This window comes from Nipponia nippon, unplaced genomic scaffold, assembly GCF_047370975.1.
Source record: "Nipponia nippon isolate SJK-2023a ecotype South Korea unplaced genomic scaffold, ASM4737097v1 scaffold_1, whole genome shotgun sequence".
Classification (NCBI taxonomy): domain Eukaryota; kingdom Metazoa; phylum Chordata; class Aves; order Pelecaniformes; family Threskiornithidae; genus Nipponia; species Nipponia nippon.
In genome coordinates this window covers 72,595,165-72,656,112 of record NW_028262290.1, presented here as the reverse complement: position 1 = coordinate 72,656,112, position 60,948 = coordinate 72,595,165, and the positions used below count along the sequence as shown (strand labels likewise).

At 40.9% G+C, this 60,948-nt stretch overlaps 1 protein-coding gene and 1 long non-coding RNA gene across 2 annotated transcripts; one reads left to right on the top strand and one right to left on the bottom strand.

The window, feature by feature from the left end:
* Positions 1–321: 321 nt before the first annotated feature.
* LOC148057422 (uncharacterized) lies at positions 322–20,865 on the bottom strand. The gene is made up of 5 exons (XR_015705229.1): positions 18,711–20,865; positions 16,755–16,805; positions 8,283–8,350; positions 3,491–3,558; positions 322–1,472 (listed from the first exon to the last, which is right to left on the bottom strand). It is a non-coding gene; the product is annotated as an uncharacterized LOC148057422 (long non-coding RNA).
* Positions 20,866–21,007: 142 nt separating this feature from the next.
* On the top strand, positions 21,008–52,608 carry INO80C (INO80 complex subunit C). Its single transcript, XM_087759633.1, has 5 exons — positions 21,008–21,284; positions 42,264–42,374; positions 45,252–45,363; positions 47,083–47,150; positions 51,894–52,608. The coding sequence occupies exons 1-5, from the start codon at positions 21,150–21,152 to the stop codon at positions 52,023–52,025; spliced, it is 558 nt and encodes a 185-aa protein (XP_087615759.1). The 5' UTR covers positions 21,008–21,149; the 3' UTR covers positions 52,026–52,608.
* The last annotated feature ends 8,340 nt before the right edge of the window (positions 52,609–60,948 follow it).

The window sequence follows — 60,948 nt, the reverse complement described above, 5'->3', positions numbered from 1 at the left end:
TGCCAGGCCTAGGGCAGATGAGGAACTGAAGTTCAGGCTGCCTGCAAGGTAAACAGAGGCAGCCAGGGCCAGATCCCACAGACGGGATACGCGCAACCGTCGTTCACGTCAGCAGCGTGGCTTCGCGTTGTGAGGACAGCGGCCAGGAGCAGCCTTGGCAAAGAATCCTCACAGGATCAGGATTAAAGCGTTCCCTAGCTGCGGCAGGTCGCTGTGTCAGGGTTTGGCAGTTTGCTGCCTTGGAATCTGAAGCAGCGTCCCATTTGAACCGAACGCAAACAAGCAGTACCTTAACAGAGGTCATTTTGCACGCATTCAGTGTTTAAATGGTGTTTTTAAAAGAAAACCGTAGAAATAAAAAGTATATTTACATGCCAGACACAATCCGCTTTGTAAAAAGAAAGAAACATGCAAATATTGTCTTCACGTCAACTTTGGGGAAGTGTTTTTCCCACCAGACCTAATTGCCAATGAAGAAATTGGCATTTATTGTTGAGGTGGTTACAAAGGGCATCATAAACTAACTTTATTATAGCAAACGCTGAACTGTATTTGCATTATTTCCATCACATTTTCTTTGTTTTACAAACTGTCTGCAATAGCTGTTCTTGGAAGGTCTCCAACAAAGCATTCTCTTTGGGGCTACTAACTGCAAATAAGATTAAAGCTTAATATGTCTGGTAATCAGTTTTCTTTTAAAGAGTGCAATTTGATTTCTTATGGTCAGCTGGGATCCCACATATCCTCATCTCTTCTGTTTTTCAACTTGCTGCTCTCAATAACCCAAAAAGGCAATTTGCCAACAGATGTCCTTTCACCACTTTTCCTGAATTAGAGTGTCATCTGAGAGGTAGTCATGCACAGCTTCTACTCCAGAATCCAAGACTTCTGTCTATTAAATTCAACTTCTTTTTTTTTTTTTCCCCTCCAGCCTGGGCAAGAACAAAGCGCTTTATGTCCTCCATTTGTTCCGGTGACATGCAGTGAATAAAGATGGGCAAAGCTCATTTTCTCAAACCGAGCAAAGAGGAGTGGGTAATCTCTGTACTCCTCACCTATACCACTGATTTGCTCCAAGAGAGCTGCAGCTGTACTGGGTCATCTTTTCTTGATAACAGTAAAAATACCCGTTTGGGAAAATGGCAAGTAAGAAAGAGAGAGCACCACGAGAACTTGTCTTTCTGTCATCCCGCCCCCTCCAGCCGATCTGATCTCACCTCGCTTGTCAGGACGGGAGGAGGGAACAGCTGGGATCTGTGCTGGTACCCCAGACGGGCGGGTAGAGCACCTTCTCATCTCCCAGGGCACACGGGTCCCAGCACTCTCCCTTCCCATGGGTGCTCCCTGAGCCCATGACTGCACGGCTCTTGTCCGCTCTGCTCCTTTGCTGGGGAGGCGTAAGAGGGAGAACAGGCCTCCTTCACCCCACTCCTTCCCCTGTATTGGACTGGAACTAGGACACCGTCCTGCATCTGAGGAGAAAGTTAAGGACAGAAAAACAGTGAGACTGGACCAGCAAAACTGGACAGGGTAAGCCTAGCCCTACAGATATCCTGCGAGTTTGATGACCTAATAGTTATTGAATCATTTGGTACCATGTGCAAGCAGAATAGCAGCCACACCGTGCTGCTGCCATCTACGCTGCATATTGTACAACACAAGGCTCAGGAGTTGCAGCAGACCGAGAATCACTACGGAAGGTATTCAGTAAAAGAGAACGCTATTGGCAACACTTGCACTTTCTTTTTTTCCTAAATAATAATATTCCTTAGATCCATCTTGACTGATAATGTAACTTTTCCTATTGGGGCTACTGGACCAAACCACCAGAGGCCAACATTTTCAAAGTGTTAGTTCCTCATCAGGAGCTACTTTCTTAAATCCCAGTCCTTAATTTTTACTTCTGTAACTCTCTTATTGAAAACAAGCTTTAGGACAACATCAAAGCATATTGGTATATTCGTCAGTTTGGTTGTCAGAGGTCCAAGATGATTTAAACCAAGTTTGCCAAAGAAGGAGGTTGCTTCTAGATATAAACATTTCAAAGAATGTAAACACCAGTTTTCAAAATGTTGTTAAAAGGTTTTGGCAGGTATGAAAGTGCTTCCATTTCCATCTACATTAAACCTGGAGCATATTCATCATTCTTACATAGCCTGTTGTTATTCCATATGTCATCATTTGTTTTGATACTTATTTCTAAGTTCTGTCACAGGAAAAAAGAAGAGCACTGTGTTTCTAGGATATTTCTGGCACAGCAACGACATGTTTCAATATATTACAAAACATTTGATCCAGCAAGAATATCCACAACTACAAAATGTGGATATTTAAACCACAAAAGAGAAGTAACTATTACACTTCATTCAAACATACATGTGACCGAAAGGACTGAGGATTTATCACAAACAGCTCTAGCCTTTAGAAAGTGAAAATGACTGGTCCTATTCTGGAAGAAATATGAATGAGCTTTCTCTCAAGAAAAATAGAAGCAGCCTGAGGGCAACATAAAGGTATAGTAAACCTGTAAAAGATGAAGTTTCTATTTTATTTTTACCAGAGTAGCTTTATGTTATGGATAAACAAAGACAAGATATAATTTTATGTAGCCATTTGAAAGTTCATAAGCCTGGTTAAAGCAACTTTTTTCAAGCAGCCTTAAAAACAACAGTAAAACTAGCAACTAATATGTTTGCCTGATATACTGTCACGTCTACAAGATAGTAAGGCCTGTCTAACACCATTCGTTCTCCCTGCAGATGGGATCCCAGTGTTCCTATTTCAGCAGGATGTTTTTGTCACTGACTTAAAAACAATAAGTGATTAAAGTGAGAGCAGATACTAAATGTTTTCACATAAAAGCCCGTGACAGATTTCTCACCCAAATGCTTCCATCTATCCTTCACTATTTACCATCGCTGTTAACACAGTGGGTCAGCAATATAATTTTTTGCCAAATGTGAAACAAGGCAATTTTGTAGGGGATGCCAGAGGCCACTTGGAAACCAATTGCTTGAAGGAGGAGGTACTTTCTGAAAAGGGACTGTAAAAGCGGCACCAGAGGGCTTCAACTTTGTACCTCGATGGCTTCTTCAATAAATAGGCTCTGTTTATCATATACAGAAGACCAAAGGAGAGGAAGCGGGCTTCCCAGACAGGTCTGCAAAACAAAGGTACCGTTTGCTCCACACATCATAGATTAACCACAATAAAAAGGCTGAATTCATCAGTGTAGAGATACGCTGCATCATTAAATTACGCCTTCAGTGACAACTGAATAGTCCATTTGCCTTCAGCAGGTTTCTAGTGGAGGCAGTGATTGGAACTTAATAAACAGTTGTGTTAGAAAAGCACTATTTGTTACATATATGGCTTGTGAAGCACAAGCAGCAGCAGAATGCAGGAACATTTTCTTTTTAGTTACAAGCATCAGAAAAAATTACTGGCAGGTAAAGGAAGTGGATTGATGTGATAAAAATACACTACTTACCACTCACTTTTCAAGTAGGACAAACCCTTAATAAGTATTTGGTAGGTTTTCCCATTAGTCTGGTGTTCCTACCAGAAAAAGTAAAGTGTGCATTAATTAGCATTCCCACGTGTTATTTCCAGCCAAAGGACTCCACCCATAACCTAGATTCCAGTTTTATTGCCCAATTAAGGTTTTAAAATGGTCAACACCCACTGCAATTCAATTATTTAATTACATTTACCATTTACCTAAATGACACTGCAAATGAGCCATGCCTGCAGGAGTGGATGGCTTGGGTCAGACCAAAGGTCTGTCTAGCTTCAAATCCTCTCTCTGGCATCCCCCCAAAGTGGGTACCCAGGAAATGATTACAAGAGCCACTACAAACACGTGGTGGCACCTCCTCAGCTTCCAGCTGAAATTGAGTTTATATTCTCTTTTCAATACAAAGGTGATTAGCAGTTCACTTTTTCTCTATAACCTGCAGAGGTCTGCAGAGGCAATAATCCTGTAGATCACCCTCAGCTAGGTCTCCACTTAAGTGTGTGTTTAATTGGAATGTACTGGCAATACTTGATTGCTGCAGGTGAGCTTTGTGGACACATGGGCTGCTGGCAAAAGCAAAAGGCAAGTATCACCTCTATGTCTTAATTCAGTTTCTCCCTTGTGATCTGGCCCCGACCATAGGAATTCATACACTTTCCCTAGGGTTTTGATTTCTGGAACCAGTGGATGACAGGTGTGTAGGGTCAAATAATTTATCCAAAGCAGAAAGAGGCTTTTCTGTAAAACCAAGGAATAATCTGTCACTCAGACTTCTTTGTTAACAATTTTCAAGTATTACGAAATTGTCTAACATTCTTACAGCTCTGTTCTTATTCTTAAATCCTTCTACCCCACAATCTCGAAGTATATGCAAGTATAAAATATTTTATGCAGGATACATTTGAGTAATAAGGGCATTCTAACAATTTTTCTTCTGTCTTGCTGTGTAGCAATGATCTTAGATATTAGTACATTCACTGCCTTCCTTCCAGGGATGCACTGATTTTAGACAAGGTGGATAAAAATCACTCCATCTGGAACTGTTGTAATGCTTACTGCCTGATTCCTAAATCCTGCACCGGAACTGAGTACACCGTGGCTGAGCATGAGCCCAGCATAGAGAGATTAGAGAAAAAAAATCCAGCACCCCAAGGTAGTACTTGGCAGCTGCTGTTTCAGCCCTAGAGCTACAGCAGCTGCCACAGCCAAAACAGCACTGCTTGGAATGGACAAAATAAAGATGATCTGCCTGAAATGTTGATCTACTTCTCCTACCCACCTTGTGGCTTGCCTGCATTTTTTAACTCTTCCTTTACACGGTGCAAACAGTTCTACCTGGAGAGTAATCTCGTGGATCCGGGAAAAAGACTTTTCATCCCTATTACACGATACAGCCACAGAAACCTCCCCTGCCTTTCCCCCAGACCCACCCCAATATTATGCTGTTAAATTAAAAATAAGCCACATTATTATTTTTTTTAATATGTTCAGAAATCCTAGCAGAGGCGGATAGTACAGATAGATTATTTCATCACATGTAACAAGCAAAGAGACTGTGCAAGCAATGAGCTATACACTTAGCAGGAGATGACAAAAAGATAGAACATATAGTCTAGAACCAGCACAGCAGCATTAAAGTAAATTCATGTATTTAATTTTGTATGAATCTATTTTCATACCTTTCTATTCCTCCAGTCTTTTCTAAAAAAAGGTTTAACTCTCCAGAGTGCCATTTCTGAGATGGCTTCCCATAATGCAAAGGGGAAAAGCCTACGAGATTTCCAGTGTAAGCAGCAGATGTGTGTGAGCAGAGAGCTCAGTAAGTAGGTATTTCCAGAGAGCTTAGATAAAGTGCTTAATACAATGCCCAAATACCACAAGTCCCAGTGGGATCTTGAAGCCTGCTATGGAAAAGAGACGATGGAAGAAAGTCAAAGACAGGGCAGGAATGTCATGTTTCCGTTTCGAACCGCTCCAAAGTCCGACAACCTCTGTGTGAACCCATCAGTCTGATGAAGGCAACAGCAAGACGCAGCGGGTGGCAGTGGGCACGGAAGGCGATAGAGTACCTTCTTGGGGTGATAAACTGCATTCCAGTTGCCCTGTACTAATTCTGGGGCGTTTCCACAGTGTCTTGGCTAATCACTTCCATCGGAGTCAAGAGTAAGCACAACATCATCATTTCCAAAATACTGTTTCACAGTTGCACTTTTGCATCTAAACAAAGTGTTGCTCTTTGTCTAATGATCTGAACATACACAACATCTGAGTATTATTAAATATTGGGAACACTGGCACTTCAGTTAGCGCAAGTCTTAGGTAAGTAAACACGTACATCCACCACACTTTTCACCTGAGGTTCTCACAGCTTTTGCTGACGCCAACTGTCTCAGTCCCATTCATGTTAGACAAATGGCTACACTTACGCCAAGGCCAGAAGACACCACACCAAACCCTAACTAAACTTCACATGACCCTGTAATGCAAGTACGGTTAAACCCTGCTTTTGCGGAGACAAACTGGGGCCTTGCCTGAGGTTGCAAAGCAAGTCACTGACATAGTGCCAAGAAGATTCAAGGTCTTACCTCCCCTCCCATTCATGTGCTTCATTATTAAAACATGCTTCTATTCTGTTAGATGCATCTTGCTTTTCACGACAGTATATCACTGTTTAGCAGAGTTTTAACAGTAAAACTTGCTTTATGATTTGAAATATCCTTCTTTGGATAAAGAGAAGGGTTTGGAGAAAGAGAAGAGTGATTTATTCGAAGATACACTCCTGCCTTGCAAAGCAAGTGTTAAATCTCTCTAGCTGAAAGACTATTTATGGTCTGCATAATTATTCTTTCAGTCTATGACATCATCCTTAGCACATGCATAGCCCAGAACACAGTAAATTATTCTCCCTGAAAATTCCTTTCATTACTCTCAGATTGTTAACCATCACCTAGTGGCAAATTGCTAACTGATGTCTGTTGCCTGCAATTGATTTGCATGCTTATTTCTTTTGTTACACACTGGGGTCTCTAACCTTTTCTGTCTACAATAGAACCAAAGATGTAAATATTTTAGGATGCAGGGAATAAATTATGCTAGCTTATTTGCTTTTTTCTAAACCTGTATTTATTTACTTTTTAAAAACAGCTTTTTGTATTGCAAACAATACTCATTCATTCAGTTACACATCCTCTGGTATTACCTCAGCTGTAAAATACAATTTTCTACCCAAGCCTTTGATGTGGGACTTCAGCCTTGCGTGCAGCCAACTTGGGCCCATAGCCACACTCTCTGACTTTGCAAAGGAGTGACCTTTTGAAGTTAACGCCGTTTTACTCATTCAGTATCACTACTCCAACTAGTTGAACAGTATCAGTATGATCTGAGGCCTCTGAAAGCAAAAAGTTTAATCAGAGCCCCTCATTCAGTCTTTGGGAGTATTCTTCAGAAAGACAATGCAGGCTTAAAATTGATTTCTTGCAGGACCTCTGAGTGGCTGCTGTAAAGAATAAGGAGACGGCACTGATACGAGTCCCATGAGGAGAATTACTTTAACCTGAAGAATACTGGAATTCCCAAAAGCTGAACGGTGATGAAAGCAATTACCTGAAAACATAGGCAATGTTTTGATGTTTTTGCTGTTGCCTTTTCGTCCTCGCTTTTGGAATTGTTTTTCTCTTGGTTCCAGCAGTAATGCCAGCATCTGCAGTTTGCTGCTGTCTACTCCGTTAAGCAAGTGGGAAGCATTACACTTTTGTTATGGTGGATCAGGCCCTTAATCTGAACAGTGCTGTCTGCAATGAATCAAATAACCTCCAGGGCATTTCTCTTTTATATGGCATAGTTATTTACTTCCATATAAATCATGGTTTTTAGGCATGAAGTGCTGCACTTCTTCTCACACTCAAAGAGTGGTGAACCTCCTGGTCACATATTCAGAGGAGGAAATGCCTCCCTTTCTAAATTTCTTCTAGCTATGCTGTCAATCGACTATAGTTTATATTTCTATTAAATAGGCAGATTTTCCTTCCCTCATGTGTCCAATGTAATTTTTTGTTTGGGCTCTCATAGTTGCTCACCTTGCTACCTCCCGAACTACAGGTCCTGATGTTCTGAGTGGAGCCTTTATTAGGACTGTTGTTCTAGAGGCACTTCCCTGGAAACGTGATTGAATTTTTAGATGAATACAGATACAGAGGTGAAGAAAGGAAATGTACAAAACTGATTATTTTTCTATTTGAAAACTAGTTTTCCTGCTGTTCTAGACAGATGGAGAGGAAAAAGATGGTACTTAATGAGGTGGGACATATTGTACTTCTTGACAGCACTGCTGAGCCGGAATACCATTTTTTAACATGAAAACCAACGCAGTAGATAATGCGCCTTTCAAACACAGCTTTAAAGTGAAAACCAATACACGAATCAACTCATCTCACCTAATTTTCTATAGCAATAATAGTCTAGTTTGGTTTTATTGCCCACATATATATTTATTACTGCTCCCTCTTCCTTCCATTTCTTACTTCTCTCTTTTTTTCTCAGAAGAGAAAATAAACAGATGCGAGCAGAGTAACCCTCAAGATAAAAATACCTAAAAGACCATGCACAATTTCCCATGAATTCTTTCAAAGCATGCTGCTAAAGGAATATGGTCATGCACTGTAAGCCTCATACTGAGCTCTGGTCAGTGTGGGACATTGTTTAACACCACCAGAATATAAATGCTGTTCTAACTAAATCAAAAAGCTTACAAAGTTTATAAACTTACAAAGTTTAGAAATTCTCTGCTGGCAAGGTTGAATTGTCCTCTCCTCTAAAACTCAAGATTGAAACCATCTGGGAAGAAAGAAAAAAAAATGATGTGTCAGTTATCTAAAATGAGCTTGTGCTTTACATATAGCTTATTAATAAATATATAGTCAGACCACATCAATTCTGCTGAGCAAATCCAGCCTGCAGGAAGCTTATTTTAGGCATGTGATCTGGGAAGCACGCAGAAGAGAAGGCTCATCCAGAGCTGGTGCAGTCAGCTGGAAGAATGCTGTCGACTGGAAAGGATTTCAGAGGACCCCGATGGGTAACAGTCAGATACCTTTGGCTTTCAGCATTGGAGCTAACAAAACCTGTTGCTTTCTATACTTACTCCGAGCTACATAGAAGCCAGAGTTACCTTGACTATCAGTGTTCATCAGCAGGTCAAAGTGTTTAATATCCCAGGTCTACAATCCTTCCCCTCTCAAAAATCCCAATGGCTGTAAGACTCTCTTCCCAATTAAGGCCGAATCAGCAGCACTCAAAAATGTAACTTTTGAAATTTCACAAAGCCAACTCGGATTCTTCAAATGTAATTTTGGAATAATTCTAATTTAATTGTTGTCTTTTGCCTCCGAGTTTTTGTGCCTATGTGTTTGAATTAGCATTTTCAAGCCAAAACCTGAAAGCCTTTTGCTCTAAGTAACAGTAGATGTTAAATGTAAAAGCTAATGGAGATTGTGCTTACCACTGAATAAGGCACAAAGGAAAATAAGAGCCCCAAAGAATTTACCATCTAAGGGCTCATTAAATTCAGTGGGACTACTTCCAAGATTAAATGAACACTTCTAGGCTAACTATTTGTGAGATCAGTTTCATTTTGCAGACGTAAGATACAAAATTGTCCCTTGAGACTGGGAGAATAATTCTGCATAACAGGAGGCATGTACTCACTCTTACTATACTCAATAGCAAAACTTTAATGATAGTAGGAGAGCCCTCTGGAGTGCTTTTTACATCCACTCGCTCACACACACACTTCTATGTATGTATACAAAAGGTTTATCTTTAAATATATATATTTGTGTGTGTGTACGTGTCTGCGTGTGACTTCCAGTTACATAAATACGTACTAAAATCTGTCTATATTCATATATATTAAATCCAATCTATCACTGCTGTATAGCATATGTTGTAATATGAGAATACGTAAGCTAACAAAGCGAGGGGGCAGTTAGAAGACTTAGAAGACTGTCTTTCATACAGGTTGCAACTTCATTGTCATAAGACATTAGAGGTCCCAATTCCAATTTTAGAGTCACATAATCTACTTGAGTATACAAAGTAACTCCTCTTTCAGGAGGAACTCTAGCTCTTGCTATGGTCAATGGAGAGTTTTCCTCTGCTTCCAAGAGGAATCAGCCCAGGCCTTGCTTCATCCAAGCAGAAATCATTCAGACAAGACTATAGCGTCCCTGCTGATGCAGCAGTTGGGTCTTGCAGTTACATATTTTAAAGCGCTGGATAATTCATAATCACCAATAAAGGGGAAAAAAAACCAAAACCCACACCCAACCAAACCTATTTCTTGTATAGATTGTTTCAGCTGCAGCAAAATTCCCTCTTTCCAACCTATGGTACAATTTTAAACAATCAGTTAGAGCCTTATAAAAGTGGACATTGATCACTGCTTCAGGATTAGGTGGGTTAACATTCTGGCAAGATGTAAGGAATTAAACCTAAAAATTACAAGGGATTATGATCTGCAGGAAAACCCCTATATCTCACCGTTCAAGCTTGTTTCTGGTATTAATATTGAGCTCCTACCAGGTTTGTTTTAACACTAAATTGAGATTTATGCAAACATTCCCAAAATAGGATGAACTTATTATATCTTTTTAAGTAGGAGACTGAAAACTGCCTACATGCCTACAAAATCATCATTGCTCCATCAGTTGAAATTACATCCCATACTGCTCTCATTTAATCAAAAGCCAATCTTCTGAAGTTATTAAAAAGAACTGGCTTTTTGATATTAGCTAATACCAACATTAAAAAAAACAAACAAAAATTAATAGCTCATGCAAAAATTAAGGCAAGTGTGAAAAGGAAAAAAATATTTTAATATAATTGGAGTAGACTACAAGAAATAAAAAGAAAATATTGGCAATTTTCAACAAGCATTGGCAGAGCACACATTAAGAAAATCATTTAAGATTTCATCATGGTAAAAGTAAGAAGGCATCAATATTTTAGATTTTGTAACATCTGTTTACAGTCAAGATTTTTTTTGAAGTACTATAAATTAGCAATTGTTTATCTACAGTAATGGACTCAATTACTGCTTCCCCAGATTATGCAATGAGCATATTCAGTAACTGAGATAATTAAGCAATAAACATATACTTTGAGCTACAAGCAAAGCCTTGCCAGCATTAATTCTGCCAAATCAGAAGACATGCACACATTGCAGTGTCATTTCTTTGCACTTCATTTTTCAGTACTTTGTCCTTCACTGTTCACTTCTGTAATGCTAATGTACTATTGCTTTGAAAATAATTAAAATTATGGTCTGACCACATGCAGTTTGAAGAAATAGGTTCATAACCTTCAACACTACACAAACACATACATGCCAGACAACAAGGTTATGCAGCATTAGATAAACCACTGCATGCAGACTTACACACATTATAAATGTCAATACGCTGGTCAAAATTTTGAAAGACATATTTTGATTGCACAGAGATGCGTACACTACAGGCTTACATTACAGGTATTTAATCTTTTTTAAAAGTCTCCCTCAAAATCTCAGTTTAAAGTCCATCGTTTGTCCCCAGCCTTTAAATTTGTTAGGAAGAGTCTTAATTTCCATTAGTTTTCATGCTTTTTTTGTGGGCCCAACACTTAAGTTGCTGACGGTTGCCTCTGAAGGCCTAAACCTCCTTAACTTTACTGAAGTCCACGGGAGAACAAAAATGCTTCACACCATCAAACTTGCATTATCTAACATCTCTTAGAACTCGCTAATTGGGAGAGACAGAATGTCACTGCAGATTAACGCACCTTCTTTCACTTTGAGCACCTGAGTTGAATTTAATCTGCACAAAAGTGACTAAAAATCAATCTAATCTGACAGTGGTGAAATTATTAGGTGTAATTATATGCATTCTCAGATCCTTAGCTGGAGAAGACAGATTCCTTGGAACCTTTCAGGAGAGGAATTTAAATTATATTTGTAGGGCTTTTTAAAATCAAAATCTTGCAAAAAACATTTGCTTTCAATCATAAAAGATGAAAGGTAATAAAGACAGTATCTTCTGTTCATATCAGCCCTCAATATTTGCTACAGGAAACAACACACCCCCATGCCAGAAGTGTGTTGGAGGAAGGAAGGAATTGGGGGAAGGGAAAAACCTTGAAAAGTACTCAGATGCACCATTTTTAATTACACAAAAATGTGCATTACATTTTTAATGATGGGCTCCTCTCCATTAAAGGAGCAGGGATTGCATCTTGCTCATACAATGAAGTAGTTAGCAAAATTCCTCATTCGCAAAGGGCTGTATATATCCACCAAATGCAGGCGAGTAAACTCAGCCCTTTTGCCAAACTCAGAGCAAAGGACATGACCAGGGGAGCATAACCCTGACTTGAAGCTACCTTTTCTTTTTCCTTTCACTCAAGTTTGCTGAGCCATGTTCAACTACAAATTAGGAAATAAAAGGGACACTACAACAGGCTGACACACTTACTTTTTGTCCATAATCTCAGCAATAATATAACACTAAACAGTGCTGAAAAAGACTCTAGTTCATTTAAATACTAATCATGCCTACTGAAAAGCTTCAAATGCATTCGCAAATCTTTTCACTGTGTAACATGACATCCTCAACAGCACACTGTTAATGTTCTTCATCAAAATCTTTCTTCAAGCAGTAAAATGCATCCATCTATAATTCCAGTAGTCCAAAAATGAAGATACAGATGATGAAATCATTGTATTCTGAGCATTAAAAAGCACAGCAAGTCTATGTGTCAGAACTAGGAACATAATCCTGTGATTAAACTAACAAATTTGTATTTGGTGAAAAGAATAGTTTCTCGTGTAAAAGAGAATCACATTGCTTGCTACTACTGTCATATTTTTATGCCCATAAGCACATGGACAGTGGAAATCCAGTTGATACAATCTATCTGGATTTCCAGAAGGCTTAAGGAACCTAAGTAAGCACCTACCAAAAAATAATGAAGGTTCTTGCACAGATAGAGAGCTCATCAAAAAATAGGATATAATTGCCTAAAAGAGTTAGGGAAGTAAATAGTCCTCACAGAGATCTGTCCTGGGTCTTGTGCTGCTCATTGTATTTACAAGCAAGCTAGAAAAGGGGTGTAGCAGGGTGACAAAAGTTGCTGATGCTACTTCATTATTTAGGGTATTGAAGGTAGGGGCTCATAATGAAGAACTACATTCAGATCTTATGTGACTTAGTAATTAGGCAATAAACCAGCACAGTCAATTCAATATAGATAAACATAAAAAGATACACAGGAGAATAAAGCTGTCCAAATTTCAAATAGACAATGAGTCGACCAGTATTACTGAGGAAGAGAGACCTTGAGGTCATGACAGACAGATTATGGAAATATAAGCTTAGGGCTCAACAGCAGTCAAAAAAAAAAAAAAAAGAAAATTATTGGAAAAGGAATTGAGACTAGAACAGAGAACATCTCTTTGCAACCTATGGAGTGCCTGCAGCTTAAATACTGTGTACAGTTTGTTCCCTCCATCTCAAGGAATATACCGTAGAGCTGGAAATGTTCCAAACAGAGCAACAAGGACAATCCAAGCATTATCTTCCCTGTAAGAAATAGCTAAGGAAGCTAGAACTCTTGAGTCTAGGAACAGAAATGTTTATGACTGAATAAGGTAAAGGTCTATAAAGTCTTTAGTGGCAATGGGTCTTCAACGTCTCTCCAAAAACGAGAGCCAAAAAGCACCAAATGAAGATAGAAGGGGGTCAGGTTCAAAACCAAGAGAAAGAGGTGGGTCTTCACACAGATGTTTCAGCTGCAGGAACTTCTGGTTGCGGGATGCCGTGAACACCAACAGCTCAGACTTGTTCAAGGGGCACCGGACAAATTCATCGAACTGGAATCTACCGAGAGCTACTAAATACACAGAAACTATCTACAGAACAAGTATCGTCCTGTGGAGTTGCCCTCTTCGTACAGTCTTCCCCACACACCTGCTTTCAGCTCCCACTGAGGATGGTGTACTGGGTTAAACAGTCTGACCCCGTACGGCCAGGCTCACATCCTCACTTCTCTGTGTGAAAGCACATGCCTTTTACGAGTAACGATGGAACTGACAGAATCATAGAAAACAGAACTGGAAAAATTCTCGAGAGGTCATCTAATCTACTCTCCTGTCTCTTGGTAGAATCAGTTGTGCGTGATCTTTTGTGGCAGATGTCTAACCTGTTTCTCAAAGCCTTCAAAAGCAAGCTATTCTAGTGCGAAGCTGGCCTTCTCTGAAAAAAGCTCTTTGCAATATAACCTGAATCTTCCTTGCTGCAAAGTTAATCCCTTTATTTCTTCATTGTTACAGACAGGGAGAGAGATTGTCCCTCCCCCCTTGCAATGGCCTTTTATATCCTTGGACTCACCTACCAAAACCTAGAAAGAAAACCCAAGCCCTCTCAAATGGCAGTCAACTAATCATTGACAGAAAAAAAAACCCACAACAAACACCAACACCGCCCCCCCCCCCCCAAATTCCTCTGCATATTACCCACTGAGTGCATCACAGAAAGTAACAAAACAGATTCTTCTAGTAAGGTTATTACTAGCCTAAAAAAAACCCCCGTGTGGAGTACGGCGAGTGTATAAAGAATGGCCTATGCTGCTCAGTAAATTGAGTTAATCTACAATGGGCATGGAGAACAGATCACTCCGTCCTTTTCTTCAGAAATCTCCTCCAGCCCCCTTCTCTTCCTTATGCCACACAGATAATCCAAATTCTCCATCACTCTTCACAGATCACGCTTCCTAGACCTCAGAGCATCCTCTTATTTTCTTCAAGAAATATAGGAAAGATTTGCAGAGTCCAGAAGTGTAATGCCCAAAGCTAGACACTGCATTCAAATTGAGCCTAACCAAAGCTTTGACGAACGACAGGATTACAGCAGGTGCCTTGCAGCCTTCCTGCTCGTGTGACGTTCATGTTTCACGGCACTGCAATACCGCTGATTCATATGGTACTCATAATTCACCCGGGCTCTGCCATGCCTTCAACTGCAACTGTTATCCACTCATTTTTATCCCAACCCATGATTTACGTTGTTCCAATAATTTTCATTTTTTTCTGTCTTGTAGAACACTTTTTTTTTTTTTTTTTTTCCCCCAAAAAGGGATGATCTTTGGGGGAATTTCACAAAAATTACACTTGCACTAAGCAGTATCAGTCTGCTTCTCTTGGTCACCTCACATGGTCCCTATAGATTTCCCAGGGTCAACTGACCAGACTCTTGAAGATCACTGGCTGTAAAAATAAAGCATGAATTAGCGCTTGTCTGTGCTGACTTATTTGTATTTAAAAAACCCAACCCTCTTCTCTAAATTCTGATTCTATCCTCCAACTACAGTGTCCTCGTGGCTTGGTATCACCTGCAAATTTAGTTAGGGTTTTCTTTTTTGTCTCTCCTATCATGTGGTTTGCACAGTGGCAACTCAGCAGAGACTCTCACAAACCTTGGGTGCAGTCTGACTAGTTCCGCACCCACCCGAGTGGTTTATCTAGCACCTGAATTCCTAGTTTGCATTTGGGGAGGGAAAAAAAAAAAAGTGAGACTGACAAATAACCACCAAAGTCAAGATGTTATCAAGCAGATGTCACATATTGGTTGCACTTTGCATCTTCATCTTTTTTTTTTTTTATGGAGAAAAGAATAGTGAGCAAAGTGGGTAACATTCACAGATGGCCCACTAACACTTAGAGGTACTGCTGGAGATATTAACTTACTCAAATTTATATCCTAATTGCAATAAAAATACCACAGCCTTAATCTACAAGCAAATGCAAAATTACTATAGAACTAAAAGTGCTATAGCACTGGAAGACTTGCCCTAACAAGTAGAGATGCATGAGCTAATTCCTGTGAGCAATTTATTCAGTGACTTCAACCCCTCTTCTGTTAATGAATTCAATGGAACATTTTTATTTCTGTGAATTTATTCTTTATTTAGAATTATTAATAAATTAACTATGTGACCATGCTCAGTCTCCAGATTGCTCCCAAACTATTTGCCATCCCACCAAGATCTTGTTCATAAATCAGATTACTTACTCAGCTAATCCACATTTTTTCAGTCTACAAACCTACAGTGTTTTCAAGGTGGTTACTGCATTAAAGATTATGCAAATGAGTATAATGACATTTTTATCTTTCTCAGCTGAGCATTTCAGAAATCAAGAACTTGTTCACATGAATAACTGCAGAAAACACTCATCAGAATCTGAATGCAAACTAAATAGGGAAATTCTTAACCCATTTTCACTTTCAAAAAGATAAGATTAAATCTAATGTGATAAATTAATTCATAAATCTTTTGAGACAGTGGGTAAATATGTTAAACATTGTATAATAAATAATTATCCAGGATATACAGAATACAGGGTTCCATTAACTACACAATGGCAAGTTTCTTCCTTTCAAAGTGTACGCAAACAGAATAATCAAAGTCTAATACTACACGTCATAATTTTTTTCCAGTGTAGAACTCTATTTTACCATAGTGAAGTCTGTATTTAACATAACCTTTTGGGTTAGATTTCTCTTGCATACACAGTATTTTGATTAAACTTGCCAGATACAGCATGCATATAATTTTTGGTCAGAAGTCCACACTTCAGGTAACAACACTGATAAATGGCAAGTGTGCTGCCAACACAACTTTACTGAGTTAGCAGTAAAAAATTCAAATAAAGTACAACGAAAATGCAAACAGAACAGCACTTTGACTCTCCTCTTACTGCTCATTTCTGATGTGTCAAATTCATCACATTTTAAAATAAACTTCGAGATGGAAAGGCTACTAGGAAAATGGCACAAAAGGCACTTCTAAAGACCCTGCTTCTCTTTTTGTGTTACGAAGAATATAGAAATGGCTTCTTCCAAACTTCAAAACAGTACGATTGCATTGAAAGTTAGATATTTGATGTGTGCAGTAAAAAGGCCTTTAATATTACAAAAGTAGTCTCCTTAATCCAAAGTTCAAATACCTATTTTAAAGGCATTCAGCATTATATTTAAACAAAGCTAGTGCAGTGCCTGCAGCTGCAAATTGCAGGGAACAAATGCAAATCACAAGAGTTCACACTGCAGGCTCTGAAAAGTCATCAAAGCCTCCAAGTACTTTTAAAGAATAATGTACAAAATGCCACCAGACCTCACAAGCTACCCTGCAGGAATCCATTGCTTTTTACCTGATAGAGCGGTGAAGCCAAGAACTTCGATCCTTTCTTTTTCCAGAGCCTCTATAAAAATGCAAATGACATCCAGTAAACACATATACAACTCAGGGGGGAAAAAAAAAAAGTTGGGTTTTTTTAATAAATAAAACTTAAGTCTTTTTAAAGAGTTAAAATCTTACAAATTATATCACAAATTGCATCTGTGCAATGCTGCTAAAGATGGATAAATTAACAGAAAAGTTGTCAGATACTGTTGCCAGGAAATTGTAATGGTACAAATTACTATGCAGCCATCACAAGGAGATATTTCTCAACTGCCACAACTTCCCACATTGAGTTCAACCTGCCATCTAGCAAAGTTATCCCTACTTTGTAGATATGAAAACAAATGCAGAAAGTGGTTACGTAAGAATTTTAAAACCTTCGTTTTAATTCCGTATACAGAGGGATCATGTATATTCTCTTGCACCATTTTAGATACCTAACAATCTTATAAACTGCAGTATGGCCAATGAGCGAAGCCACAGACAATTTCATTTTTAACCCGCCCATTCTTCTGATGGCACAGAATTAAGAATAGTAGAAATGTTGGAAGCTAAAGAGCCAGGTGGGATGTAAATTAGGTACTGAGAGAGGTTTAGTTTCAAAGCTTCAAACAGAATAAATTCACAGTTGCGGAGACTGGCCTTTTCCTTTTGATGGAGCAGAAGGGTACCAATGCATTTGGTCTGAAAGCGTCCAAGGCATTTTCGCCCGCACAGCAGTCGGAGGGCGTTGCACCGCAACCAGCTGCTCCACTGGGCCGGTTCACCAGTACCAGTAGGAAGGGAGCTGGCACAACTCTCTACTCGCTAGGAAGCCGCTCCTGGGGCCGGGGCAGGGAGCAGCTCTGACAAAGCGTATGGTGCCCCAACTGCTTCTGCCTATGGAGCTTCTCCATCTGCTGTCCCTGCACCTCCAGATACACGTTACTGACGTTCATAATAGTAGGCCATCCTCCTCCAGTTCAGGTCGGTCCTTGCTGTCCCGGCACCTGATGTCACGCCTCGCAGCCCACCGCAGAGCCACCTGCACGGCAGAGCCCTCCCAGGACCCCCACAGCTCACAGGCGCAGCCTGCACAGGGGCAGAACGTGGCTGCCGGGGGCCCTGCTCTCTCTACTCTGCTTTATCCTAACTCATGCTAAAGATCCTTCTGCTAATTTTCCAAACATTTTCTTCTCTCATCACTTTCTTCCTCGACTAAGAAAAAAAAAAAATTATCCTAATCATGAGGCACCCACCACCCTTCATACGCCTCGACAGCTTCACACTGAAGTAATCCTCTCTGCATGATGAAAAAACTATTGTTAGTGGCCAATTTTCATCCAGTTAAAGGGTGAACAAAAACCCCAAACAACAAAACCAAGACCCCACCTCACAAACCTCGGACAGAGGCCTGATCTGCTTCCCTATTTCAGGAGACTCCTGCATTTTTCCTCATGTATTATCAAGAAAAGTACAAGGAGCCTTTCCAGTTCACTAAGACTATTACTAACGGGCAGGTGGGTGACTGCTCCCATCAAAGAGCATGCAGTGTTATTGCTGAGCTGTATTTAATTTTCTTATTAGCGAGGCAGCATGTAAAAAATAGACCTTGCAGTACTAGCAAGGGAAACGGTGTTCACCTCAAGCAAGGTTCAAAACGAACAGCAGGAAGAGCCACGTCACACTAAGCCAGACTAGCAACTGCAATTTGCACTTGTTCAGGCGAGCCCTCGTCCGCATGACAAAGAAACTGCTCATTTAAGTGTGTAACAGGAACCTAGCAAGATACATATTACACTTACTCACCAGAACACCACCTGTCAATTTTCAGCAGGGCTGGGTGTGGACAGCCACGCAAGGAGTGGGGAGAAGGCAGCCTTGCAACTCCACAGCCCTTCCCAGATCCCTAATTCTATTACTCATCCCCTGCAGACATACTCACCGTTTACATTGCCATTATTGCTATTTTCCAATGAGTTGTAGGCCTTCTGGGATTGTAAAGCGTTTGGTACTGTGTAAAATTGCATTGTACTTAATATTGCTGCAATACACATGGGCCTTGTGATTTTGTTTTTAGTAAACTGATTGATAAAAATGGGTACAGATAAGAAACTGCCTGGCTAAGTGCTATTTAAAAACTTTCACAGCACATTAATTCTCTGCATGATTCACGTGCAACATCTACTCTGCAGAAGCATTAAAGATGCCCCTCTCAGTAAAAACATTCCTATGATAAGGTATGCTTTCTTTTTAATTGGGCACGCCTGGGAGCTGAGCACACAGCATGTGCGTGGGAAAGAGATGGGACCCAGCCCTGGGAACGAAAAAAGGCTGACTAAGGCAAGATCGACGCTTTGAGCACACAGCAAAGCAGATCTGGCTTTGTCAGGGGACATGATTTCCCTGCAATTCCCAGTGCCCCTGCTAATTTCAAACTCAGGCCACCATCTTGAGCGTGCAACAGGAGGCTGTCATCTGAAGCAAGAAGCAGCACATACTGCATAGCACACATCAGCCTAGAACAATCACTAAGGGCAAATGCAATCGTGTTTACCAGCCTGCTCTGCAGTGCTGCCAGCAGCCTGCAAGCTCAGACAGAAAGACAGCAACTACAGTTGGGAAGGAGAAGATGGGGCCTGGATGTTTGTACAAGGCCTGGCTTACGCCCCTGGAAAGCAAATCTTGCCCTGCTTTTCTGCCACATACACAGGTGCCTGGAACACAGCCTGGAAGTCCAGGCTTTTGTCCTCAACTCTCTTTCAGGCCACATTCAAAGCTTTTGTTTTACGCAGCATGGCCTGGCACCCCTACTGTGACCAAGCTCAGTCCCCATTACAGCACCGTCTATAAACGTGACCTAATTTTTATGCCTGAATATCGACTTCTTGGACCTCTGCCTCTCCACAAGGCATGTGCTGGGGCAGGATCTCATACAGCTGCAGCTAGAAACCTAGTAGTCAGGCATTAGCATAGAGGTAGCTCAAACAAATACGGTAATAAGTTGACCAGTATGTTGAATGCAGGTGCATGCAAGCATAAAGAAGCTAAAACCAGTTTTATCAGCCATCAAGCAGCTTGAGAACTGTCTGCAGCCCCGTATTACCACCAGCCAGTTCTCTGGGGTTGGGTATGGAACAGCACAGACAGTAAGAGGACTGTGAAAACACTTTGGAGCACAGTCTGAATCACCACAAATCTATTCGGATACATTGCTCTGGTGCAAAATTACTCCAGAGTCCAATGAGAGGAAGAATTGCTGGACCAGTTCCTTAGTCACATCAAAACAGGGTGGAAGCAACCAAATCTGTAACAGTATGAATTGCCCAGAAAGATATTCACTATCAGTTATCTGTACTCATATTCTGAAAGCTTTAATGACAACTGTAATTACCTGCAACTTGCATTTAAAAAGATTATGCAGTTTAAGGATGGAGCACATAGAACACTTGTCAGTAGGCTCCTCAGAGCTCATCATCTCAGAGCCGAAGGGAGCAACTAAAACCAGCTGCATGTTTTATCAAGGGCAACTGGGAAAAGCTGACACATTTGAGCCTCACAGACCCTTCCTGTGGTCTGAAGGCACTTTGCATGAACTTCCTCTCACTTTGGGCAGGCCTAAGACAGCAATTGCCTGCATACACACCACTGTCCTCCAGTGCTCGTACTGTACAAGGGCTAGGTCCCCCATCTCCCAAACTACAGGGTGTATTCAGTCGAGTCTTACACCGCTTATTTTATGCTTCCCAAACGACTGCATGCTGCAGGACTGAAAAGCCTCTGTGATATTTGGGGCTCGGCGACAGCGCCCTTTCCAGCCTTGCACACCCACTACCTCCTTACGGTTAGCAAACCCAACGCTCGCCACGTTTTGTCACCTCCCACACAGGCGGGCGCCAGGCCAAGCCCGGGGCCGCGCAGCCAGGCGAGGTACGCGCCACTGAGCTCCCCCCGGGGCCGGCTCCGCCGCCACAGCCAGGCCTCCGAGAAGGGGCCCGGGCTACCGCAGGCCGGGGGGAAGCAATGAGGAGGCAGGCTGCTTCCGACGAGCTTCGCCCCAGCTGCTCAGGCACCGGCCTCGCACGCCCGCGGTGGAAACCCTCACACGCGGAGGCCAAACCGCCGTGACTGCCCACCCCCTCGCCAACGGCCTCCCCGACAAGGCCCGCCCGCCGGCAGGGCAGGGCAGGGCAGGGTCGCCCCCCGCCGCTCCTACTGCGCATGCCCGCCTGCAGCGCCGCCGCGCCACCGGCCCGCGCCCCCGCTGCGCCTGCGCGGGGCTGCCTCGCGCCCGGCGCGGGGGAGGGGGGAGCGCGCTCTCCCGCTTCCGTCCCGCCGAGGTGCTCGGCCCGGGCGCCGAGGGGCTGGGACGGGGGGGGGAGAAATGGCGAGTCTGATCCCCGCGGCGGCCTCTTCTCCCGCCGGCGCCCCGCCCCGTAGCAAGAAGCGCCCAGCGAGCCCGGGCACCGGCAGCGGCCCCGCCAAGAAAAAGAAAGCGACGGCGGCGGGCGGCTCGCAGGTAATGGGGGCGGGGAGGCCACGGCCGCGCATGCGCGCTGGGCGCCCCGCCCTTCGCGCGTGCTGCTGGGGAGGGCGGTTGGGGCGTGCCCGCGAGCGAGGCGGCGTGTCCGTTACCTCCCCCGCGCGCCGCGTTCCCGCCGGCGGGGAGCGTCGCCCCGCTCCGCGCCTCTGGCGCCTGGCTCCCCGCCGCCCCCTTCCTCCCCCTCGCCGGTCCCGCCCGTGGCCGGGCTGGAAGCTGCCGAGCCCTAGGGAGGGGGCGGCCGCCGGGTGCCTGCTGCTGAACCGGGGCCTCCCCTGGGCCCCGGCCCGGCGGTTTCTTTCCAGGCGTTTGAGAGCCGAGTTTCAGGCCTGTTCTTTTATCCCCCTGTAGCGTGGAGGTTGTGTGCCCTGCCTGTGTACAGCTAAACCGGTGCTATGGTTCTCATGCCTTCTCCAGCCGGCTGTGTAACTAAGAAGCAAAGCTTAACCGAGATTCAGTTAAAGCTGTGTTTAAAATCACTTAACGCTCGGCGTTGTGTGTGTTAACGCTTTCTGATGGAACTATTGCTCTGTTTTTTTCTGTGCTTACCTTCAGTAGCTTCCTTTGTACCTGATGTTATGCCATACTCGAGTCCTGTGCACAAACCTCTTGATTGTGCATGATGATTTCAATTTGAGGTAGTTGGTCTGTCACGGAGGAGGGACTCGCGCTCAAATGAGCACAATTTAACAGCTGCTAGTTCTGTTGTGTGCAGGTCAAATACAGTTTTGCATTACAGCCTTCTCTCAGTTGAGCTAAGTGGACCTAAGAGTTAAATGTGAAATGAAGATGTAACCTCAGAGCATGAGTTTTGGCGAACGGGGTCGGGGAGGGAGAAGGACTCTTAATGTGAGTTTCTCCTAACCTCCAACCCCCAGTGACGGCGAGTAGTGCAGCCTCTGTTTCTGCATCGTGTGACACCACCGTGCAGCTCCACAGACCCATCCCCAGCTGATGACATCTGCCCCTTGATCATGAGGTAGCATCTCAGGCCCCAAAACTAAGCCCTGGAAGAGGTTCAGAGTCAGTATGTATGTGATGTCTGTATAGACTTCAGATGCAGCATGTCTTGGATTACTTCTGTTAGAAAGATTTCAGTAACTAAACTGGTTGGAAAAATGGTTGTCTCTTCCCCCCCCCCCCCCCCCAATGATTCTTCTCAGTAATATTTCATGAATGATAACAGTAGCATGGCTACAATGTATGCACTACTGCCAGTTAGGTTGCTTATTTTCACATGAGCCATTAGATGAGGGGAATGTGTCTGCATTTTTCAGCAGATCTTCTCTCCAGACAATTAAACACCATTGTGCACACACCAGAGCACAGACACAAGCCCTTCCTCGTTCTGTTGTAACACTTGTTTTAACCCTGTGCTAATTACATAGTTTCTTTTCCTTTTCTAGTGGGTTTATCCCTGAAAGCAGGAGTATGAACTATAGTGCTTAATGTAGCTAACAAACTGCACTGCAACTGAAAAATTACTGCCTGGCATGATCTCGTTTGACAACTCTTTCAAGGTCTGCTAAAGATAACAAGTCTGGATTTTCCAGCGTGGAGAGGACTGCTCTGTACATGTGTGCACGTGTGTGCGTGTGTGTATGCAGATATAAAACATTATATACTTATATATAATTTAAATGCATATAAAATCTTCTGTGTTTAAAAAACTTCCGCAAACCCTTCAGCCTCTAAAACTGTTTTCTGAAGTTCACACCAAACTTAAGCCTGTGGAGAGCTTCCAGTGTTATGAGACAATCCATAATTTCTTACTCAAACTGGGTTTTGATAGTGTGTGATAAACGGGTTTTGCAATTCTTCTCACAAGTGATTTCAGTGGAGAAAGGAGTAATTTCTCAACATTATGTCCTAGTCAGTGTACGCCTTCACTGGCTTCAGCAGTGCAGATCAATCCCATAAGGAAAAGAAAAAAATGAGTCTCAGAAAATGTGTAACATCAGGAATGGGACAAGAAACAGCTCGTTGATCTTCTAGCAATTGCATTCAATGTTGCTGACTAGCTCTGGAGTGAGCCAGTTCAAACAGGAATTAAATGGGGGCTTTGCATTTTTTGAGTTAGAAACATTGATCACTGGGTATTTTCTTCTTCAGTACCTTATTTAACCTTAATCTCCAGAGGTCCTTATAAAGTCCGTAGTTAATTGCTGAGTAATGTACTTTTTCTGGATAAGGAAACCTGTGACACAATGAAACATTCAATAGTCCTAGTTTGCTGAGCTAGTCAGAATATAGCCAGTCAACAAGCACTTAACGCTCTATTTCGTAACTTATCCAATCTTTAAGTGGCTCAGCCAGTCAGGGACTAATTCATCCATGAATTTCAAATACTTTTTCTGAATATATTGTATACCAAGTATCCAGTCATCGTGGGATTTTTATTTTATTTTAATTTTTTAACTCCAAACAAGTAACATTCATCTGGCAGTCTGATAGGTACACACCTTTAATACACACCACTTCCAGCACAGTTTGGAGGTAGCACTTGTTACTCCGCTGACTGTTCACCTCCCTAATGGAAAGTGATATTTTTATTTATTGGATATTTTTAACAGTCTTTTACAACCTATTTTCAGCCTTTCAGAAGACAAATATATTGTGCCATTGCTCAGCACAAATGGTTTCTATTTTAAATAAGCTGACATTGTGAAACAGATAGAGAAATAGTGAATTATTTCTTTGGTTAATTAGCAAACTACAGGTAAGAGGATGCCTACCGAGAGGTTTGTAACTACCTGCAGGGGTCAACTTAGGATCTGGGGACTCCCCATTGTATTAACTGGTAACTTCTGCTGAGAACCTTGTGCCTGGCCTTCATGAAAATATACTTCACACTGTGCCAACTGTGAACTTACCCACATCTGTGATTCCATCACTGTGAAATTAAACAAAAAGGGGGTTTTGTGAGTTCCACAAATCACATAGTTTGTTCTTCTTTTGCATGCTTTATGTCACAGGTAGCTATCACAGTGCTCGCCCTGAAAGACACACTGGTCTGGTAAAACTGTAGATTTCAAAAATGTGTGTATTTTTTCATATAACAAATTTGCTTAAGTATAGCAAAGTAATCAACTAGTTTGAGTAACTGTGTGTATCCTACAAGAAGTCACAATTATCACACAGCATACAGATTTTTATAAACCCAATCTTGATTCTGCTTCTCCAACATATGAATTGCTACTTTCTCTACGAACATTACCAAAAACCATTCTTCCTCGTTTGTATGAGTTACTGACCCAAAGGTATTGAGTCATGTTTGTTTTGGAAGCGCATTGCACACAGGGCTTGTCAGTCATGTCTACAGAAGGAGTCACATGCTTTTTGGATATAATGCCTGTATTTACCAAATGTAAAATTCAAAGTGAGTTTACAGGAAAGCATGATTGCACATTGATTACATCACTTTCATTAGCCTTACACAATTATTCCTCCCATGCAGTTGTGCCACAGAAAAATAGCTCAGTCTTTGCTGCAGCACAAGATTCTTAATGCTGAGGATTGTTATGTATATTAAATGGTAACATTCATGTGTCAAAACGATGCTGTTTAGTGTTTACATAGCACCGTTCGGTTCGGTGTCCTTGCCCAACGATTCCCGATAGATGCTGTGCTGGTTCAGCTCCATCGCTGGCTCTTGTGCAGACCTGTCTCCAGGTCTCCTGTCTTTTTAATTACTATCACTTAACCTGGGATAGAATCTTTGACACTGATATTAAAATGCCGCCAGTTCCTCTACCTTAATGGTCACACCATTATTTTTATAGATTATACAGCAACAGGAAGCTTTTAAAAGAGTATATTCTACTTCAAGATGTAGTTGATGAAACAAAATGCTTGCCCATGACAGCTAGCAAGCTTTGAAGATAAAATTTGCAGTGAGGTAAGAGAATGATTTGGAAAAAAAAAGTCTCTGGTTTTGTCAGAGGACAATTAAAGAGAGAAAATATGCTAAATATTATGGTAATGTGCATTTGCTTACACTATTTGTGAAACAACTTCAGACGTGGGTGATGAAGTATAGTAAACGCCTTACTTTGAGAATGACATCATGTTTCGTCTTATGTCTTGAATTGATGTAAACTGCCCTGTAAATGCCAGAAATACACAGAGAATGCTTTTTGCTTCCTTCCTCTCCATCGCTGTAGCAACAGCAGGTCTTGGTCTCATTTGGAAAATAACAACTGAACTTCCTCTTAAATGGTATTTAAGAGTTAAATTATTAAATTATTAAATATACTGATTTTATCTCTAATTGTGAATATAGCAGCAGTACTACTGTCAACCTTCATTTTATGGAACTAGCTCTCATAGTTACTTAACACTTTCTGTATTTCTTGTTCTATGCTTAAAAACAGAAGCTATCCAATAATATTAGAAAATAAAGTCAAAATGGTTTAAAGTTACCATCCTCTTAAATAAGCTCCTCTCATGCACAACATGAAAATAAAAGGAGTGACTCATTAAGATATGCTTAGAACTCCATTTTTATTTTAAATGTAACTGAATGATGATGTTTTATATCGTAAACTGAAGATCATCAGATTAGGGTTCTGATAGGCAGCTGTAAGTGCAAGAAGGCGGCTTACATGTATACATATTAACATGGTTACTGTTACGTGCTCAGAAGCTGTCCACTAAAGACAAAGAGCTTACCCTAGTACATAAATAGCATGGAATTGGACTTTAAACCATCAGTAAATTTAATCAATTCTCCCGTTATGCTATTTTACCAGGCCTATCACTGTTAAGTAGGAAACCATCAAATCAATTTTAAAATAACTTTGTTTTAAAGAGTCCATTTGATCTGGCTTTAATTTCCTGAAAAATGAGGTTAGGGAGAATGACTTTAGCTACAGAATCAGTGAGTACCACTACAACTACCGAGCTGAACTGCTGCTCTCACCATGCTCTGGGACAAGTACCTCCTCTGGCGCGTCACAGTAGAACAACTTTTTGATCTGAAACTAAAAATTACCTGCTTACAAATTCAGACCTCATTTACTCCAATCAGTATGACACTAAACTTATTCTGATTATTATAACAATATTTCATATAAGACTTTCTGTAACCGAAAAGCATGTTTTTCCTTTCTAGTTGGAAATTTAATAAACAAGTTGCATTCCTTACCGATCGCCCTGCCCTGAAAGAGACAGCAAGACCCTGATACAGCATGATAGTAGGGAGATGTAAGTACATACATATTTGCCAGTTTATTAAAAAGCTATCACATCATTATGCTCCAGACTACACTTTTTTTTTTATTTTTTTTAAACATCTCTCAGCCCTTAAGGTTATGACAGTAACTGAAAATATATGAATTTAACCAATGAAGCAGTGCCAATCTGAAGCTACGGCTTGCTTGGAATGATATCTTTCAAAGATGTAATGTGCTCCCAGGGGATGTTAACTCAAACCTAATTAAATTGATTTAAATGACACTTTCATGGGATAAAGTATAGATACCATGATACGGTGCAGTCTGGCTAGTTACTGATAAGAACTGCTGAGGTGAGCTCTTCAGCAACTTGCACACTTATTCACAACCCTACCCAAGAGTCTTGGCTCTTACGAAACTAGCGGCCAGTTTAAAACAAATTGCCATGTCTTAACAAGAGTTTTAGCAGGTAGTGTTTGAATTGGGATAGCTATCCCACAGATAGGTAATGTGCTCTGGCATCACACTGCACCTCAGCAGACCACAGAGCACTGAAAAGCAGCCAAACTTGCAGTTCTCTGTATGAAGCACTCAGAGGGTCACTGCTTACATCTCCTAATCCTTTCAAACACATGTGACCACGAAGATACTTTCTGCAGCAAAAGAGATGGTGAACAGCTGAAATATTAAGCATCTCTTCTTCCATGGGGTTTTTGTACTCTTCCCAAAAAAACAGCTTATTTTCAGGCAGTCCACTAATGAGAGTCAGGATTATCCTGAGGTACCAGGTTTTGTCACTCGCACATTTGAAGTCAGATCTGTTAAAGAACCAGAATCTCTCCAGTCCCTGATGGGGAAAGATGATAATTAAAAGACAATCAGCAGATTTTGTAGGGAGATCTGGCAAAAGTTATGTGCGTTTTAAGTTTAGCTTTATTTAAAAAAAGGGAATTGCTTTTATAGAGCAATGTAGATTAAAAGGGAAACAAACTGTCAAAACGGAGAGCTAAGAATTGACTTTGCTTGACATATATCGTATATTGAAGGCTTTAGATGATCTGTAATCATAAAAGTGTGCGAATTTCCAAACCAGACTATGCCAGTCTCAGAGAATTATCAACCCCCCAACCAAATGTGATTAGATTTTAGATTTAGAGTAAACACAGATGTGTTACGTTGTAGAAAGGCAAAAGCATATGTGTATAGACTTTTACTATGGGCATCAGTATGCTGGTGTCATGTTTTTTTTACCCTTCTCCCCTTATCCTAGTAAAGAATTTTATTTTTTCCTTTAGCTAACAAAAAATGGAGAGTCCTACTATTATCACACTTAATTTCAGGATTCATAATAAACATGCAAGAAACTTAGGAGAGAGAATAAAGATGGTTCACTGCTTCTATCACAAGGAGAGAAAATAGGACAGGTTATTTTTCGAACAAGAAAGGGCAATCTAAAACACTGCATGCATGTACTTTAGCATGACATTTTGTTTGAGAGGTAGTGCGCCTAAAAAACGATCTCAGAATCCAGTTAGCGCATTAAAAGGTCAGTTTAACAAAAGAAATCTTGGAATAACTTAACTCTCTAGGTATTGGAGATTTGAAGAGGTGTCAGACTGTTTTTCACATTTTTGTAATGTGTAATGCTTGTGTTGGGTAATAACTTCATCTCTTGCTTTAGCAAGGCATTAGTGGTTATATAAATGTATTCATTTTGGATTAGGAAGGCTAATAGAAATATTAATTTGTTAGCCCGGGAGGGTTTTGAACACATTTTTTAAGCATTCCAAGAAAGCAGTATGGAGACATTGGCTATTTATTTAGAACCAGCAGAAAGCCATAACAGTTGTGACACTCCGTGTTGTGAAATGTACCTGGCCCTCACAGAAGAATTTATGTCCGTGAACAGCATCTCTTGTCTCACTGCAAAGCACGCCGGCAACTTCTAGAGGCTGAATTAGGCGATCTATTAGCCTCTCGTGATCCAAAAGGAAAGTGTCCCAGTCTCCTCCTGTCTTCTTCACTCTTACCCACCTCCACAAGTCTCAGCTGAGTGCTCCTGCTGCCAGCATCACACCAGCTTTGATATTCACCAGACCTGCTCAGCCACTGGTAGAGGTCATCAGGCAGAAGACCAACTCGCCAAACCTTCCCCCTCTCCCGGGAAGCTGCAGTATCTCCTGCTGCGTTGGTGAACTGGACTGACTCGCAGGGAGGTCTAATGGGTGTTAGAGGTGGCACAAGGAAAAAACAGGACCACGTGACAAGGAAAACCACTTTTCCCCTACAAGCGAGCTATTTCATGAACTTAGATACTCTAAAGTGGAGGTTTCATTAGTTTACCGTAACAAACTAAATTAAAACTAGAGCAGTTCAAGATCTGATTCATTAGTAGATCCAGTGTCTCTGCCTGTGGGAAGACCTGGAGAGTAACAGCTTCAGCTGTCACACTGCTTGTCTGTCAGTCTTTAAGTACAATCTTTAAGAACTGATTCTACAAACTCCAGCAAGCTCTGTGAGATGCCACCAAAATAAGGTAGCAGGAAATACTAAGGACTAGTCCTAATTCTGCTTCTCCCTGAAGAGACAGGCAACTCTTTCCACTTGGGATTCAGAGCCATGAACATCTGCCTTTCTGAAAGCAGATATTAAATCCTTTCTTTCAAAAGCAGAACAGAAGTCACACTTAGGGCACTGATACTTGCTTTTTGTATCATGTGCCCTTACAAGTGCTTGCTGTGTCCTCCACTTGAAGTTAGTCCTGTTCCTGCCACTGTCTGAGGGGATTCAAACCCTCTTTTCCCCCACGCACACCTTAACCACCAGGCTGGAAGCCAGTCTGGTGTGGTGCGAGGGGAGCCTGACAATGTTTTCTCCTCTACAGCTGAGGGTGGAGCTTCTGTGTGTTCCAAAGAGAATGACTGTAGCCCGGTATTGAACACAGTTGTCAGGATGGTCTGCTTATGTATTTTAGGTATTTATTTCTGTTGCGTGTTTTGTCGAATGATAATTTTAATGCAAAATACACAGTTGTGCAAACAGGGATCAGAAATCTTTTCCTTCCAAAACTCTAGCCAAAAAGCTGTATAGTCATGTCATCTAATTATATGCATTAATGTTATAATAAAAATGCATCACTGTTAATTCAAGAAACAAATTTGAAATGGATGGAAGGAAACTATTTTGTGAGTAATATGTAATTAAACTGTAGAGTCCATCATTCTGGGAGGGGTGAATATCTGTAGTTACATGGTTTGTAATTATCCTGCCCCAGGATGTAAGTGCTGGCTGAGTCCAGAAAAAAAATTGTCCTTGTTGATTATAAGACTCTGCTGTAGATAAGGAGCATTTTGGGGAATTAAAAGAAAAATCCTTCTGTAAAGCATTGCAGGCCATTGCTAGGATTTACTACATGAAGAGAGAGACTTCCAGTATCATCTCTGTCCTTTTATCATTTACTAAATGGAGAAAAATTATTTGTTGTATACATCCTTAATTTTCATTAAACAGACAAAATATCAGACTTCCATGTGCTTCCGTGCACAACCTGCCTAATATGTGAATTACATAAAATCTGACATAATTTAAAAAGATACTTAATTTTGCAAACATCCACAGGCCTAGAGGTGAAACATTCTAAACAGTTTTAAGCAAGTTAGGTTTTTTACTTTTCTGCTCTTACAGCGTTGGCCTGCTTGTAGCACTACTTAGCCCTGTGTTCCTAAGGATGCAAAGTGCTTATCACAACAGCCTTATTTACTGCTTGCTCAGATTTATGCTTTTCTGAGTTAGTGAAAGAACAAGAAGGGCAGAAAAGGCTGAGATACCTGTGATAGTTTCTGCGTAAATTAGACAAGGTTTACAGGTATGGATAGTGTCACTTAAGTGGTACAGCTGGAAAAATCAAATAAGCTTTCAAGCATATAAGTCTTTTTTCAAATCTGAAAATGAAACAGCAACTTCCCAAGCTAAATACAGAACAACTGCTTAGAATTTGGTTAGGTATGTACCACACGGACCATCTTTAAAGAAAAGGTTAGTGGCATCCCAGGAGTACAGGGGATTTTAATCAGGGAAGAGAGAGAGTATTATGAAAATACTCGTCATCTAGGAGAAAGGAGGAGGGAGTTAAAACTCTGTAGGAAATGGTGTGAAAGTTACGTGCCAGAAAAACAGTCTTTCTATTGAGTCAGTGGTATATTGGTGTGCAGCCCATCCAGAAGCTTGTCTTAATTTTCCAGATAAACAGATACATTTAATAAAAGTTTCTGCCTAGAAACTTTGTTACATTTATGCCCTGAAACCATCAGGACTACAGCAAAATACTGCTGAAATGGAACATGCAGAAATTAGGGCAGTAATTGACATGAGTTATATGACTGCTCATGACCAAAAGAGCTTTTTGTTAATAAAACCACTATTTTCTATTTTATAGGATATTGATTTCTAACTAGGGAGATGGAGAGTTGCCCAGAGAGCTGTGGAATCTCTGTCCTTGGAGGTGTTCAAGACCTGCTGGGACAAAGCCCTAAGCAACCTGGTCCAAGGTTTCCTTCTTTGACCCTGATTTGAGCAGGAGGTGGGCTGGTCACTTCCCAAGAGCCCTTCCAGCCTCAGTGATTCAGTGTTCCTGTGTCTCATTTCAGACGTCTGATTTATGTGATTAAGATGGGTGCGCCCTCTCCCTAGATGAGCAGTCGTACGCTCCTTCCACAGGCAGATCAGGGTACCTCAGTTGGGTACTTTTCTCCATAGTGTATTCATGAAGCCCAAAACTCAGTGACTACATTTAGACAGTATTAATTCTCCCTACACTGTAACAATGCTTATGTTTTAGTAGAACTGCTTTTCACTGGGAACAGCACAATGTTCTTAGAGCAAAATTAACTCTTAAAATCAACAAACTGGAATCGGAGAAGGCCATTTTTCCTTGACATATGCACAGTGTGTTCAAGCTTGCTAAACCAAAGTAGTTAGCTGGAAGGTCCTTATTCCTTAAGTGAATTATCTTTGTTTACATAGTCTAGAACTAGCAATGCTAGTTTGAGTCTCATATTAACAACCTTAAATTTTCTCAAGTCAGAAATTCCATTTTCTCCTTAATTTTTGTTAAACCTATTTGTTGCAGCCAGAATTGCCTTTTGTTGCAGCCACAGGACTGCCCTTTTTATCCGCTTCCTTTCCATCTGTCCAAAAGGTATTTTTTTATTTGCTAAATAATTCATTGTGGGAAACTTCTTAAAATACCCTGTTAAACCCATCACAAAATATTACATACTGTGTTTCCCTCTCACCTGTGATTGTGGTTGTGATACCAAAACTTCACTAATTCTAACGTAGTGGAAAAGTCAAGTCTTTTAATAGTTCTGTTCTGTTTCAAGTCCAGCAAAAAAGGCAGTTGGGATACATGCAAAACTCTGAACTGTCTGCTGCTTTTCAGATGTGCTGCCGTTCCTCAACTTCAATATACAGAATCAAGGTGAAGTGTATGGCCACAGAACTTACATGGTTGAGTAAGCAACCACCTACTTGTACAAATGTTTCTGCAGAAATATTTTAGAAATTTGCCTTGAAATTAGCATCACTATACAACTCTCTCCTCCCTTTTCCTCCTGAGCAGCTTCAAAATAGTCTACAATAGATACTTGTATTACCTTATTTTCATCTAAATTAGAATTTGCCGTATGTTTATTTCGGTTCAGTCATCAGTTTCTTTTTTCATTATCCAGTTAAATGTAGGTATCCATAGGATAATGCACCTACAATTTTGCTGAGTACAGGAGACCTGGTGTGCTATTCTAAGCAGGAATGGTTGGTGTTGCATTTGCTAGATGAAGCAAAGTGGATGTAGTATTCAGGGCACATACAGCCATATTTTTTTTTGTCCCATAATGTGAGACAAACAATAAAGACATTTGTAGTCTGAAGATTTTTAAAAACTAAGGTATAGTTTCTTTTCTTGTCCTCTTTTAAAGACCTTTGGAGCATCTGATACAATTACTGCTCTCTGATACATTATGCCTTTGATGATAACTTTTTGAAGGTTTGTAGAAAGAATATTTTTATTCTCAGTTGTTTTAGAAGTGGAATGTTCCATATGTCACTGTACCTAACGTTTGTCTTTCTGACGTTGCGTTTGGGTATGACAGTCTTAAGTACCTGTACACAAATGGAAAAACCTCCTGAGTAACTTTAGGCTGTAGTGCTAAGGCTTTGCAGTACGACTGCTAGTATTTACTAATGCATCATGTCAGCAGTAGGTGTAGTTAGCAGAAACGTAATAGAAATAGAGTTTCTATCTATTTAAAGTGGCAATTAAGACAGACAGAAGAAAGTGCTAAAATGTGCAAAAAAATAGGGAAAATGCAAAAGTAAAGTTGTGTTTTCTGTATCAGTTTACCAGTTAGTCTATAACGTCTGAATGTAAAATTTGACTATTCTAATTCAGGTCTATTTTTCCTAAGAAAAATAGATAGAATAGGGGCTCTGGAAGACAGATACACCCTATCTTTACTTGAAACTAATTAATTGCCTTTCCCTGAAGAAATGTTGTTTTGGTTTTGTTTTGTTACTCAAATGTTGTTTTCTGTCCAAATGGATAATGTTTTACAGAATAAACTAGAATCAGGAAACTATTTTTTGCAGAATGGAATTGCTTTGCCATCAGCCATAGGAGCCGATATCTTTTTGCTTTCCTTGTCCCTGGTTCAGTCACACGCAGATGAATGGACTTGGATCCTTCTCCTACCTTGGCTGAAGCTTGTTATTCGACAGAGGGATTTTGATATGCTCCCTGAGCAGCATTACAGTGTTAACAGCACATGAGCATATTGTAATCCTCCAGTCTTTTCTCCTGAAATACTTTGACCTTAACTGTTCTACATAAAATGATGTATTTTAAACTTCAAGAAGCAGTTTAGCCATAGTCCTTGACTGAACTGGGTTTTTCTGATAAAGGAATGTACTGGCAGTTTTTATAAAAATTCATTTGTGATTTACTCTAGTATTTTTTGCTAGTATGCTTCCATCCATTTTCAGTCCTAAGGCCCATCAATTTAGAAGACTTTTTTTCTCTTGGGGAATCAAAATATTCTGTTAGCTGGGCTCAGTATTACCCTTGGTGAAAGTGCTTTTTCATTCCATATATACTGAAATTTTTAGTTCCAGAGCTGCTTCAGCATGCCATTCAGCTCATGAGTTTGTCCAAGTTACAATTTTAATAAAGAAAACTGTCAAACGTTATATACAAGGAATAGTCCCAATCCACCAAATGAAATCTAAAGGTGAGAGATCCTTTGCAATTATTTAAGCCGAAGGGAGCTTTGTGGCAGATGCAAATTAAACCAAGCTTTTCTGGGATAGTGTGAAGCTATTCACAGTTGCGTCCCAATTACATTTTATTTGAGGCTTTCCCCATAGAAAATAGTATTTTTTTCCCTTGAAATACCTGTAAGTTATAAAACTTTGTCTATCATAGTGCTTGAAAGTTTTTAAGTGAAAAAACATGTTTGGCATCTGAAATCTCTTGAGAGGAAATCAAAGCTTTTTATTGAAGCTTGTTAGTCTCTTTCTGTGTTTGAAAGTTTAATAATTTTGAAGAGAACAAAGTAAACTTGAGTTTTTCTGGATTTTTTTTTTTTCCTTAAGTGGGCAGTACCAGTAAGAAGGGAGTTCTTGTGTCATGAAATTGCTAGGTCTTTTTCCCCTAGGTTTTCAAGACATGTTTGAGAGGTGGGGAATGTAATTAAAATCTTATTCTCCCTTTGGCTGCATTTTTAATTTTGAATTCAAACCCTCACACAGCATAATAGAGCTTTGCTTTAGGGTGTTTTATACCTCTATCAAAGTGACTAAAGTAATTAGTATTTTATACATTTTGGTAAGTATTTTGTCACTGGAAGCACCAGTGCAGGTGAATGATAATGGTTTGAAGCTCAGGCAGTGACAGGACCCTAAATGAGAATGTCGCCTTTTAATCAAGAGCACTTGGAGTCTATGGTATTGAAATGCCTTACAGAGAACATAGAAAAGCCATCCATCACTTTGTGACAATCCAATCTTTTAGTGCATGAGTAAAATTTTATTCAGCCTTTCTAAGGCAGTTGGAATGTAAGATATTTTAACTCACCTCAAAACAGCAGCGTAGAAGTTCGAAAGCATAATGCACAGGTTGCTTTCTGGACAGCATATGTATCTTTATGTATTATCTTTATTTATTTGGATTGCAATTGAAACATTTTCCATGTCCTGCTTCAAACACCTCCCTCCTCCCTCTTACACACCCAACAGGCAAGATTATTTCTAAATTTTAGCCATATGTTTGGAGTTAATTTGCATAGTTGATTAACTCTTGATGCTCAGGGGGAATACTCAGCAACTTAAAGGGAAAGAACTGTTGCTTTAGGAAGGGCAGAGTTTCTAAGTCTCACATAGAAAAGTAGTTTGACACGTGACTCAGAAGTCCTCTGAGGAATGCTTAGAAGAAGCTGAAGTACGTTTAGTGACATGTACTTGGAATTATAAACTATTATTATAATAATTCAACAATCTAATTTCAAGTTTTGTGTTGTTATGTTTGTTTTTAACAACCTTCCTGCAGCTTTCTTTATAAGTGAAAGCAGCAGCAGCATCTGAGGACAATGTGGCAATTTAAACAAAAATATTTTTGTTGTTGGGCATTTGGGAGATGTACTTTTGATGTCAATGGAAGCAGAAACCTGTACCAGAAAGCTTGTCTTTTAAGATGAGTTGGCAATGATGAAACCCATTGACTTAAATGGATTTACTCCCACTTTACACTGTATGGATGACTGGCTTGCCCACCCTACTAGCTGCTTGAAATCAAGGACATTGATCTGCACTGCACGTAATACCTGTTTTCAGCTGGCTACTACTCAGTTTTTCTGTTTAGCAAATTGAGTTTTTCAGTACCCCGTGGAATAAAATTTGCTGTGAATATGCTAATCTTGCATATTTTTTTTTCCTTCCTGGCATTTAATATTTTCAAGTTGAAATATTTTTTGTCCTACCCCAAAATAAGGTAGGACCTTCTGTGAAAGGAGAACATTCCTAAAATGCTACCGTGTACCAGAGTGCTGAGAGACAAAAGGCTGGGGAAATTGTATTGGGCTTCGTTTTAGTGAGTGGAAAGGAAGAGGGAAAAAGTTATTCCTGCTGAATCCAAGAACCAGTAAAATGCAACCAGATGGTTAAGACACGTTTATGCATGTGGCTGAGTAAGTCTTTCCAGCAAACCTTTCTGTCACAGGCATGGAGAGAGTTAATCTTGTTCAAGAGAGTGCTATTTCTTCAGTCATACATTGTTATTGAATCTTCAGTGAGTTTGCTTTCAGAAATACACTATGCTAATAACATTGGTGATGAGAAATTTTTTAGCTATCATTTTAACTGGAGCTAAAGCATGTCTAATTCTGACACCTTTCTCTGTGAATTTTTCCCAGCAATGTAAAGAGCTGCCTTTTTGTCTGCCAGAGTGTACGTGTTCAAGTTTTAATGGCTCCCGTCATGTCATCATGCAAAGTTAAATGAATTAAATATTCAGAATGTGCAAGAGCCTGTGCCAGGCTTGTTATACAGTGAGAGCTAATATATTAATCAAACAGCTTAATATATGTTCCAGTATGAGCAGTATTAGTTGGGACTCTGTTAAAGAGCTGACACTCCCAAGTCTACTCCCAATTCTGAAAAGTCTGCTTGTATCATCGCTGCTGTCATCTAGTGGCATTCGTGCTCTTGTTTCCACGTGGCATTCTCACTCACTGTAATTGGTGAAAATACAGGTACTATCCATCTATTTTATAAATTACCATCTTCTTCCCTGGCTGCATGCCACAGCTTCATCAGGATGTCACAGAACTTACAGCTAAAAGCTGAGTAAGTTGCTACAAGTTGGATATTGCTGCTTTAGAAGTAACCTACTACAGGAATAATTAGACATATACCATTATTGAGGCGGAGTTCAAACAACTGTGTCAGTGAAATTAAAAATGTCATTGTGGTATTATTGTGATTATGAAAATCAGCTGCCAAAAGCAAGTAAAAATAATTTAAACTATTTATTAAACTTCACATACAAAGGTTGGAGACAAGTGGGTTCCTCAGCAAGCCAAATTGGGTGCTTGGGGCAAAGTTATCACCAAGTGTGAGGGCTTGATTTAGAACCAGTCCCCTCTTATTACTTATTTTTCACTAGTGACATACAACCCCCCTAGTCATCACTGTAAGACAAAGCCAGAGTATCAGAAATACTGAATGCAGAAGCAAAACCAAACCAAAAAACTACATATGTAATAACCTTCATCTACAATTGCTGTATTCACTATACTGTTAAAACTAACGAATGAATGATTTGCAGAAAACAAAACAGACAGAGAAAATCAATGTTTACAGTATTGTTTTTGCTCCCTTAAACTAGAAACTCCCTTTCCAGTTCTTACAGAATTTATTTATGCATTTAAGTTTTGCTTTACCAACACACTGTTTTGGTTTACCTTCTATTTTTAAACTCTGTTTTACCATGTAAAACTGTAACATCTAGTGAGAATGGCCGCTAACGATCGTAGTGTACTTTCAATGATGTGCAAATCCATTTTTTTTCTAAGCCATGTCATGCATGGTGTGCAGTGATGGGATACCAGAAATGCACAAATCTACGTCTTTGACTTTTATGTTTCATATTTTTTTATGTTTTTTATACTTCATAAAATCCTGTTAGTCTAAAAGAATGAAAAAACATTATAGAATATAATCCAAAAGTAAATAGGTAAGAAATGATATTTCAGCATATATCAGTTATTCTGTTATGCAGTTTTCATCCTTGGTGGGGGAAAAAAAAGGAATGATGATTCAGACAAGCACTTTCATAACAAGCTAATTCCACCTGGTATTTAGTCCCATCACAGACACCCATCCCAAACCCGACAATGCTGATTCTGCCTAGAAATAGCCAAAACAAAGAGTTTAGCTTCCATGGTCTACAAGTTTTGCTTGTCCTCTCCCTAAATAAAACCAGACAGATGGAGCAATCTTTGGAAATCCTGTGAAAACCAATACATCTGCGGTAGGGAATTTGGAACAGAATATGTTGAAAAAATTAATAGATCTACCAAAACCTAAGATTGAAAGTAGTATGTGAATAGGCAGCCTCCCAATGTGTGTTTTCTCCCAGTACAGACAGCATATACAGTAGGGTCCAAACTAGGCTCATTCCTGGGGTTTGGCTTTATTCAAAAGAAACCAGTGTTAAGGTAGCGAAGCTTAGCTCAGGTCTCTTCCCCAGGCTTGGCTGCTCTTACAACAAACCTCTTAGGACTCCCAAGTGTTTGCTGCAGGTCTTCACTCTTTCTCGAATTTTTGCTGTCTTCTAACTGAGTGAAGTCCTCAGCCAGCTTCCTCACTTGGTGACTGTCACCAGGTCCTAGCACATAACAGGGAGGACAGTGTCCCACCCAGCTGGGATGCACTGAATACTTGATAGATGCTCCTGTGAAAAGAAATGCAAAAAAGAAGCAGCACCCCTCACTATTGCTCCCGTCTATCCCAGGAGGGATAGAGGTTGCCAACCTGTCACACTGTGGTTGTAGTTAAAATTCAGCTAAAGCACATAAATGCAACTTTATAGATGGAATAAAATTGCACAAGTGGTCCTATAAGAAGCCTTCGACCCACTGTCTACAACTTTTAAAACGTGCCGTTCCAGTGAAGGCTGGCCTGCGCCTGGCTGAGGAGGGTACCGGGAGGAGGAGGTAACAGGAGAAGTGGCGGCAGCATGGACTTCTGTGGAGGCTAACAGCCAGACAAGAGTCGATGGGAAAGGATGAACGTAGTTGCTGATGGCCTAGCTGCAGTCTTTACTGCAGTGTTTTTATTGTTATTTAGGGTAAAACTAGCGTAAGCATGTTCAGCTGTACTGAAATCACAGCTTCATTTGCCAGTGCAGATGTACCCTGTAAATGTAAAGCCACTCCAAAGTCTGTTGTTATAATCTTCAACAGCCTATGGAGGACTACAGACTGCTTATTGACTATTCTAGCACAAATTCCCAGTAGCCCTAGTTACAGAAACCACCTTTTAAAAGACAGAATTTAGTTATGAAGTGCACATTAAAAGCTGCTTCACTGTCTCTCTCCTTGAAGTGTATCTTGAGCTCCCCATGAAGGATGTTTACATTACAGGACCAGTTAAAAAGAAGCTTTAAAGAAGATATCGAGAGTTTCAGCCCACGGTTACACTTTCTTTCTAGCCCTACTGCAAAGCATTTGGGGTTGCCCTAGGACACTGGGGGTGAGGAAGTTAGCCGAGAGACTGGCTGGGTAGAGAAAACGTGCTGGGGGCTGGTGGTGAGTTGGGCAGGAAGGGGAAGTTACCCCACGCGTGACTTCAGGTTACAGCGCACATTGAGCAGTACACGTCCCCCGGCGACAGGCGCTTCCTCGCTGCGCTCACGGGACCACCAGCACTTCGTAGGGCTACAAAGGGGATTTCAATTCATTCCTGTTTGTTTGCCCTGACACATGGCAGTGGAGAATGAACTATCTTCCGAACTAAACGACCAAGCAAAAAAGCACATTTGGGAGAGATTTGTTCAACTGATGTTAAAAGTTAAAGATTACCTTTACTGTACAGTAATTGTTCACTGAGGAATCTTCTTGCAGGCTGTAAATAATGTGTGGTACTGTCACTGTATTATTCACTTTCAGGAAACATGGCTTTTTGCAGTACCAAGGTAGATCCATATTGGTTAAAATTCATTTGGCATCTCCACCCCTGCCTTTAAAACAACTTTCAAAAAACAAACCTGAAACATTAAATGGTGTTTCTTGTGCTTTAAATCCTGGCATTTTAAAACATAGGTTGGGCAGATCTGTAGATTGTTGAGACGCTTTCAGTTTGTGGCTGAAAAAGTGCTGAGGATACCAGCTGAGACTTCTGCAGGCTGCAAGGAAAGAGCATTTCAAAGCTCTGTACTTGCCGGACGGAGTTCACTGCGCTGTGCAGTAGCACATTATTCTGGAAGCAGTGCTTCTACTCAACTCTTTAATGTTTTTCCAGAAAGAAAAGCACGTTAGCTGAGTACCTCTTTTCCATAGTACTATTGCTACTGCTAAAAATCAGAATTTCCATACAAGCAATGCTGAGTGAGGGAACTGGCATGCCTCTACCAGTGTGTCTTTATCTCAGTTCCCAGCCATTTAACTGGGATCATAGTACTCAGTGCTGTTTGCTTCCCAGTCTATCACAGGGCTCTGAAATCATGGTATCAATTGCCTGCCACTGTGGTGTGCAAGCTGCTTTACAGTCCTGCACACCAGCCTGCACCCTTCGCCTTGGAGTGGAGACCCCTGCTCTCAAACTGTCCATGACAGATCCAGAAGCTCCTGCTGGTGTTACGTCTCAGTGGGACTGCAGGATGGCTTGGGTGTCCACACGGCCCAGAAAAGCAGCAGCTGCTGCTCCGGGTCCTGCTGCCTCTGCCACTGTGCAAGGGATGCTAGCACAAACCAAGTTAACATCTGGCTCGTAACATGAGTTATCCTGACTCTTAGCAGCTCTAATACCTGAAATCCCTTAGGGAGTGGTCCGGAAAAGAAACGACGTGTAGAATTTACATTCAGGAATTGTCCTGCCACGAGCAGTTCCTTTCTTTCCTTCCCAATGCACCAGCAAGATTAGCACTGAATCCACACAGAAAAACGCACTGAAGGCAGTGAATGTAATATGTAAATGCACCCAGCTGCAGAAATTAAGGACTATATGTATAAGGAAGCTTCTTCCCCTTTACCGATAAACCATTTTTATCTGCTCTGTATCAAAATATTAGATACTGTTTCGAGATATTGTTGAAATGCTACTCAAAACCTGTTTCATAAACAACAGAATATTTAGGAGAAGATCACTGAAGGGGCAAAAGTGATAAAGCAATTAATAAAAAACTGTGGGACTGGATTTAAAACCAACCAAATGGTACCAAATAAAAGGTGAGAATGCTTTGAAGAATAACTGTGAGTGCCGATTCCTCCACTTACAGAATTTACACTGATAATGAGCAGTATCAGAGACAATTTATTAATCAAAAATAATCTTGTATCTCAAGCCTTGTCTTTCTCAAGATTGATTTTAATGTTTGCTGCTGAAATCTGAAGTGCTGCAAGCATACATGTGCAGGAATATAGTTTGAAACCTAGCAACTCATTGTATAAAGCCACTTTACTCAGGATTGCTGAAGATATTATTTTCTCTGCTCACTGCCACATAATGCACATGTTTCTGAACATCCATCTGCATTTCTTCTGTTTCTGTGACAGTCACTGCCTTTTAATGTTGTCCTCGGCAAGGGAAGAATCAAGTTTAAGCTACAGACTTCAATGCTGCTTCCACTGATGTTGTTATGGCGGTATCCCCTGTACTGTGAGCTTACAGAGGACTGACTGTTTTTGAAAATAGATCATCTCTATTCATACATTTTAATAAGACACTGGAAATGTGACTACGTTACTTGAATGCTTCTTTACACCATACTTTGAATATTTAAGGCCTCTCTTTGCTATGTTAAAAAAAGGCACTGTTGAATAACTGATGTATTTCCCCAAAGAAGAGTTCAACTTGCCTAGTTCCAAATCCTGTAATTACTTATGCATGTAGTTAAGAATACAAACACTTCCCTTGTAATCACATGGAGAAGGATATGCTGAATCATGGTCTTTGCTATATAGTCTCAGTTTCTGGAGGTACTCCCATAATTCACTAATAATAATGATCCTTTTTCTCCTACTTAAAGGAGTATTGTATCAACACAGGAGGTTTTGCAGTGCAGGTTTTCACAGGAAAACTTTTTTTTGTTCTAAGTATTATCTGTATGAAGGTAAAGTAAAGAAACATTTTAACCACCCATTCAGTAAATATTGATTTAGCTTTTAGCCAAGCTTTTTGTTCTTCAAGAAAAAAGAATCTAGGTATGAAATCCTATTGATTGAACTGCCAGACTCAATGGCAAACTTCTCATTGGCTTCAGTATGGATCAGGATTTCACGAGGAACATTTATGTACGTAGTGTGGAGACTTACAGGGCGCTCGCGAAATAAAAAACCAACATAGACTCAGCCAGGCAGAACTATCAGAAATTGTTTAGACTGCCACACAACTTTTTTAGCTTTCCAATCACACACACACCTTCTCCAACTGCTCTTCCTGCTAAATAAATAAACCGTAAAGAAAAGCCTAGAAAACACCAACTAGTACCAATGTAGATTTTGTGAGGCTTGTATAGAAAAATAAGTAAAATCTTCTTTTCCCCTTCAGTCCTCACTCAGGCATAATTGACGCCAAATATGGAGAATAAACTGATTAATCAGTTATTCTTTAGAACCTTAACAAGAAACTTTTTATAAATTTTATGTATTCCTGTTAATGCTCTAATACCAAACATTCTGAAACAAATCAAACGTACATTTCTGCTGTTCCTGGTTTCACGTGCTTTCTTGCACTTTATAGAGATGGCTTTCATTAATACTGAAATAAACCCGATGCTGTTTCTACTCAGTAGGCTTTGGCCACTCTATTCCCCTCCTCCCCTTTATGTGTCAATTGTAAATTGCTTGACAAATGTTCTGTTTCATGCTTCCCCACTGTTGGCATGCAACATCTTTAAAGGTTCAAAAGAGATAGAAGGGCTAAAAAGGCAACAGCTAGGTAATACAGCAGACGGCTCTGTCTCCGGTTAAACTTGCTGAGAGTAACACGCGGTAAGATTGTATTTTTTCTTCAGAGTGCAGGTGGAGAGGCCATGAATGAAAACAAATTTCTGAACACAGACTCCAGCACAGGATCAGTGGAAACAACTGTCAAGCCATTACCATTTAAAGATCCAAACTTCATCGTAAGTATATTATATTAACAATTTGAAATTCTAAACTCTTCAAATAAAACATTTAACTAGGATTCTATTGAACCATATTGCTAATGTAAATATTAAGAAAGCCAGCTTAACAGCCAAATAAAAGGTCGGCAATTTTTAAGAAGTTCACCTCAAGTCCATGCCACACTATGGTCCAAAGTGCACACTATATAATAGCATGCAAATGGCATTGGTCCAGAGGCAGAACTATTATATTCAATTCTGGAACAGAGTCAGAAAACCTGCTAGATTAAGGTAAGTGCAGAAGTTTTATTGCGTAGTACCTCACAAACTACCACATCTAGAGAGAAATAATTTATACCACTGTGAATGTAGGAATCCCATCTCCCAGTTTCTAGCCAAGACAGGCTGCAAAACAATTGAACTAGAAATCAGCCAGGGAGTCATTAGCAGCTGGCATTTTGCTCCTCTCCTGGTCCCTGAAACTGTAACAGACCTGTGGTGTCTGTTCTTCCAGTAATTGCTAGATTTAGAAGCAAATGCTCCGTGAGGTTTAAATTGGGGCAGAAGGTGAAGGAAGACTACAGCTAGTAATGCTGTCACTGCTGGGTTTGCTTTTACTGTCTTTTTATCTTTGCTGTGCCAGGGCCAATTCATTGGCACACTGTACAAATGCTTTCTAGACAAGCAAACTTCTCAGACTGCTGGTCCTAAGCCAGTACTTAGAAAGAAGGATTTTATCCCAGATTTCATTCTGTATGAATAAGATACAATATCCCACAGCATAAAAACTGAGTAATCAGGCGTCGCACAGCTCACTAAGCACAGGTTTGGCAGGGGGTATAAAATTAATCTCTGACTTGCGAGTTGCTCTATGCTTTGCAGACGACTTCTGTCATGAGAGGGGCATTCAAACGACTGTATACTTTGCTCATTCTAATCCTCCAGTGAGCGCCAGCGTCTTTGAGCAATGGGGCTTATTGGAAAAGCTCCGTTTGCACCAGAGGCATTCCATCCATGTAGCTTCCATATAGGATTTAAATAGCCATGAAGCCTTGTGCTGATCCTTCAGTTCTTAGAGGGACATCACCATTTCCAAAGAGGCAATACTAATGTCTGAATGCTTAAAATAATAATGAATGTACAGGGCCTTTGGCAACTGCTGCAGAAATAATAGGCAGTTATAGTAAAAACATGAAATTGTCCTCCCCGATACAGTAACTAATTTGAGACGAAAGGTATTGAGTTTTAACTAGCTTTTTGTTGGTATGAGCAGGTGGTAAAAATTTGGATGACTTTTTGCATCCTTCCAGCCTAATTTACCTTAAAAGGAAGAAAATAAATCAATTAATATCTGTGTCTCATAAATATACCCAAATTTGAACCATTAGCTCACTGCAGAGGATAGACTTAAAAGCAGAGAAGAAGGAGGAAATTACCTTTTTTCTAAACTTCCTGAATAGAATTTGCATCCCTGGCGACAGGGAAGGGGAAGACGACCTTCTGACAATTGCGTAGAGCAATGAATAGCTCCACCTGTCCTAGCTCCAGCTTTCCCTGAACTTCACAAGTGCAGAGGTAGCTTGGTTCATTTGCGCTTGGCAGTCATTGCCTTTTGATTGTAGGTATGTGAGGTGATACTCAGCCCCGTTCCTAGGAGACATAAGTTCATATAAACCCAATAGTTGCTTTTGAGAAACCAAATTACTGAAGAAAAAGGCATTATGCAGTGATTTGGGGGAGAATTCATGTAATGAATTTGAATTAGTAATGTGGTAGTACATCTATTTTCATCTTATATTCCAGCAGTCTCTATTTTCCAATGATCTCTAGATTACTAAGGTGTTACTCTCAGAGAAACATTTGCATGTGCTTTCTCTGTTGGATATCCATTGCCAAAACCCGATATATCATCATCACATGAACATCTTTTCTGAATATACCTTATGTCTACAGAAAAAAGCTTTCCCATTGAATCCTTCTTCCTATTATTCTCAGCAATTTAACAGGCTAATTTATAAACCAATCACAGCAGAACTGTGTTTGCAGAACTTTGCTGAGCTTTGATGAGACTGATGTGGCAGGTAGTAATTATTAACAGAAATAACAACAACTCCCCAGTCATAAGAACATTTTCTTTTCTGAAGTAAAGCTGTAAATCTGTGTCCTTTGATCATTTAGAAGTAGTACAGTATGTTGTGCAGCTTCTGTCTCTGGAGAGACATAAATAAATTACTCTGTAGCAGTCACATTTGATAACTGAAACTACCATTATAGTACCTGTGGCAAGCCTTCCATTAGTGTACCTTTCAAAATGCAAAATTGTCTTGGCAGCCAACATTCTCTTTATTGCTCTTTTTCTATTCTTCTGTCTTCTATCCTTTGAAAGAAAAATAAAATTTCCAGAAAGTTTCTCATAGTATTCATTACATTTTGCAAGATCAGTTGTGTTTTCTACAGTCACAGATAATTTACAAGAGCTAGAGCTGCACCTGTAATGTGCCATAAAAAGGAGAGAGAAAATTTAGCTGTGTAATCACAATTTTCGACATAACTTCATAGTAATAAGTTCTAATACGATGGGAAGTACATACAGAATTCTGTAATCTCAGGCTAAACCTCACCACATTGATTTTCTATTTCCATGTAAAAAGCAGATTTTCATTTCCTTCAGTTAATCCTAAACATAGTAGCTTTGACACAGTCCAAAAAGCTTTGTTTTTCTTGCAGCCAAGATTAAAGTGTACCATATATTAGCCTGCTGATGAAATAAGTGAGGATAACAAATGGTTCATGACAAGATGAGACGTATCAGAAAGACTATGAAATAGAATTGTCACACTCTGAAATAGTATTCTTTATTTATTTTTTCTCTAAACACCATATTTTTAATTCTAGCACTCCGGCATTGGTGGAGCAGCAGCTGGCAAGAAGAACAGAACTTGGAAGAACCTAAAACAAATTCTTGCTTCTGAAAGGGCATTGCCATGGCAACTGAATGATCCTAGCTGTAAGCTGCTTAGACACTTTGCATGTATTTATAAATAATAAAATCCACACAGATATCTTTCTTTAAAACAAACCTAAATTATTTCATCAGTGCATGCAGTAGCCTGCTTGAATAGGGTCCAGTAGTACATTTAAGACTAGTCCAATCACACTGGCCCGCCCTAAGTGGAAAGTAGGGGGAAGCAAATAATTCAGAGTATTGTGAGAAAGTTCAAATACATTTAGGGACAGAGTTTAATAAAGGAAATGTATATATCCGAACCAGGTCAGAAACTCCTTATTCCCATCAGGTTTTTGTCCCCTCTTCACTGCTGAGGAGCCTCCACCTCTGCATACACCCCAAATGTCTTCTGACAGGTGGCTGCTGCTTGATTAGCTATATCTGAACTACTTTCAAATAGATTCTGCTAAGCCATATACCTGCAGTAGCTTAGACCTCAGCCCAAGCTTCCTATCCAGCTTCTTATCCTAGATTCTTGGGAGATTTAAATCCTACGTTCTCTATTTAGTTCAGCACAGCTGAAACTACACTATTAGCAGTCCTGATTACAGCTAGCTGGCGTGCATCTACAGGAACAGAGTTACAGCAGTGGTCTTAATCTAGATACACTTCAAGTGTACTCGTAAAGTAGGATACTGTTGAACGTAGCTGGAGACAGAATGTGATCCTCAGATTTCACTTGAGCAAGTGGAGGCATCTCAGAATTGAGCATATGCATTTAGTTTTTGTCAGACTTGGTGCTTTGTCCAAAAATAGCTTGCCATTTTTTGAAGTGTTTTAGACGCAACTGTTACAGAAAAAAGCAGACTGCTGTGTGTTCCTGGCTATTGTAACTGACGATCTGCTGATGTTGCTATTTCTATTATGTTCTGTTTGCAACAATAAACCTACAGCCTTTTTTTAAGAAGGTGGGAGAAGAAATTCAGTTACATATTTAAAACCAGCTGTCTGTGGCATTAATGTCTTTTGAATTATGAGATGATGAGTTAGAAATTTGATATGCATGTAGCATTTGAACTGATCATAGCATCTGAATGAGGTGCAAGGGACATCAGGAAGGAGGAAAGAAATGAGCCAGGTACAAGATATTTTTGTAAACATCCAAAATTGGGGATTTAACTACATAAACATACCAACTGTATATTGAAAATATTTATGAATGAGAGTTGCTATCTAAAGGGCACCAAAGAACAGCAATTTCCATCATTTAATTTAAACATTCAAGACAATTTTCTAGGTCATTGACTGGGCTTAAAGTGGTACATGCTTAAAGATTTAACTGATTTAAAAGATTACTTTGCTTTTCTGGATTATAGTGTTTCAGAGCTGCAATCTTGAGTGGTCTTAACATACACCATGCATATGATAATGACTGTTCTTTGCAAATAACTGACTGCAAGGGAATTCATTAAGACTTGGAAGACACCAACACATTTCAAATAGCTCTCTTGCATTTTTCCTTTTGGGGAGGGCAGTTCTGCTTACTGAACTCTTATTTAGCAAGGTGAGCAAAATCAGGCTGTTGTTTACAGTGCTAACAGGCTAAATGTTTTCAAAGGTAATTCTGCTTCATATTTCTTTGCCTTAGTGCTGCTAGTTAAGAGAGACCTCAGAAAGTAAAGGCAGCATTTTAAGGAAGTATTGTTACCTATTTACATTTTGGGTTTGCGTTTTAAAATATATATAGCACACTGAATTTATCACTTTGTTTTTCTCTAGATTTTAATATTGATGCTCCTCCTTCCTTTAAGCCTGCCAAGAAATATTCAGACATTTCAGGACTTCCGGTAAGTTATTTTATTTTTCTCTTCATCTCACTTTCCACAATGAAATAAAGTTGGTGCATGCTTTTGTAAAAGCTGTACTTGCTGAGATTCCTGTTCAGCCTCATGCTTAATAGTTGTCCAGTGATTTAGGGCCAAACCCCAAATACTGTCACTACATCACAAAATCCTTAGGTTGTTAATAGATATCAGGACAGATTAAATACCTTGTCCTGCCAGGTGGCTCGTGTTACACCACTCTCCCAGCTGTAGAGTCTGCATTGGTCCCCATCATTTCTGATTCTTTACACTGTTACAGTGAAAGCTGGTGGCCCACAGTCTCCATGACTCCTAACTTTGCCAAGCTTTAACCACACAGACTGAAACTTTCCATGCTGAGTGTTTGCCTGAGGCTGATTTATTTCATTATATCTTTTAGAGAAAGTTTCAAAAAGATAGCTCAGCAATTTCCAAGAATGAGATTAGGCAAAATTATATTGATTGACCCAGGTTAAAAAAAAAAATAATCTTGTTATCATTACTCTCAAACTTTCCCTCAAACAGATCAGCCTGAAACAGACACTTGGCATGGACTTTTGAGAATTTCAAATACTCCCATGCTTCAGAGCTGGAACTTGGACTTTGGCAGATATATAGCCTGTGTGTCACAGATGGGCTCTTTTACATGTTGTTTTTTTTTTAAAGAAAAAAGAAAAAGAAAAGGAAAAAAAAAAACACATTTGACATAGATACAGTTTGCACATGCTCCAAAAAGTCTCAGTAGTTACAATTTGGCACCTGAATTCCCCAGAGATTCTGTTGGCACCGAACAGGAGGAAAGTCATTGAATTCTGCCCAACAAAAATTTTGTATCTGCTGCTGACACTGTTCCTATGTGACACGAATAATTTTACTTAAAACAAAACAGGTGTTAGTAACAGCATATCTTTTCACTTTTTACCTTCAGCCCCCAGTGATTTATTTTGTAGAAGCCTATGCATTTATTACAATTGAAATGAATGGGAATGTTGTATTTTGAACTAGAAAATGTGTTAAGTAATGGTTACACTAAATAACTACAATAATGACAACTTTGTAACGTTCTACAGCCTTAGACAGAATTTCTGGGTCCCTTCCCCAGTTTAATCTGCTTCTCATGCCCAGGGCACTAGCCCGCTTCACAGGGTTGATATCACCTCATAGAGATGCCTGTAAATATACACATTTGTTATGTTGACGCAGGTTAACACAGCACCTTGCATTCTGTACACTGAATTAAGTGAAAGTCCCCATTGGGGAAAAAAAAATGGGTGAGCACTTAATTGAGGACTTCCTTATAGTGGATACACAGTGCAAGGGACCAAAGAATAGCTATAGCACCAACTGTAATCCCACACATCCTACCATTTGAGTTCTTGATTTGGCAACGTATGTTTTCTTTGACTTTTTCATTTTTTAAGTAACACATTTAAATAAAGCGCCTAGGAAGTGGCATGTTTCCAGCCTGTGCCTTTGAGCATGATTTGGAAATGGAGTGGGTTGCTTGGATCAAGCCTGGTCACCCTTGGTGTTCACGAGGGAATGGGAAAGCAACATCTCCCTCGTAGATGATCTGGCAGACAGCAAATGGAAGAGACTGCTCACAAACCCAGGGAAAATAACTCCCTCCAGCCAGGCAGACTTAGAGTCTTGTACTTTTAACAGTATTGTTTTGATATAATAGCAACTTGTTTTCAGACAAGGAGCAGGGGTCAGTTGAGTAAGGAACTTTGCATAAATACCCCTACTCTGTATAAAGATGCAGTGGATGGAGGAAGGGGGGATAGGTGGACATTTGAAATAATAGTGAGCAGATTTCATGAAAATAGCAAAAAATCCATACTGGGTCACTTAATGGTGTTCATCTGTTTCCTATCCTCTCTCCTTACAGTTGCTTTGCAAGTATTAGTAGCATTCACACCAGGTGTTATTAATGTTGCAGCAACATCTCTGACCTGCAAGGTGCTTATGTGGGGCAGACAGCATAAGGGCATAAGTCCCTTTCACTGACCCATCTCCAAGGAACCAAATAATGCTTTCCAGCACTGGCCTTTGATGCATTTCAAAACTAGCCAGTCGTTGCACCTAGAGCGAGATGACGATGCAGGTTATAGATGTGAGTGAAGACCGTGTCCCTACCAGCTAAGAGTCAGTTTAGCCATAGGAAATAAGAGTCTTTCTTTCAGTTCCTCAGTTTTTCTTTACCAGCTCCTCCTTTCCATCAGTGATTTATGGACTTTAACTATTCTAGCTCAGTATAAATAGTCTCTTTTCTATATGAATCCATTCATGCTGCTTTTGTTTCCCTTTTTGTCTTTCCACTTTCTTTTTTTTTTTCTTAATTTTCCATTCTCTAATTGCATCGTGAGTCAGGTTTTCTATTTTACCTGGCCTGCAAGGTTTCTCCAGACTATGACAAAAATACTGTGTTTAAAAGAATCTTTTTTATTAAGATAACTGAGACAGCATTTCTTTTAAATTGCTAAGACAGAAATGTTTCATAAGAAGCACTAAATTTATTTCCAAGGTCACTTCCTAGTAGGAAGATATGTGGGGTAATAGAATATTTTAGAAATCTAGTATAAGAAAAATGTCTTTGTATTTTCTGTGTAAAATCTGAAAGCATTTGTGTAAGAATATATTTTGTATGGGAATGCTGGATTCCCCACAGGAAAAAAAAAAGTAAAATAAATTCCTTAGCATTACCAATTTAGGGAAATTAAATGGTCTAGCAGGTACAAAAAAAGAGAAGTGTATTAAAACAACCTCATTGGTATACCTGCAGTTATATTAAATGCCACAAGTAAATTCTGCTTATCCTCTTCTCTTTCTGTGTGTAACACAAATGGAATTAAATTTACCAATGGTCTAAGCAGAGCGGCCAATTTATATTTGTAAGGCAGCCTAAAATTCAAAAGCTATTATCTACTATATTGACACTGCAAAATAAAACTTTCTTTGCAAACTTGCAAGATGAGTATTTAGATATTTTAATATGCAAAACAAAGTAATTTATTGTAAAGCAGATTAAGAAAACCCCAAACCTTCAAATGTTTATATTTCTCTTCCTTTTCTGAAAGTGGATCAGCCTTGTTACTATAGAAACAGATTGAGATAACTAATCTATTGTATTTAAAGAGCATGTATCTGTAGCCTTTGACTTGGTTTCTAAACATGACAAAGTTTTTTCTTTGCAAAGTCACCTTACTTCACTTTTCTATTCTGTTTTAATTATTGCTGAAGTAGAGGTAAAGTTTGGTTTCAGACTGAAGTCATGGCATAAATGGCTAGTTGCCACGCACTAGCGTGTGCAAACAGTACAGCCCAATACAAAGTATCAGAACGGTGAAGAACTGCCATAATATTTTTAACCTAGACTGGTGCGCAACACAGATTGCTGATACTGCGTGGCTAGTTTATTACAGAATCATGCACATTTGAAAAGCAGTCTACTCTGTTAGCTTTTTCTTAGATACATGAGGCCAGATTTAAAGTGTGAAATAAAAATAAATTTATACCTGCTGTAGCCATGAAGTTACCACCAGGGATAATTTACTCCTAATGTCCTAACTTTGCCATTTGTTTGAAAATGAATTGATGGTTTGACTGTTAGCTGACTGCATTTAATTAACCTTGTAGCATTTCTTTCTAAAGAAACAAGCTACAAATAACACTTAATTTTCTGCTAAGTCTTATCAGGCCAGACGATTAACTGGATTGTTACCACGGTCAACAGATCCTTTCCAACATAAAAATGGCAGAGGCCTCTGCACTTCAACAGTATGGATGGGGGGGATGCTCCAGCTCTTCCTAGCCTTTTCTGTTTTAGTAGCAATGTCTTAAGGGATCTCAGCTGCCTGTGCCTTGCAGCCTGCCACCAACTCCTGTTAAAGAAAGGTGCAGAAGACACTTTCAGAGCCTTGGCAGGCACCTGGTAATTCAATGCTGGTTGTCCTGGAGGCTGAAGGTGGAGAGGCAATACCCTGAAGCCTGCCTTCTTCCAGCCCAGCCTCCTGCGCTGCCCCCAAGCTCATCAGAGCTCAAGGTTTCTGTGGCAACAGGGAAGGGGAGAGGATGGGAGGAAACTGGCACCGCTCCCAGGCACCCAGGGTCCAAATATAGCAGGGGATACAAGCGTAGCCCAGGGTTAGCTGGCCAGGCTGCTATCCTGAAAGCAGGCGTCTGTAGGAAAGCACAACGCCAAGTTCAAATTTCTTATCAGTTCAGTCACAGAACCATAAGCTGAGACACCCTTGCTTTAACAACCACTTTAAAGTAAATTAAAAGCTAAGTTGTATGCAGGAAGAGAAAATCAGTCCAAAGCTATCAGAGCACCCATAATTCAGCCTCTTTGTGGGTAATTTATTGGCAGCAGCCTGACTCTTTGGAGAGCTGCCGTGTGAGAGACTGCACAAGGCACAGAGTTGCTAGGGTGAGTTTAGAGAGTTGAGGAATTTCTTTGCACTGTGTTTTGTATGAAACTATTTCAGCCCTCTGTTATGTTTAATGCATTTCTAATGTGATTTTTATAGGGGTCTGTTAACTTCTCCTAAGTTCTGACACAAGGAGAAAGAAAAAAGTACAAGCTTCTGGTCACATGGTAGAGCAGCAGTGCTGTTACTGGGAAAAGAAATTTGCTGTTTTGTGGTCCTGTAATTAGACAGCTTTTTTAGCATTCTTTTTCGAGATGTTCTTTGAATAGTGTCTCTGCCATTGTTTCTTTTTCAGGCAAATTACACAGATCCCCAGAGCAAGCTGAGATTTAGTACTATTGAAGAATTTGCCTATATTCGGATGCTCCCTTCAGATGTGGTTACAGGATACCTGGCTCTAAGGAAAGCAACCAGTATTGTTTCCTGAAGAGACCAAATACTGTTGTATATTGCTTGTGAACAGCTCTAATTTTGAGAATCATGATGGAAACTGACTGCGGGACTGAGGTTCCTTAAAACTATCCATGGATATTTACATCTGGAAGTAGTTGATGATACATGGATTTGCAGAACATATGGATTTAATTTTGATAAATGCTGATATTTGTTAGTTTGCCAATTTGTAAGCAATTTGGTTTGGTGAACAGAATAACTTAGACCTTAAGGATACGTATCTGCACCATAATGTCTGAGTTATATTGATTTCTGTAGAGGCAGGATTTCATCTCCACCCTGTATAGTTTATGTACTGCTCTGGCTCAGAAGAAACAGTCATTTGATTTAAGGAAAAGGTACCAAGATATCCCAACTTCTCAACCTGCCTTGCCAGATGCACTTGCCACTTGGCTATGAAGAATTTTGTCCTATCTGTAAAATGAAGCTAAAATACCTAGCAAGTGCCGCTATTGTGATGACTGTTTAAGGTACTGAGCACTGTGGAAATGAACAGCTTAACACAAATATTTGCATTGAAGAACTGTCAGCATAAATAAAGTTGGGCTCAAACTTGTTTTTAAAATATCCTAATGAATATGCATAACAGGATCAAATCAAATCACCAGGTAACTCTTAATCCTGACACTTTGTAGTTTTTGAGTGCTTCATTTGACAACCTGACTATTCTTCTACCTTTCCTAGTTAGTACTAATTAGTACAAAAGAGTACTAATTTCCCAGACTTTTTAAAAATGATGCTAAAAAAGGCAGGAATTCCACAGTTCAGTGATGTTCTGACACCCAGATGGTCTTCAGCAAGGTGAGACCTCCTATGTCAGGACACTGACCTTTGCACCATGAGGTACCAGAAGAATAACCTATAGCAACTGAACGTTGTCACCCTTTAGAGGAAGGAGACTGAAAGAGAGTTTCGGCTCTTTCTGGGGAGGGCTGACGAGTACGTGCCAACATAATTTCCTGAAACTAAGGCTAGGGGCAAGGGGGCAGAGGGTTTTCTGCCCATTCTTTCTTTCTATCCCTCTGTCTTATGACAAGCTGCTGATTTGTTGTCTTCTTGCTTCTGCATCTTTGTCCCAGCCTTAGACTCTTGTCAAGTTTTAGTCTGGACTCCAAGTTCAGGCTCAGCCATTCCTAGCCTCCAACCACGTGGCCTTCATGCCCATACTCCACCAATTGCCCTGTAACTGTGGCACTTACCTCCCTTAGCTCTCTGGGCCCGTGGGTGTTAGCCAGAAGGGTGGCTAGGCAAGTTACCACTTGCTGTGGGAATGCTCTCTCCCCATGTGCAAAACTGCCAAGTGGAAGACTTGTCCCACAGCTTGTTAGTCCCGGATTGCCCAGGTCGCTAAGGAGGTGAGACACTGATCATGGGACGCCAGTCCTGTCTCACCCAAGCTCCATCATGGACACTGGGATCTTGTGCAAGACACCTCTTCTGAGTGCACAAGCAGCAGGCATTGGTGACTAGTTAATGTCTAAGCTGCATCTTGAATGCACATTTCTATAGACGTGATAATTATTAGAACAGATTTTTTCTCATTGAAAGACTAAATATGCAGAGTGTTACTAATGCTAGTTTAATTTCAACTCCAAAACAAGAAAAACAATAATGGGACACATTGTTTAATGAAAGTCTGCAGGACTCATTCCTCAGTTTTTGTGATCTAATATTTACAAAACTGAAGTAATTTAAAAAGTCTTTGACATGCTTACAATAGATCCTTCAAAGCCCTGGATACCAGATAATGCTACAACTGTATCACAGAACAAAAAAGAATAAGACAGGATATCTCTCTTCATGCCAGTAAGCATCCAAGCCACATTCTCTTTGCATCCGACTTTTAGAATGGATGTTTTTAACGTGCTTTACGTGCTGAAGATGTGTTTATAAGATAAGCTTAACACTGATATGAAAAGAAAACACATAGAACTGCTGTAAGATCATTTATGCTTTAAATAAGCAGACAGCAGCCTAGAAAATCGTATTTCACCAGCTTGTTCTCTCCTACAAATATTTTTACCATTCTTTGGGAATGACTGTTTAGGAACCCAGGCTCCCTCACCATCTGAAGTGCTCCTCGCACTCCTGCGCTGTATATTAAGATGTTGCTTCTCAGCTAATTTCTACTGCACAGTGTTTATGCATTCCATTTTCAAAACGTAAGTGTCCTACTGAATCAATCGGCATCAGAAAAGTAAATACAGCTTAGATTTAACAAAAATGTTAGTGACTCTTCTCTCAATGTTTTTTGCCTGTATGATGGCTGCTAGATTCCCTTCTCCTTCCTTGTTTCCCCCTTTGTTAGCTACTGGCCCTTTTTTCTTAGTCAGTAGTACCTCACTTTTACTCATTAGGCTGTGCAGTAGTCAAGCCAAGAGTGATGAGTCAGCCACCAGCACCATTCAGCCTTACATTGATCAACAACAGTTTACTGTGTGGAACAATCAAAACGAGTTTGTTTTAGCAGGAAGCTGAGGACAGGAAAGCTCTCGCAGCCAGCACGTACGACGTCATTCAGTCCGACCAGGTTCTTTTTGGGAACAGCATGTGGACCTGCTGCTCTCATCAATGCCTTCTGTGAGAGAACTGAGCAATACCTGCCTTGCTGCATGTAAGAGAAAATACGGATAAGTGAAGAGGTAGTCTGTGCCACGGAGTAGTTTTAAAGTATGTTTTATTGCCAGCTTTAGAAGAAGTGAAAATTGAGGAGTGTATTTATATTTAAAAGTACTTACGGGACGTTATCTAGATAAATAACTTGAATTTAAACTGCAAAGAGGACAAAAGAAAGGCATTTGAAAAGAGAAGCAGCGACAAATACCATTTCAGACTTGGGGAGAATGTATTTTGACTGATAGTCTTTCCACATCTGTAAAGCAGAAAGCCAGCAGCCAGGGTAAGGACTAATTTGTTCAAGTACAACCATTACTCTCTGTGAAGTATCGCCTGAATGCGTTACTTAATACAGACCACGGATGGCTTCAGCCTCACACGCATTTGCATTGATACGTTCCCCTGTCATCCCCCTCCGTTACCCCTGCAACAGCTTGCAGCACGCCAGTTGCTAGGCTCCCGCAGAAATGCCTCTGACATTAATGGGAAGTGAGCTTGTCCAGCAACTCGCAAGGCACAGTCCAACTGGCAAAGCTTTATCCTTAGTCTTTTGGTGTGTGGAAAGCGTATTTTGCTTGCCTCATCTATCCTATCCCCCAGAAAGAATGAGGACGTTCACCAGAGGCCAAGCTCCTGTTTTCCTGTGCAGCTACCTGCCCCAAACGCTGCTGGTCCAGCAAACACTGGAGGTGGCGGGGGTCACCTCCAGTTTACTGTGGGGTTTTCTGGTTTGTTTGTTTGTTTTTTTAAGGCTGCAGTAGCTTGTATTTACCCCATGCTTTGAGTGAATCTACTTGCTCCCTAGGCCTGGGCAAAGCAGGCAACTGCCTCTGCAGCAGTCAGGCCCCGGGCAGCAAAACTGCTGTAGCTGAAGCGCCCAGTATGGCCAAAGCCCTGGCGCTGCAAGGACGCTGTGCTGCAGCTGGGGCAGGGGCTGGGTCGCGTGGGGCTGCCGGACTGCGGGGCCGGCTGCTCCCGAGGGCAGGGGTGTGCTGGGGGCAGCGAGAGGAGAGAAGCTGTCAACAGCCGCAGCTGCTGCCTCCACCTTCCCGTCCTCTCCAGCGGATGGGGGAGCAGGGTGCTGGAGCTCCGGGGCTCCTGCCTTGATTGTTCACCGCTGGTTTGTACAGCGGGTCTGTACCCATGGAATCTTCCTGCCCCAGTCCTGCCCTCTGCTGCGTCTGTGCTGGGAATGACCTTGGCCCCACGTCCTGGAAAGCAGCAAAATTCAATTCAGAGAGGCCAGCTCATTTCGGAGCCCCTGCATTTCGGTGTGCTGTATTTCCCGGCTTTCTCCCATCATAGCGTTCTGGATCCCTATGGAGTTGCTATATATGGGCTTCCATAGAGGACAGGAGTAGCAGGCACATGCAAGGAGATGTGCCTTGATCTCCCTTTGACAGAGGCCTGTAAGTGTCAAACCCCACCAAAGCACAAGGAAATGAAAGTAAGCAAAGGGGAGGGCTTTTTACTGGTGAAGAATATCAAAGTAAAAATAAAACTAGTTAGTTTAAGGTTAAAAAGGTTTTGTAAGTCCACTCTGTTAAGAAAAAAGCTCAAACTCCCTGCATGATTACAATCTTTTTCCTGAAGGGCTAAGTAATTTTTAATAAATTAATACAGCAATAATTTATTACTAGAAAATCTACCAACAGGTTGTAAGGCCTCTTACAATCTCTAACAACGTAGGTGTTTTACATACTCGAGACAAAATAGCACATAGTTTTTCTTTCTGAATCACTTCAGGGAAGACTTTCACAGACTTGATGTCAGGTTCTGGGAGAAAAACCCTGACTTAGTGCTCTTTTAAACAAGAAGAGTCAAGCAGTGTCTGTATTGTTACTGAACACTTCAGTCACGCTAAGATGATGATACCACGAATATTCATAGAAATCCTTTCATATTTTTCTCATTTTACTATGTGTCCCCCAATTAAAGACCACTTTTCTCTGCCTGTTGGAGAGTGGATGGGTGGAACAGAATAAAATAATACATCTTAAGGTAAGAAAAACATTTTGTTTAAGTCCATTTGGTATCTGTAAGTATTGCTTGACTTGGTTTTGTATTGTCTGAGAAACCTAACAAATCCAGTCTTTTCAGATGATTACGCTACTGTAAATCATAACCTACATAGAGCAATAGCAGTAATCTCTTGGGAAAGATAATAACAACAACTAACACGGTTTAAACTAGTAAGTGGTGCTTGTGTAATTGCACACGGTTTATGACCTATGAGATCACATGTGTTAAGTACAGAACATCGCTTTCTCTGACACCGTAGCCTAAAGTCCATAATTTTTACATAAAAATCACAACACTAGTGGACTAGACAAGAAGTTGGTTTTGGGGCTGGCTGTGGTTACTGTTTGCCAGTGTGTTCTCCTCTGGGCAAGAGCTCCCGTCAGCTGCTTGCATGCTGACTCCTGTGGCTCTGTTACTCGACTCCAGTACACCCAGCATGGCACCCCAGAAAACTGCATCTGGTTCATGGACATCCTGAAGTCTTCTCCAATCTCCCACATCTAGGATGCAAAAACTACTCTTCTCTCAAGTGAACAAATTGTTTAAAAGCCACTAACCACGCACGCAGCACACGTGAACAGTGTCCCTTTTCTCTGCGAGTCTTGAATCCAAAGCATGGTTTGTGTAAAAGGAGAAGAGGTGCCCCTCATGTGGGTACTTCTGTTTCAGCACAGGTCACAGACAAGCAAGTTCTCAGCATCAGGTTTTGGAATTTTGGAAGACAGCTGCCTACCCATTCACAGGAAGAAAGCATTTCGTGCCTCATCCTACCAAAATAAATTGGTATCCGTGCACATTCAGTGCCTTCGTATAGATCTGATAAATCTACAGCGATAAACCATTAGGAGCAGAGATGCAGGCCTGGTCTGCTTGGACAGTACTTGGCAGGCATTAGGCACTGGGTAAGCAAAGGTAATAGGGAATGTCTGCATTTCGGCTGTGATCCCATTTATATCCCAAGGGACAACAGTTTTACAAGACAGCTTCTCTTGATTCTCTTCTCCCAGGAGGAGATGCCTCTAAAAGGACACCACACATCACCTACACACTGTGCATCAGGTCATTAGTTTCATGACTAATGCATCAAGATGACATAGAGGGGACAGAATTAAGGATCTTTTAGTATAATTATCTGTTGTCCCAAATCCTCTCTCATCTTCCAGCTTAGGTAACTTGGATGCCGGTAACCCCTGCGTGCTCACAGAAGGGAGGGAAGGAGTGACCCCACCTACACGGAGGAGTGCTCCTGTGGCCTGAAATCCACCCAAACAATTACAGCGGTTAACTGCGTGAAACCTTCAGGCCACGGCTGCTTACTGAGACGGTGGAGGGCTGGCTGTACAGTGTGCGTCCCCCCGGTCCTGTGACTACATCTGCATCCTTCACCAGCTGGCTAAGCAAACACTGTGGGGGTGAATACATGCAGGCAACCTCAGGGTGGGAGTCTGCCTTCCAGCTCAGGACCAAAATGCAGGCGCCCACTTTCAAACAACTGGAAAAAGCCAGCAGCCTACAGGAGTGTGCCTGAATAGCGGTTCTTGCATGGGGTAACAGAGGCGGTGTGGGGTCTGATAATAACCTTAATAAAAGAGGAAATCTCAGGAATTTCAGTGAGCTGGACTTAGAGTAAGATGAGAGGACTGGGACTGCAGAAGCAATTGCCCTGACAATACAAGGCTATGCCGAAGAGAAATAATTTATTAAACACTCTGTAGGTGATTCTTAATCCTCTGAAATAACACATATGGCATTATGGTGGTTTTATATTTGGAATAAAGAACATAAATAGAGCATAACTCACTGCTTCAAATTGTGCCTTTCTGGAAGGTATGTCATAGCTGGTGATGTAGAGCCAATGGCTGCCATCAGTCTCATGTGCACAAGTGACAGCAGCTAATAGGCACAAGCCTTGTTCTCCTTGTATTAAATGGGCTTTTGTTACTGAAGCTGATGGCAAAGCACAATCAACCAAATATTTTTGGCCTCTAACAACCAAGAATTTGTTTGTTGGTCATGCTTCGTCTCTTGTACCAGGCTGTACAAGATCAGAGAGCTAAGAAATAAATGCCAGCAACTCCTTTCCAGTGTTATGTGAGCCCTTCCCACGAGCTTTGTAAATTGAGAATTATTACCACCATTTTAGCGAAGTACGAGATGTTCCACACCAGTACCCTGGTTTGGCCCCATGCTTCCTGAACCCTTGGGAAATGGCACGTTGAACCCCACTGTGAAACCCCATCTGCAAACAGCTTATTTCAGCAGCTGTCTCCACATTCTTATAATTTACCTAATAATGAATTGGAAGCCAAATTCTCCGTGGGCCTTGAGAAGTCATTCTGAAGGATCACGCTGGGACAGAGGACGAAAAAGCCATTCTTCCTGTACGTTTCCTGTATACAGCGCCACTGGGACACGCAGACCTCTCCAGAGCCTTTGGGCAGTGACTCTCACCCCAAGGTCTGTTTATATCTTTCATAAATAATACGCATAGATCACACGGATGATTTTTGGAACAAGCAGCGGAACCCTGCTCTTCCACCTTTCACACACATGCTCTGCTCGCTGCACGTCGCAGTCGCTCGATTAATCCCTCCAACTCTACGAATCATGGGATTGCACCCACTGCGAAACAGTTACGCAGCCCTGGTAGTTCGGACACTCTCTAGAGAATGGGAGAGGTGATTTGAATCAGTTAGGTGAAAGAGGAGACTGAGCCCATATCAAAGAGTGGGGAGGAAGCATCCTCACCCCTGGGCAGTTAGATAAGGAGAGCAGGAACTGCAGCAGCATCCCTGTACTGGCTGTATTTCAAACGAAGGCAATAGCCTACAATTGCCTTTTTTCAGAATGCGATCTGAAGGGCGCTGCATCTGCTGCTGCTGGACAGAATGTGGGCAGGAGGCTGGCACCGAGCTGCTCGGCTCTGTTGAGGCTGACACGTCTCCAAGCACGCTCAAAGGCAGAGCTTCAGATGTCTGGGTAACCATCCAGGATCCAGCCAGCAGCTGTGTGAGGATACAGAGGACTGCAGGTTTGGGCACAAACTGTCTAAACTCAGCCCAGATACCTTTTGGGGATCTGCTCCTCTCTGAAGACTTGGGAAAGTCTTATCAACTTGGTAGATTTTGACTCAACACCCATATCATCTGACCAGCTCACATAGCACATGCTTCTTGTCACCAGAAGGTACCTGGCATTGCTACCAGTACTGGATCTGAAGTGGTGAAAGCATGAGCATCCATGGAAAAAAAAATGATCAAGGGCAGACAGGGGCCCTCTTGCTATTCTCCCAGAACTTCTCTGCCTTTCAGGCCATGTCTCTATTACCTTCATGACTTATTGAACACTACTCTCTACCTCCAGCTTTTCCAAACTTATGTCACAAGCTCAAGCCAAGGCACTGGACAAGGTCAAATATCCTGTTCGACAACACACATTTCTAAGCAGTTCTCAAAAGACATAACCAGAATCCAGCAGTAATAGGTGTCCTAAAAGTCCTCCTTTGTGCCTCTGTACTGGGTGCAGGTGGCAAGATTTTGGTAGGAAGGGGGCTGCAGGGGTGGCCTCTGGGGGAAGAGGTACAAGGGCTGTAGGAGGAATACGAATTACAGATGCAGTTTCCTGACCCCCTAAAGATGAATATGTGAAGTAACATCTTGTTTTTTGGGTCATACAGAAGGAGAGGCTTTATTTTGTCCTAAATAGCACATACAGGTTTGATCAAGTAGTAATTATATCTGATCCACTAAGAAATAGTCTCCAAGGCATAATTAGTAACAGCACCTTCCCTGGGAGATGTGATTCCCTCCACCTCCACCTCCCACTTCCCCTCCCTGCTCCAAAAAACGCAACAACCAACCAACCAAAACCCCTCAAACCACCACAGCCCTGTGATATTCATCTTGAAAATGAGGACTGAAAAATAAATGAGCAAGTTAATCAAAGGAAGATGTTTATATAAAATCAGTAGAATTCGCCTGGAGATCTGCTGAAACTGCTTACTGAAAACAGAAAAGAAGCACTGGAAGAAGAATAATCCCAAGGGGAAAAGCAAGAAGAAAAGCTGAAACCACAGGAGGAAAGCTAATGGCTCACGTTGCCAAAAAGCCAGCCTTCTGCAAAGGATAATCGAAACCCCAGAGTGGGCCAAAACCAGAAGCATCCTCTACAGCAGTCCTTCTGTAAAAAGGGCCATTGAAGCAAAGCTTAAAATGGAATGACTTCACCAGAAAATAAAAAAAATGGTTTGCCATGGAGCC

Bases quoted from the DNA above. Each gene is read 5' to 3' on its own strand.
- INO80C (XM_087759633.1), top strand. From the start codon at position 21,150: ATGGCGAGTCTGATCCCCGCGGCGGCCTCTTCTCCCGCCGGCGCCCCG. The intron at 42,375-45,251 runs GTAAGTATATTA...TTTTAATTCTAG, and splicing joins TTAAAGATCCAAACTTCATC to CACTCCGGCATTGGTGGAGC. The intron at 47,151-51,893 runs GTAAGTTATTTT...TTTCTTTTTCAG, and splicing joins CAGACATTTCAGGACTTCCG to GCAAATTACACAGATCCCCA.